Source organism: Salvelinus alpinus, chromosome 15, assembly GCF_045679555.1.
Source record: "Salvelinus alpinus chromosome 15, SLU_Salpinus.1, whole genome shotgun sequence".
Classification (NCBI taxonomy): domain Eukaryota; kingdom Metazoa; phylum Chordata; class Actinopteri; order Salmoniformes; family Salmonidae; genus Salvelinus; species Salvelinus alpinus.
Window position 1 is genome coordinate 9,956,802 of NC_092100.1, and position 53,847 is coordinate 10,010,648.

At 42.6% G+C, this 53,847-nt stretch overlaps 1 protein-coding gene across 1 annotated transcript; it reads right to left on the bottom strand.

Moving 5' to 3' along the window:
• Positions 1–3,821: 3,821 nt before the first annotated feature.
• ppp1r2 (protein phosphatase 1, regulatory (inhibitor) subunit 2) lies at positions 3,822–36,141 on the bottom strand. Its single transcript, XM_071342432.1, has 6 exons — positions 35,776–36,141; positions 26,752–26,859; positions 25,996–26,076; positions 10,293–10,387; positions 8,255–8,425; positions 3,822–4,772 (listed from the first exon to the last, which is right to left on the bottom strand). Exons 1-6 carry the CDS (start codon positions 35,910–35,912, stop codon positions 4,759–4,761), a joined length of 606 nt encoding a protein of 201 aa, XP_071198533.1. The 5' UTR covers positions 35,913–36,141; the 3' UTR covers positions 3,822–4,758.
• Positions 36,142–53,847: the final 17,706 nt, after the last annotated feature.

Genomic DNA, 53,847 nt, shown 5'->3' on the forward strand with positions numbered 1-53,847 from the left:
GGTAATGCAGACTGAAGTGTTTTGAAAAAGTGGCTTCAGTTTTGACCGATGCTTGTTAGCAACTGAAAAACAAAACAAATAGTGATAAGGATTAGTAGAGAAAAAAAAAATATATATATATTTTAATATATTTTTTTTTTAAATCAGGAGTTTAAATATTTCTTTAAATGAAATACATCTACCATTAATTTCTGTATCATACCTCATCTAGTTTCCAATGGATTATTCTAATACAAAAGGAGAAAGTATATAATACTGTGTTTTTCAGTAGGATCTGAAGGTTGCCTCCAACAGGAGGGAGAGGCAGAATATTATCAGATGCACAGGAAATTGTCATTGTTGACATGGTAATTGGCAACAATGCAATAAAACTGCGGGAAAGTTATGACCGAGTGCTGGCAGACAATATCACTGTTGGGAATGTGAATACGGTCAGCACGACGACAATTGCCAGAGTCCTAGAGGAACATTAAATAAGGATGAAGCAGTTGTACACTGTACCCTTTGAGAGAAACGGTGAACGTGTGAGAGTACTCAGGTATCAATATGTCCAGGTAAGATGTCTGTTCAATAACCGAACTGGCTACATTACACAGCTATGCATAATATAAAGCACTGTAAAACTGGATTTTAGAGCATCATGGAGATGGAAGCCAGGCAAACTACATATATTCATCTTTGTGGATGAAGCTGGATTCAACCTGGAAAAAACACACCGCGGGGACGAAATGTGATTGGACAGAGAGCAACTGTAGATGTCCCAGGCCAGAGAGGAGCTAACATTACAAGGTGTGCAGCACTGTCCAATGATGGTTGCTGTTACACAAGCCACTCATTGGCCCCTACAATACAGAGGTTAATTTATTTTGTGAATGACCTGCATAATTGACTTGTGCCCGCAGAGGATAGGGAAAGAAAGAAGGGAAAGAAACTCCCCTACCTTCGTTGTTGTGTGGGATAATGTGGCATTCCACCACTCTGCTGCAGTCACAGACTGGTTTGCTGCACATCCCAGGATGTCAGTACAATTCCTGCCTCCATACTCCCCCTTCCTAAACCACATAGAAGAGTTTCTCTCTGCATGGAGGTGGACGGTTTATGACCAGATGTCCTTACTGAATGACATAAATGTGGGGTGTGGAGACACTTCTCCTGAAGACTGCCAGGGTTGGATTAGACATTCCAGAAGATACTTTCCGAGATGCATCGCCAGAGAAGACATAAGATGTAATGTTGATGAGAACTTGTGGCCAAAAATGCAGGAGAGAGGGAGAACTAGAACCCTCATAGTACAGTATGAGGGATTATACTGTACATGTTTGTTTATTGCAGCCTTAGAATCTCAGGAATTTGTTTTGTTTCAACTTATTTTTCCACAAGTAAATTACTATATGCAAAGATATATAAAAAATAAAAGGCTATTGAAGCAAATTGCTGCATTTCTGATTCATTCTTGTTACATATATTTTAGTCAATAAAGTGAATAAGTGTTATTCTATAATGAAATACTGATGTGAAAAATCATTCAAACTTCAAAAGAGAAAAGTTAATCATTTACTGTTGGTGTTTTTTAGGTCAGTGTGTTATGGGTGACAATGTTATGCTTTCTGAGTGAGAATTATTGCCAGTGTCATGGTTGAACGAGCTTATTTTGAGACATGTTTTGGTGGTTTGAGGGAGTTTTGGAGGTGAGATGCATGTTTACAATTGGCTCATTCATCCCCCTCCTCTCCCCTGTAACTATTCCCCAGGTCGTTGCTGCAAATGAGAACGTGTTCTCAGTCAACTTACCTGGTAAAATAACGGTAAAATAAAATAAATAAATAAATAAATAAAATGTTGGTAATGCAGACTGAAGTGTTTTGAAAAAGTGGCTTCAGTTTTGACCGATGCTTGTTAGCAACTGAAAAACAAAACAAATAGTGATAAGGATTAGTAGAGAAAAAAAAATATATATATATTTTAATATATTTTTTTTTTAAATCAGGAGTTTAAATATTTCTTTAAATTAAATACATCTACCATTAATTTCTGTATCATACCTCATCTAGTTTCCAATGGATTATTCTAATACAAAAGGAGAAAGTATATAATATGAATTCACAGAACTAACAGCATGTAGTAATAGCACCTCTCAACATGAAGATTTGATACTATTGCCATCTAGTGGCCAGAGAGAAGTACTGTGTGATCTGTTAGGAGTAGGTACCCTGGATCAAAAACATGAACCTGAGAATAAATGGTGTTCAATGGTATTACATACAACTTCCACATTAAAAACACCAGGCTCATAAGAAAACACTTCATAAACAGCATCTTTTAATTATGGGAGACAAAAATACACACATCCTTATGTTTAAGAACATGCAAATTTAAAGATACAAAAAAAAAAACAGAAATCGAAAGTCCATTATTTGGGGACAGACAAATTATCACGAGACAGAATGTTAGTCCACTGTCCCTCGTAAAGAAAGAAAATATGGTAGAATATAAGCAAGACAACAAGAATCCAAGCCTTTGAACTGCACAGGGAAGAATATGAGCATAGCCTATTCATTTACAGTACACATAAATACATCATATTAGGCACATTTGCCTTGTAATAACCACCCCGGGTTAATGTCATACAAGTTGATTCACAGACAACCTCATCCTTTTGTCTTAAGTCCTGAAAAATGGGAAAAGAGTAATTACTATGAAGATTATTTATTTTAAGTGTTAATTACCTTGTTTGTTTTTGCCTATGTGCCTTCCCTCATTATTCGGATAATAGTAGATAAAAAATAAAGAGCAAGGCGGAAAGTGGGAACAGTCAGTGTATCAATCAGTATTTCCTGTGGGTGTGATGCTGTAATTTCAAAAGGAATCCAGCACTGCTGAGCTTTTGAAATCGTGAGGATAGAATCCAATGGATGGACACCTAGCTTATATGGTCATTCAGTCCCCAGAATTAAAAGGGGTTGGTAGTCTAGTTCTGAGAAGAAAGAAACCATCTCTACATGCCCTGATAAAACAAAAAAAAATGTTTTGTAATGTGCTCATTCAGGAAGAGAAGGACATCAAAACTCAATGTTTAAGACTTCATTTATCACTGGAGGACAGTGGTTCTCAGAGGTTCATGTAGATCGAGGTGCCATGACTCAAATATCATAGAGGCAATAAATACACAGTAACCAACTGTCTTGGTTGCCCAGATATCACTCATTTTGTCCGCCAAGCTAGCTAGCAGATTACAAAGGTAGCAGGACACAAAAACTAAAAAAAGGGGGTAAATTGATCCTAATCAACGACGTCACAATACCATAGCCTTCATACAGAATGTAAGAGTGAGCATAATACCAACTAAATATACCAGAAATCTTTCTGTTCATGCAGCCAATCAACCCATTAACACCCAAAAGTCCAACTGCAGGATGGTAAGTAGTATTATTGACATTGTATAGGAAACAGTTCTGGGTTGTATTCATTAGTGTACACTGTAGCAAAACGTTTTGCAATGAAAACAAGCATTTCTTATTGGATAAATGCAAGTTAGTCCCTTGCCGTTTTGGCCCGTTTGGTTACTAGTGAATATACCCCAGCTTATCAGTAGTACAAACCTTCTCTGGAGGTTAATTTCCCAAATGTTGTCCTTCTTATTATCTTAGTGAGCGAACAAGGCATTAGTGCTGATAAGCACAAGGCTTTAGTAGCCATGCATAATACAGCTGCGTCCCATAGGTATAATGGCATGCCTGAATATCTACATTTCAATATGCTGATGTCCTGTGAGAAATGACGTTATATTACGCTGTTTTATGGTTACTTATCACAACGCAATCCATAATAAATGGTCAATTTATTGCATGAGAATAAATCAGTTTTGCTGTCAATTACAGTACATTAGCCACCCTATTAAGATAATGTTACCTTGTTGGAAACATATCTATTCCTATTAGTCAGTGGACATGTATGTTCTGTACCAAATCCTATAGTGGGCGTGTATATATTATGTAGGACTGAAATGCTGGTGACCTTGGACATCGAGGTGCCTTGCGGGCTGGTTGTAAATGTTAAGTACGCTGTTCCTATATCCATACCAGACAAGCCTACATCCAAGATCAGGGGAACGGAGGAGAAGACAGAGAAAAACCCAGGACAGAAGCTCTCTCACCAAGATTTCTTCAACAACGGTTATGTTGGTAGTTAGTAAAAAAAAAAAAAAACACAGGTACAGGGGGAACTAATAACAAACAAAAAAAGAGACCAAAATCCTCCTACCACCGTCATCATAATTATCCAACACTTCCATCCAATGGATGCTGCTGTTTTTTTAGGATGTGGGGTTTCCGACAGCTTATGCCAGGGGCTCAGGAGGAGCCGGGACAGTCGGACAAAGACAGACAGACTGCAGCTAGCGAGCGAGCAGGTGAGTGATTGAGCAAGGAGTGAGGCAGGAGTCCTCACTGATAATAACAGTCTGTTATAACAGTCTTTAGGTCTCGGTTCCTATAGGTCTGGTTTCCTTTGAGGTGACGGCAAGTTTTTGAGGGACTCTTTTACAACGAGGAGAAGTGACCGGCAGGGTCGATATGCTTTGCATTGCAGTGTTTCTGGGAAATATACACACGCGTGGGGGGGGGGGGGGGGGGTTCGAGGTGAGGTTATGAAGCGGTCTGCTCTATGGCCCGGCACATGTAGCAAAGTGTCTCTTTTGAATGTTTTATGAGAGCCGAGACACACAGGCTGGGGACAGGAGAGGTGGCGTGTCCTCCTCCTCTAGGAATCCAGAGCTGCAATCCAAAAAGAGAGGACATGTGAGTGACAGCATCATATGCGTTAATTCATTACAACAGTAACTGGAACAGAGAGACAGAAACGCTAACATTCTAGTAGTCTTATAGTAGAGTGAACATGGGGCCTGTATTCACAAAATGTCTCGAGGTCAGAGTGCTGATCTAGGATCAGTTTTGCCTTTCGGATCATAATGGATACTACTATTAAAATCACAATGAATAAAAAGGGTCGGTCAAACTGATCCTAGATTCTGAGACACTTAGTGAATACGGGCCCCTTTCTCAATTCAGACTGTTTTCTGTCAACAGCTGAGTCCAGTATTAACACCTTTAACCTTTTCTCCAACGCGCCACATCAGTCCTCCGCGGAGTAACTGCATGACCTCTTGCCATTTGGAAGGCCTACTAAAATCAGGGCCTGGTAACCTTTGTGTGGAGCTTTACACGTATCTAACCCTCTCGGAATCCAACTGCCTTTCTAGAAGGTTCCCATGCATGTACGCTAGTACATAAGTCTTAAAACCAAGAGAACATTTATCATTTCCCCCTGTTTATATATTACTACTTCAGGCTACAGGGTAATGAAGTGTCTCAGCGTACTCAGTGCTTCCTGTGGTCCTGTATGGCTCAGTTGGTAGAGCATGGCGCATGCACCGCCCGGGTTGTGGGTTCGATTCCCGGTGCCAACCCTACGATAAAAAAATGTCTGCTAAAACATCTTATATTATTCAGCAAGGCTTGAAGGAAATTCGAGTGCTCGACTGAGGGACATTGAAACCAAAGAAATCCTCCCAGGATATACATCGGTAATCACAGAAAAGCAAGAGCAATGAGATGCCTGCACAGTGACGTTTACTGCAGCCACAACAAACAAAGTGAGCTGGGCGAGAGAAAAAAAGCTCAGCGATAAGAGCGTGGGCGGGGCTTAAGTTGGGGAAAGAAAACGCTTGGCCATGTGATGGCGCAAATTACCAATAAAGGCTCGCTATAGCTTCCAGCCCGTGATGGATTGGCTATTGATTCTTAGCACGCTGGCAACTTGCTGCAGTAAAAATGTTTTACAAAAACACAATCAACCATTTTCTCTCTTTCAATGGATATCGCCAGAGAGTGCTCCCAATGTTCTTTGACTAGTCCTGTCCCAAGGTTTCTGAGAACCCCCATTTGTTTTACCCAAAGTATCAAGAGGTTCCATGAAGTTGAATTTAAGACCCATTTAATGCCACTTGAAATACAATACCATTTTGAGTTCATCGCGCACCACACTCCTAATATTTCTCTCAAGAAATGAGCCAATGTTGGCAAAAAGTAGTATTTGTAGAGCTGGCTCTTTCACCGAAGGCTATAAGCTACATAGCTCATATTTACAAGTAGGTGTGCTTTTTTAGCAATGAGCATTGTCCTGTAGTCTAGCAGTGTGGGAGGGCTCTGGACTGACTTCTTCCAGTGTCAAGGAAGACATGAAAAAAAAGTTGGCCATTTCATCTAACATGTTCAGGGAATGCATGATGGATATTTAAAATAGGATCCATTATAAATCAGATTTCTGTTTGTCTCTTTAGAGATTCATTTGCCTGCATGTTTTTTTGTCCATATTGACCTAGGCTATGCCCCATATCATTTACCACCGGAGGAAGTGGGAACTCAAAACACATTAGCTAGATTGCTAACTCTAAATATGCTTTGTTCTGCTGGCACATCTCAATGACATACTCTGTAAAGTGGTATCTTTCCTCTATATTGACATTTGAAAAATAATTGTTACTCACACAAGGCTAAATCTTTTTTAGATGTTTTAACCATCTTTCTCTCAATGACATTTCAAAATGTTGCTCAACTGGGCTACCTTACTCTCTCCTCCGGCAACGGCCCGACTCACACTGGCACACGCACATGACGTGCACACAGAAATATTATTAGATGAAAAAAAAAATATATATATATATATTTTTTTTTTAATTGGGCTGTGGTGGCAACAATTAAGCAGTGGCACAAACACCATAGTCATCTCCGTCGCACTTCCTAAGACCTTTTAAAAACTAAGTACATTAAGATTATTAAGGCCTTTAAAATCAGATTCATTTATTTAAGACCAAAGCTGAGTAGTCGAATACCCATACTAACATACTGTATACTACATACTTAATGAGTATATACACTGCATACTATTAGTTCATTTTAGTATACTGTAAACGAACGGTATCCCTTCAGTTGAACGTACTAGCGTCGCCTATCTACCGGAAGTTGATGCTGTTCCTATGCAACCTCTTGCTAGCATAACACATTACTAGCTAGACATTTTACGATTTCGGGTGTGTTCGTAAATTCAATCTGGAGTGCGCTCTGGTCGTTCGTAAATTCAGAGCGTTTCGCTCTTGGATCGCGTCACTGGACCCTCTGGCCGAAGAGTAGGGTTGATCCGAGTTCTGACCTCACAACGACAGTCAAGCACCCAAGCTAACTGGCAAATGAGAGAACACTAACCATTTTACCCACCCTAGCAGGGCTGGTTAGGCAGTTTGTGTTATCCAGAGTGTTGGTGCTTGTAACTGTGCTGCTGGCAACAATTGAATTGCCCTTTTTTTTGCCGGCGTTTACTGACCACGGCCATATTCAACGGGTGTTGAGCGTTCGTAAATTAATCAGTTATTCTGCACTCTGGCACACTCAGACAAGTGTGCCAAGAGTGAGAATTAACAATGTCCATGGAGAACGCACAACGACTATATCACTTAGCTAAGAATGACGTGAATAATCAAGTCAATCAAGGTTGGGTAGTTAGTTAGATTATAGTTAATATACTGCCTGGCAAGTTCGATGTATTATTAACCAACTAATGTTAGTTCGTTACCTAACATTCCAGCGGCAGGTAGTCTAGTGGTTAGAGCGTTGGACTAGTAACCGTAAGGTTGCAAGATCGAATCCCCGAGCTGACACTTTAAAAATATTTTTTTTTATAATCTGTCATTCTGCCCTTGAACAAGGCAGTTAAACCCACTGTTCCTAGGCCGTCATTGAACATAAGAATTTGTTCTTAACTGACTTAAAAATAAAAAATATTTTACCTTTATTTAAGTAAAAAACGTAATGCTGTAATGCTATGCGGTACGTAAGGATAGCGTAGCTAACAAATTGTCAGCAAATCTAACGTGTAACGTAACTGATTTGAAAGGTAATTACTTTATTACAGTGCTCAACATTTGTCATAATTAGTTAAAGTAATGAATTAGTATGCAATCGGACTTTGAATATTTTCCACCATTTTCTTCAAATATGGTGGATACTTCGTATTTTGGCAAATTTAGTACGACATCCGGGAACTTTTGACATACTCTATCCATACTATGACCAATAAGCATACTCAATTTAACGTCACAAATAGTAAGGTTAGTATGAGTATTTGAACACAGCACAATACTTAAGGACCTGCATACACCCTGCTTACCGTCTTAAGGTTTGAGTATCCCCGTTTGTCTTACCGTCATGCGGGGGATCTACAATGAAGTCCTCTGTTTCCATGTCCTCCTTCATCTCCTCGTCCTCGTCCTCTTCTTCCGCCAGCTCATTGGCTATGAGTTGCCGGGCCATCCTGATGCTGAGGCCCTCGTTGTAATGCATCTTCCTCATCATTTCAAACTGCTTCTTTTTCGCTGATGGGGAGAAAGAGAGAGGTTTCAATTGCTTTGGCAATGTAAACATATGTTTCCCATGCCAATAAAGCCCTTTGAATTGAGGTGGGTTGAAAGAGAGAAAGGGAGGCTAGGGGGAGCCACAACTCAGAGACATACTGTAAATATCCTGATTTCCAGTCTGTGGTGGAGAGTGATACATAGAGAGCTACTTTAGGAGATGCTAGGATGGCGCATTCAAAAGATAAAAGGAAAAAGGGAGGTTTTAGTTGAAAGGGGAGAGTTTTAACATGCTTGTCCTCAAAATGGCGGTTGAAGGATCAATACACCATAAACAACTTTCATGAGGATCCTGACTGAACAGTTCCAGTAGAATCTAATCTACTTTCAAGGACATGGTTCTGAGATGAAACACAGGAAAAAAATAACTGCTTTCTAATTCCAGCATCAATCTACTACTACACAAATATACCTTTTATACCAATAAGTTTGAGTCAACTTTTTGCCACATTTTCTTTATATGAAACAAAGTCCGACTGAACAGTAGTCCAGGTGCGTCAAACCTAGGGCCTGTGGGACCTGCCTTGTTGATAGTGCTGTACTTTTATTTCTGTCAACCGATCTAGTCATGATTGCTGTAACATATTTAATAGTCCCGCCAGTAGAAAACGTTCTATTCATCAGAACAGGAAAATACAAGGTAATTCCTTACAAATGATTTACAAGTAGGCTAGGGCAAGCCGCTAATCCACTGTAGTGAATGTAAGAATTTAAAGCATTGGAAAGTCTATTGATAAAGACATTTAGAACATGCAGCTGTCAGGTTATCATGACAACGGTTGCAACGACAGGGTCAAAGTTGAACGTTTCTTGCTCCTTCCCCGCAAAAGTAATGGTGGCTATATGAAAAGCAAATGCCGACAAGAAAGAGCTAAAAAAAAAAAAAATTAAATAACATGTTTACTGCCAACATATCATGAACCCTTTCTGAAAGCAATAAGAGACATTTTCAAAAGATGACTTGCAACTGCAGCCGTACACACGGTGCCACGAGAGGCAGGTCAGGAGAGGCTTATTTTTAGCAAACAATAGCTTTGGAGTGTGAAGCAACAACCTTGAGGGACATTGTTACATGGAAACTAGGTGGGCGAGAGGATGTGACACAGATTTCAAATTTGGAAGCCAATGTCCCGAGGCTTAGTGATGTCACATTAGTACAGTCTCATGGAGTAACAGTGTGAGGTTACAGCTGGCTCAATGTGTTGGGGATTCATTTTGTTACTAGTCGTCAAGATCACTCCAATCAATCAATTCCCTTGCTGATTGTTCGAAGCACACTACTTCAAATCCAGGTCACTCATAATTTAGAAAATCAAAAGATAAATAAATATTAAATATATTTTATATTCAGTTGATGGCCCGTCTAACTCTGAAGAACAGTATGTATGAAGGTCAGCAGGTCTCATATACAAAGTTATTATAGGTGAAAAACAACCTGGGTAGAATTCTAACTCAAAGCAACACTATTATAGGTCTATGAGAGTATGTCACCTAGTACTATACACATTTCAGTATTTGGGGAGAATTTACACGTTAGGCTCTTGCTTTCCCCTGTACTCCCGAGATAAAAATGCAGGAAAGCGAGGAGAGACGTGTGTCTGGAGCCAAAATGGACTACAGTCAAGTGGAACGGTCCCCGGGAGCAAGCTCTGTTTGGACCGTCGGCAGTGCTGCTGAGCTGAGAGAATCCCTTATCAGGCACACAGCGCTCGACACAACAACACAGCGAGAGGTCAGGGAAAAGTCAGGGCCTGATGCCCAGTGGGAATAGAGACGTGAGGGGGTGAGAGGAGGACGACGAAGGGGGGGGGGGGGGTGCAGGCCCCACCTTGAGCCTCTGGGGTTAGTTCATCCTCTTCCTCACTGCTCTCCTCCTCTTCCTCTCTCATGAAGCGAGGTTCTGTTCCTTCTGCTGCCGCCAACCTGGGTGGGAGAAATAAGTGAGAAAGTGTGTAACAAAGACAGAAATAAATGTGTGCAGGGGAAGTACACGTGAATCAAAGTCAACCCTCCAAGATAAATGTCCACACCCCAAAGGAAATCTAATTACCAACATGTACGTGTTCGTGAGGGTCTCACCTTTACACAGAAGGGTCATATTAGTGTGTAGCCATAACTGTAAGGACGCTACAGACAGACCAGTCAGTTTAAGCTAGAGATATCGTTTATTTGCATTGGATGAGTCTCAAATCCACCGCATCTGCGTAATACGTAATACTTCTGCAGTGAAAAGTGACAGAGCTAGAGAGCTGTTTGTCAGACCATGAGACATCCCGAGGGAGAAAAAAAAAATATATATATTTTTTTTTAAATCGGTCTCACAAAATAATTTCTACAAACTATTATGACCCCTTTACGGAAAGATGACTCTCTCGAACGCAATGGTGTTCTCCGTTTCGCTCTACAACCCCCACAAGCGTCTTGGGACTTGTCTGAAATCGGTACAGCCGATATGCCAACTTGTCTCTGTAGCGTCCGAACAGATTTGGCTACACAGTAATATGACCTCTCTGTGTAAAGGTGAGACTTATGAACATGTTGTTTGTTGTGCACTAGGAGGTCCCCCGGTATCAGTTGAAACATTTATAGAAGTATATATGGGAGACTGTTTAGTGTCAAAAATAAGGGGTTACATAGATGTAAAAATGTATACGTTTCCTGATCTTTTAGATATAGGACAGATTGTTCTGAACGAACTCTATTGTTCCGTGTAGTGAATCTGTTATCCAATGGGTTTGTATGAGCTAATAGCAGCAATGTCAAATAATTCTTAAAATATATTTTTTTATACTTCGAATGGTCTTAAAAATACAAAAATAAAATTGCAAAATGATCCTTGGTATCAAAGACCCCCCCCGCGGCTTAGACAGGGCTTATATTCTTATGGGTGAAAATGCAGTACTTCACAGGCGCACATCCTAGAGGAAGTCAGATTCACACTGCTTGTGTTAAGTCAGTGCCTTGCTAATTCCCTTATTTTCCACCAGCTGAATCTGGCAAACCTTTCCCAGTCACGCGACCTTTCACGCCTTCAGACAAAACCATTCAATTCTTTGCCTCCTTCTAAAAGTCAGGGTGAAGTTTGGGACATGGCACAAGAATCTGCCTTTTGACTGTGAGAAACACAACAAAATAAAACATTGTCCTTAATTAACATTCTTTTTTGTGAAGGCCAGAGAGCTTGAGTCAGACAATATCATAGCAGGATGATGAGCTCTATATGTCTAAGGAGTTCTTTACTGGGAGAAGATGAGCATCGCAGTAGTCACTGTCAGAACTTTTCCTGGTCCACATTCACTTTCTAAATTACCTCTAAAAAAGGAAGACAGGCCTTGGTTCTCTTGGAGAGGGATACATGAACAGAGTGAGATGAAAGACAGAATAAGACAGAAAGGGAGGGACGATAGATTTGGGGAGGGGGGAGAGAACGAGTGAACGCAAGAGGGGAAGGGAAAGGTAGAGAGAAACAAAACGAGTGTGTGAGTAAGAGAAAGAGGGGGAGGGACAAAGAAAACGAAGGAGCGAGAGACTAGGCAGTAGCCATTTTAATAGGATGAGGTGGAACAATGGTACTCTGAGTGAAAATAAACAATGGCTGCAGATAGAGTTTCAGGCCCGGAGCAGAACAATCCTCTTCACTTATTTACTGACATCCATCTCCACAACACCAGGCTTTTGATGCGAGTAGACAGGAGCAACGCACACACAGGCCCAGAGCATAAACAGACATTTCTTTCAAGCCTAGACCAGACCCAATATGATTGCGCAATAGCCGACCAGACGGCCACTGATGTAATACTTCAAACAGCTTCCTTTAAACCCGAGACCTTTCCAAGTGCTTTTATTTCCTTGAACAGCAGCCATGATTTCCTGTGTCTTGTTCTGATGATGGCAGTGCATTAAGTTTGACAGTTGTGGGAGAAGTGGACTGAATAGGGACTTGTCTAGTCAAACAAACATTATTTTAGACGTGTTGATGGTGACGAAGCCGAAAAACGTTTAATTTGTAGAGTCATTTGTTAAATATGGAATACTGAACTCCGTGGTCTTTATCCCTCCAACTAAATGGGGGATATGCAACGTGCAGCATCCGTCGAGACAGTGAGTGTGTAGGCCTAGGGTATGTCATTCAATGTAGAAATAAATTACCACAAGACAAATGAGCTGATTGTGGACTACAGGAAACGGAGGGCCAAGCACATCGACAGGGCTGTAGTGGAGCGGGTCGACAGCGTGTTCACATTACTAAGGAATTAACATGGTCCACACACACCAACACCTCTCCCTCAGAAGGTTGAAAAGATTTTGCATGGGACCCTCAGATCCTCAAAAGGTTTTACAGCTGCACCATTTGTCCGCATCTTGACTGCGTCAACGCTTGGTACGTCAACTGCTTGGCATCTGACCGCATGACGCTACAGTGGGTAGCTTCCTGCAATCCCGGACCACTATACCAGACAGTGTCAGATGAAGGACCTAAAACAAAATTGTCCAGCCACCCAAGTCAGACTGTTCTCTCCGCTACCGCACGGGAAGCAGTAACTACGCCCAGAACCAACAGAACCCCAAAACAGCTTCTACCCCTAAGCCATAACACTACTAAATAGTTACCCAAATAGCTACTAGGAATATCTGCATTGATCCTCTTTGCACTTACACTTTCGACTCGCCACATACCCTAAATCAACTGTTAATCCTGTTGCCTAGTTACCCATAGTCACTTTACTCCTACATAACTTGGCTATACACGCAGGGTACCAGTACCGAGTCGATGTGAAGGGGTAGGAGGTAATTGTAGTAGATATGCACATATACAGTGCCTTCAGAAAGTATTCACACCTGGACTTAACCCACATTTTGTAGACAATAAAAAAATGTTTTTAATTGAGATTGTCGTCACTGGCCGACACACAATACCCCATGAAGTAAAAGTGGAGTTTCAGAGCATTCAGATCTTGATTTTGTTACATTACAGCCTTATCCCCCCCCCCCCCTCAATCTACACACACACTACCCAATAATGACAATGCAAAAAAACAAGTTTATATCACATTTACGTAAGTATTCAGACCCTTTACTCAGTACTTTGTTGAAGCACCTTGGTATCGATGACAGCTTCGAGTCTTCTTGGGTATGACGCTACAAGCTTGGCACACCTGTATTAGGGGAGTTTCTCCCATTCTTCTCTGCAGATCCTCTCAAGCTGTCAGGTTAGATGGAGAGCGTCACTGCACAGCTATTTTCAAGTCTCTCCAGCGATGTTCAAGTCCGGGCTCTGTCTGGGCCACTCAAGGACATTCAGAGACTTGTTCCAAAGCCACTGCTGCGTTGTCTTGGCTGTGTGCTTAGTGTTGTTGTCCTGTTGGAAGGTGAACCTTCGCCCCCGTCTGAGGTCCTGAGCAGGTTTTCAGCAAGGATCTCTGTACTTTGCTCCATTCATTTTTCCCCTCGATCCTGACTAGTCTCCCAGTCCCTGTCGCTGAAAAACATCCCCACAGCAAGATGTTGTCACCACTATGCTTCACCATAGGGATGGTGCCAGGTTTCCTCCAGACGTGACGCTTGGCATTGAGGCCAAAGAGTTCAATCTTGGTTTCATCAGACCAGAGAATCATGTTTCTCATGGTCTGAGTGTCCTTTAGGTACCTCTTCGCAAACTTCAAGTGGGTTGTCATGTGCAAGTTACTGGAGGAGTGGCTTCTGTCTGGCCACTCTACCACAAAGGCCTGATTGGTGGAGTGCTGCAGAGATGGTTGTCCTTCTGGAAGGTTCTCCCATCTCCACAGAGGAACTCTGGAGCTCTGTCAGAGTGACCATCGGGTTCTTGGTCATCTCCCTGACCAAGGCCCTTCTCCCCCGATTGCTCAGTTTGGCCGGGCGGCCAGCTCTAGGAAGAGTCTTGGTAGGTTCCGAACTTCTTCCATTTAAGAATGGAAGCAACTGTGTTCTTGGGGACCTTCAATGCTGCAGAAATATCTTGGTACCCTTCCCCAGATCTGTTCTTCGACACAATCCTGTCTCGGAGCTCTACGGACAATTCCTTCGACGTCATGGCTTTGTTTTTGCTCTGACATGCACTGTCAACTGTGGGACCTTATATAGACAGGTGTGTGCCATTCCAAATCATGTCCAATCAATTTAATTTGCCACAGGTGGACTCCAATCAAGTTTTAGAAACATCAAGGATGATCAATGGAAACAGGATGCACCCGAGTCTCATAGCAAAAGGGTCTGAATACTTATGTAAATGAGGTATCCTTTTTTTGTTTTTAATACAATGGCATACTTTATTATTATGGGGTATTGTGTAAATTGAAGAGGATGTTTTTTATTTCATCCATTTTAGAATAAGGCTGTAACGTAACAAAATCTGGAAAAAAAGTCAAGAGATCTGAATACTATCCAAATGCACTGTTTTACACATTTTTTACTAATTAATAAAAATTGAAAGCTGAAATGTCTTGAATCAAGTATCAACCCCTCAGTTATGGCAAGCCTAAAGATCAGGAGTAAAAATTTGCTCAACAAGTCATAAGTTGCATGGACTCACTCAGTGTGCTATAACGTTTACCATGATTTTTGAATGACTACCTCATCTCTGTACCCCACACATACAGATAATTGTAAGGTCCCTCAGTCAAGTAGTCAATTTCAAACACAGATTCAATCACAAAGGTTTGCCAATGCCTCACAAAAAAGGGCACTTATTAGTAGTTAGCAGACTTTGAATATATATCCCTGAGCATGGTGAAGTTATGTTACATTTTGGATGGTGTATCTATACACCCAGTCACTACAAAGACACAGGCCTCCTTCCTAACTTAGTTGCCGGAGAGGAAGGAAACCGCTCGGGGATTTCACCATGAGGCAGTTAGAGTTTAATGGCTGTGATAGGAGAAAACTGCAGATGGATCAACAACATTGTAGTTACTACACAATACTAACCTAATAGACAGAGAAATACTGCAAAGCATGTGGCAAAGCAATTCATTTTTTGTAATGAATACTAAAATATTATGTATAGGGAAAATCCAAAACAACACATTACATAGTACCACTCTCCATATTTTCAAACAGTGGTGGCTGCATCATTTTATGGATATGCTTGCAATCGTTAAGGACCGGGGAGTTTTTAGGGATAAAAAAAATAAAAAAAGAACTAAGCACAGGCAAAATCCTAGAGGAAAACCTGGTTCAGTCGGCTTTCCACTAGACACAGGGAGATGAATTCACCTTTAAGCAGAAAAATTACCTAAAACACAAGGCCAAATCTACACTGGAGTTGCTTACCAAGACGACAGTGAACGTTCCGGAGTGACCAAGTTAGTTTTGACATAAATCTACGGCAAGAGCCGAAATGGCTGACTAGCAATGATCAACAACCAATTTGACAGAGCTTGAATTCAGGCTGTAATACAACAACATGTGGAATAACTCAAGGGGTATGCATGCTATCAGAAGGCACTGTATATGTACATATCTACTTCAATTACCTCCGACCCCTGCACATCGACTCAGTACTGGTACCCTGTGTATATAGCCAATTTATCGTTACTCATTGTGTATTTATTCCTTGAGTTATATTTTCCCTCTCTGCATAGTTGGAAAGGACCCATAAGTAAGCATTTTACTGTTAGTCCACACCTTTTGTTTACGAAGCATGTGACAAATACAGTTTGATTTGAAAATGTCGAAGAGGCATAACACAAGATAAGGCTGCGTGTAAGTTTATTATTAATTTCCATTTCACAGGTTTAAACCAAGCGGACAGATGGAGTCAACGCTGCAGGAAGTAAACTGATCTTAGGCTGTAATCACCTCCCATTACATTGTCCTCATTCCCCTGGATTTAGGGTTGATGGGATCTAGTGAGTGGCATTTATTGATCCAAGCTGTTTTCACTGAAATGAATTACTGGGCGCAGATCCATCGAACACCATTACGTGATGTTTAGCCAATACGCTCCACTGGGGGGGAGATCAGGACGAGAGGTAAAATCAGTGAGGTAATATCAGTGAGGTTAGAGATAGTTGTGTGCCTTGAGCATCAGTGGCCTAGTAGTCAACACCGGGATGAAAATGTTGTCAGAGAGAACAGATACCAGTGAAGAGACAAAAAGGGCTTACTCACTCACTCTAACCCACATGCTTTAATCACGCTGTCTGAAACGCAAAGAAAACACTCAGAGTATCAGTAGTGTGATCACATTGAGCGATAAAGGTAACACTGAGATTCATGCATTCGTCCAAGGCAGAGTCGATTTAGAGGGAATAGAAACACTTATTGAGTGGACACAGCGCTTGCAATGCCAGGGTCGTGGGTTCAATTCCCGCATGGGACACATACTAAAAATTTATGCACGCACTAGATAAAAGAAAATGCTATAATGGCATGTTACTTACACACACACAAAGGGTTGACCTCCCTGCCTGTTAAGTGGGTATAAAAATGTGTGGTAACAGTACATGTGACAAACCTTTGCCTCAGTGGAGTTTGGCCTTGAGGCTGTGACGGAGCATCTGCTCCACTCTATGATGAGGGCTAATGCTAAAGCAGTAGACTAGCTCCTACTACGTCGCTACTGAAAATCTACAGTGTTACCATAGCCATGCCCCTCTCTCGCCGTGTTAGAGGATATACAGTACCAGCTACAGATACACAATTGAGAGCATCCTGTCGGGTAGCATCACCGCCTGGTACGGCAACTGCACCGCCCGCAACCGCAGGGTTTCCCCAGAGGGTGGTGCTGTCTGCCCAACGCATCACCGGGGGGCATAATACCTGCCCTCCAGGAAACCTACAACACCCGATGTCACAGGAAGGCCAAACAGATCATCAAGGACATCAACCACCCGAGCCACGGCCCGTTGACCCCGTTATCATCCAGAAGCCGAGGTCAGTACAGGTGCATCAAAGCTGGGACCGAGAGACTGAAAGGCAGCATCTATCACTAGCCGGATTCCACCTGGTTACACAACCCTGCACCTTGGAGGCTGCTGCCCTACGTACATAGACCTGGAATCACTAGTCACTTTAAAAAATGTTTGCATACTGCTTTACTCATCTCATATGTATATACTGTATTCTATTCTACTGTATTTTAGTCAATGCCACTCCGACATTGCTCAATCTAATATTTATACAGTAGCAGTCAAAAGTTGACACACCTACTCATTCAAGGGTTTCTTTTGTTTCGATTTTCTACAGTGTAGAATAATAGTGAAGACATCAAAACCATAAAATAACACAAATGGAATCATGTAGTAACCAAAAAAGGGTTAAATCAATATAGATGTTATATTTGAGATTATTCAAAGTAGCCACTCTTTACCTTGATGACTGCTTTGCACATTCTTGGCATTCTCTCAACCAGCTTCATGAGGTAGTCACTTGGAATGCATTTCAATTAACAGGTGTGCCTTGTTAAAAGTTCACTTGTGGAATTTCTTTCCTTCTTAATGCATTTGAGCCAATCAGTTGTGTTGTGACAAGGTAGGGATGGTATACAGAAGATAGCCCTATTTGGTAAACTACCATATTATGGCAAGAACAGCTCAAACAAGCAAAGAAAAACGACAGTTCATCATTAGTTTAAGACATGAAGGTCAGTCAATCTGTAAAATTTCCAGAACTTTGAACGTTTCTTCAAGTGCAGTCGCAAAAAACATCAAGCGCTATGATGAAACTTGCTCTCATGAGGACCGCCACAGGAAAGGAAATTACAGCCCAGATAAATGCTTCACAGAGTTCAAGTAAAAGACGCATCAACTGTTCAGAGGAGACTGCGTAAATGAGTCCTTCATGGGTCGAATTGCTGCAAAGAAACCACTACTAAAGGACACCAATAAGAAGAAGAGACTTGCTTGGGCAAAGAAAAACACAAGCAATGGACATTAGACCAGTGGAAATCTGTCCTTGGTCTGGTGAGTCCAAATTACAGATTTTTGGTTCCAACCGACGTATCTTTGTGAGACGCAGAGTAGGTGAACGGATGATCGCCGCATTTGTGGTTCCCACCGTGAAGCATGGAGGAGGTGTGATGGTGCTTCGCTGGTGACACTGTCCGTGATTAATTTAGAATTCAAGGCACACTTGCAACCACAGCATTCTGCAGTGATACGCCATCCCATCTGGCTTGCGCTTAATGGGACGATCATTTGTTTTTCAACAGGACAAAAACCCAAAACCCACCTCCAGGCTGGGTAAGGGATTTGACCAAGAGTGATGGAGTGCAGCATCAGATGATCTGGCCTCCACAATCACCCGACCTCAACCCAATTGAGATGGTTTGGGATGAGTTGCATCGCAGAGTGAAGGAAAAGCAGCCAGCAAGTGCTCAGCATGTGTGGGAACTCCTTCAAGACTGTTGGAAAAGCATTCCAGCTGAAGCTGGTTGAGAGAATGGCAAGAGTGTACAAAGGCAAAGGGTGGCTACTTGGAAGAATCTAAAATATATTTTGATTTGTTTAACATTTTTTTGCTTACTACATGATTCCATGTGTTATTTCTAGGGATGCACGATATAGTCGGTGAACATATCGGAATCGGACGATATTAGCTAAAAATGCCAACATCGGCCCGATGTCTAGTTTAACGCCGATGTGCAAAACCGATAAAGCTTACGTGCATAACTATATAACATGGATAAGAACATCTTCGTATATAATGTAGTTACATGACGTAAATACGCCATGTAAAATGTTGCCCTACACAGCATTCCTAACCTAGCCCACAATGTCTGCTGTGTGGATCGAGCAGTCAACAAGTCGAGCAGTCATTTGAAAGAGTAAGAATATTTCAACGAGACAACCCAAAGGCAAAACGCCAAGATAATGGAATTAATTTCCCTTGACAATCAACCGTTCTCTGTCGTGGGTGATGTTGGCTTTAGCCGACTGGTCGAGCACCCTATTTTGGGGAGGGGGGGGGTGTACTATTTTTCAGATGTTGCCCTACCGGAGTTACACAGTAATAGCGTCCCTGCCATTAGCTTCACGACTGACATTTGGACCAGCGATATCAGCCCCATGAGCATGCCGAGTCTGACAGCACAGTGGGTCGTCGAGGATTTCATACTGAGGAAAGTCGTATTGCATGCTCATGAATATGCTGGTTGTCATACCGCTGCTGCCATTTCAATGGCATTTGAGAACATGTTTTAAACATGAACACACTACCTAGCTCCATTCGAACTACTGACTGGAGAAATAAGCTCATCAACTGAGCCTGCAGCAGACGCGATTCCCTCTGTCATGGCATTGAAACGCCTGCTCAACAAAACTGACAGGGATGTAAACAAAATGTGCCCAACATTTGAGATAAGCTTTTTGTGCGTATGGAACATTTCTGGGATTTGTTTATTTCAGCTCATGAAACATGGGACCAACACTTTACCTGTTGCGTTTATATTTTTTATTCAGTGTAGAATTTTTATTCTAATTTCTAACGCCGCCGATTCTGTCACGTCAGTGGAGTGCACATGCCGATTCTGTCACGTCAGTGGAGTGCACATGCCGATTCTGTCACGTCAGTGGAGTGCACATGCCGATTCTGTCACGTCAGTGGAGTGCACATGCCGATTCTGTCACGTCAGTGGAGTGCACATGCCGATTCTGTCACGTCAGTGGAGTGCACATGCCGATTCTGTCACGTCAGTGGAGTGCACATGCCGATTCTGTCACGTCAGTGGAGTGCACATGCCGATTCTGTCACGTCAGTGGAGTGCACATGCCGATTCTGTCACGTCAGTGGAGTGCACATGCCGATTCTGTCACGTCAGTGGAGTGCACATGCCGATTCTGTCACGTCAGTGGAGTGCACATGCCGATTCTGTCACGTCAGTGGAGTGCACATGCCGATTCTGACTTCGTCAATACTAAGATAACCAGTTAGCTAGCAGCTAAAATGTAACGTTAGATAGCCCCTTTTCCCGATGAGGTGGATGTTTTTACTGGCCCACATTGTCGAATTAAACAGTTGCCCTTGACAACGGTTTGCCCTGGCAACAAAACTGCCCACACAGGCTATGAAAAAGCAATTCGGTGGCATTCTCTCTTTACTGTGTCGCCACCATGCTATGTACAAGGACTGCTACTTCGATGCAGACAAGAAACAGGGTTTACCTGAAATGTTACATACACAGCTGGACAAGATGGAAACGGACACAGTGACAGTGTGCACCAAGGAAGAGGCCACGGACAGAGAGCTGAAACTTCACTGCTTGACATGTATGATGCAATCCTGGTTGAATGAAACGACTTAACAACGAAACAGCACAGTAAGTAAGTGAAAGAAATAGGTTTTGATTATGTTTTACTGGTAATGGGGACATACATAAATGCAAACAAAATACATTTTTGGTCAGTGTGTGTAACCTTTATTTAACTAGGCAAATCAGTTAAGAACAAATTCTTACTTACAATGGACGGCCAAACCCGGATGACGCTGGGCCAATTGTGTGCTGCCCTATGGGACTCCCAATCACAGCCAGATGTGATACAGCCTGCATTCTAACCAAGGGACTGTAGTGACGCCTCTTGCACTGAGACGCAGTGCCATAGACCGAAGCATCCATGCGTGTGTTAACTATACTAGAAGGCTTAAAAGGCCGCTAAAATTTTAGATAAATCGTCATAGTTTTTTTCGGCTTTGAAAATATCGGATATCGGATATCGGTATCGGCCATATCGGTGTTTCACTAGTTATTTCATAGTTTAATGTCTTCATATTGTTCTACAATAGAAAAACCCTTGAAGTAGGTATCCAAACTTTTACAGTTTTACCTCTACTGTTAACTCAACTGGTGAGACAGTCTTCTGACGGCTCCAAAAGTATTTAGCTGATCATTCAATTTACCCAAGAGCGAAATTCACTCTATACTGAGTAGTACCCAGCTGTGCGTAACCAGTAGGCTTTTGTTGGCCTGGTGTATCGCGTGAGTCAGTGGCTTTATTCCAGGGCGTCGCTGTGCTACGCACATACCAGTAGGCACACTAACTCTGGTCCAGAGCGTTACGATAACCAATGATGCTTGAACAGCTAGCTAGCACAAACTCTCTCTAGCACACGCTAGCTAGCACAAACTCTCTCTAGCACACGCTAGCTAGCACAAACTCTCTCTAGCACACGCTAGCTAGCACACACTAGCTAGTACCCATCTTCTAATTCTAAACGTAATTTCACCACCTGTGCTGTTGGTGGCGGTTACGCACCATCTTCTCTGGCACCATTCAACATCCTGTCTGAGTTCGTATGTCTCATAGCATCTGTGGAGTGAGAAGGCATCTGCTGCAGCCAGACCCTATTGCAAATAGTTGAAATCCAGATGAATACATTCTGTTATTACAGCATGTTCAAGCCATAACCATACGGAGTTCCCCCCCACCTTCAGTCTCATAAGACCGAGACGTATCAAGATAATATACCCTTCTCATACAGCCTTGATAAGTGTTTTAACATTCCAAACCTTTGAGTCCAATAACTTAACTTTAGCCCTCCTTCCTCCTCCCAGACCTATCCAGTCAGTGATGACCCTCCTTCCTCCTCCCAGACCTATCCAGTCAGTGATGACCCTCCTTCCTCCTCCCAGACCTATCCAGTCAGTGATGACCCTCCTTCCTCCTCCCAGACCTATCCAGTCAATGATGATGACCCTCCTTCCCCCTCCCAGACCTATCCAGTCAGTGATGATGACCCTCCTTCCCCCTCCCAGACCTATCCAGTCAGCGATGACTCCCCCTCCCAGACCTATCCAGTCAGTGATGACCCTCCTTCCTCCTCCCAGACCTATCCAGTCAGTGATGATGACCCTCCTTCCCCCTCCCAGACCTATCCAGTCAGTGATGACCCTCCTTCCTCCTCCCAGACCTATCCAGTCAGTGATGACCCTCCTTCCTCCTCCCAGACCTATCCAGTCAGTGATGACCCTCCTTCCTCCTCCCAGACCTATCCAGTCAGTGATGACCCTCCTTCCTCCTCCCAGACCTATCCAGTCAGTGATGACCCTCCTTCCTCCTCCCAGACCTATCCAGTCAGTGATGATGACCCTCCTTCCTCCTCCCAGACCTATCCAGTCAGTGATGATGACCCTCCTTCCTCCTCCCAGACCTATCCAGTCAGTGATGATGACCCTCCTTCCCCCTCCCAGACCTATCCAGTCAGTGATGACCCTCCTTCCCCCTCCCAGACCTATCCAGTCAGTGATGATGACCCTCCTTCCCCCTCCCAGACCTATCCAGTCAGTGATGACCCTCCTTACCCCTCCCAGACCTATCCAGTCAGTGATGATGACCCTCCTTCCCCCTCCCAGACCTATCCAGTCAGTGATGATGACCCTCCTTCCCCCTCCCAGACCTATCCAGTCAGTGATGATGACCCTCCTTCCCCCTCCCAGACCTATCCAGTCAGTGATGACCCTCCTTCCCCCTCCCAGACCTATCCAGTCAGTGATGACCCTCCTTCCCCCTCCCAGACCTATCCAGTCAGTGATGATGACCCTTCTTCCCCCTCCCAGACCTATCCAGTCAGTGATGATGACCCTCCTTCCTCCTCCCAGACCTATCCAGTCAGTGATGATGACCCTCCTTCCGCCTCCCAGACCTATCCAGTCAGTGATGACCCTCCTTCCCCCTCCCAGACCTATCCAGTCAGTGATGATGACCCTCCTTCCCCCTCCCAGACCTATCCAGTCAGTGATGACCCTCCTTCCCCCTCCCAGACCTATCCAGTGAGTGATGATGACCCTCCTTCCCCCTCCCAGACCTATCCAGTCAGTGATGATGACCCTCCTTCCCCCTCCCAGACCTATCCAGTCAGTGATGATGACCCTCCTTCCCCCTCCCAGACCTATCCAGTCAGTGATGACCCTCCTTCCCCCTCCCAGACCTATCCAGTCAGTGATGATGACCCTTCTTCCCCCTCCCAGACCTATCCAGTCAGTGATGATGACCCTCCCTCCTCCTCCCAGACCTATCCAGTCAGTGATGACCCTCCTTCCCTCTCCCAGACCTATCCAGTCAGTGATGACCCTCCTTCCTCCTCCCAGACCTATCCAGTCAGTGATGATGACCCTCCTTCCTCCTCCCAGACCTATCCAGTCAGTGATGATGACCCTCCTTCCCCCTCCCAGACCTATCCAGTCAGTGATGATGACCCTCCTTCCCCTTCCCAGACCTATCCAGTCAGTGATGATGACCCTCCTTCCCCCTCCCAGACCTATCCAGTCAGTGATGACTCCCCCTCCCAGACCTATCCAGTCAGTGATGACCCTCCTTCCTCCTCCCAGACCTATCCAGTCAGTGATGACCCTCCTTCCCCCTCCCAGACCTATCCAGTCAGTGATGATGACCCTCCCTCCTCCTCCCAGACCTATCCAGTCAGTGATGACCCTCCTTCCCCCTCCCAGACCTATCCAGTCAGTGATGACCCTCCTTCCTCCTCCCAGACCTATCCAGTCAGTGATGATGACCCTCCTTCCTCCTCCCAGACCTATCCAGTCAGTGATGATGACCCTCCTTCCCCTTCCCAGACCTATCCAGTCAGTGATGATGACCCTCCTTCCCCTTCCCAGACCTATCCAGTCAGTGATGATGACCCTCCTTCCCCCTCCCAGACCTATCCAGTCAGTGATGACTCCCCCTCCCAGACCTATCCAGTCAGTGATGACCCTCCTTCCTCCTCCCAGACCTATCCAGTCAGTGATGACCCTCCTTCCCCCTCCCAGACCTATCCAGTCAGTGATGATGACCCTCCCTCCTCCTCCCAGACCTATCCAGTCAGTGATGACCCTCCTTCCCTCTCCCAGACCTATCCAGTCAGTGATGACCCTCCTTCCTCCTCCCAGACCTATCCAGTCAGTGATGATGACCCTCCTTCCTCCTCCCAGACCTATCCAGTCAGTGATGAACCTCCTTCCCCCTCCCAGACCTATCCAGTCAGTGATGATGACCCTCCTTCCCCTTCCCAGACCTATCCAGTCAGTGATGATGACCCTCCTTCCCCCTCCCAGACCTATCCAGTCAGTGATGACTCCCCCTCCCAGACCTATCCAGTCAGTGATGACCCTCCTTCCTCCTCCCAGACCTATCCAGTCAGTGATGATGACCCTCCTTCCTCCTCCCAGACCTATCCAGTCAGTGATGATGACCCTTCTTCCCCCTCCCAGACCTATCCAGTCAGTGATGATGACCCTCCTTCCTCCTCCCAGACCTATCCAGTCAGTGATGACCCTCCTTCCCTCTCCCAGACCTATCCAGTCAGTGATGACCCTCCTTCCTCCTCCCAGACCTATCCAGTCAGTGATGATGACCCTCCTTCCTCCTCCCAGACCTATCCAGCCAGTGATGATGACCCTCCTTCCTCCTCCCAGACCTATCCAGTCAGTGATGATGACCCTCCTTCCTCCTCCCAGACCTATCCAGTCAGTGATGATGACCCTCCTTCCTCCTACCAGACCTATCCAGTCAGTGATGACCCTCCTTCCTCCTCCCAGACCTATCCAGTCAGTGATGATGACCCTTCTTCCCCCTCCCAGACCTATCCAGTCAGTGATGATGACCCTCCCTCCTCCTCCCAGACCTATCCAGTCAGTGATGACCCTCCTTCCCTCTCCCAGACCTATCCAGTCAGTGATGACCCTCCTTCCTCCTCCCAGACCTATCCAGTCAGTGATGATGACCCTCCTTCCTCCTCCCAGACCTATCCAGTCAGTGATGACCCTCCTTCCCCCTCCCAGACCTATCCAGTCAGTGATGATGACCCTCCTTCCCCTTCCCAGACCTATCCAGTCAGTGATGATGACCCTCCTTCCCCCTCCCAGACCTATCCAGTCAGTGATGACCCCTCCTCCCAGACCTATCCAGTCAGTGATGACCCTCCTTCCTCCTCCCAGACCTATCCAGTCAGTGATGATGACCCTCCTTCCTCCTCCCAGACCTATCCAGTCAGTGATGATGACCCTTCTTCCCCCTCCCAGACCTATCCAGTCAGTGATGATGACCCTCCTTCCTCCTCCCAGACCTATCCAGTCAGTGATGACCCTCCTTCCCTCTCCCAGACCTATCCAGTCAGTGATGACCCTCCTTCCTCCTCCCAGACCTATCCAGTCAGTGATGACCCTCCTTCCTCCTCCCAGACCTATCCAGTCAGTGATGATGACCCTCCTTCCTCCTCCCAGACCTATCCAGCCAGTGATGATGACCCTCCTTCCTCCTCCCAGACCTATCCAGTCAGTGATGATGACCCTCCTTCCTCCTCCCAGACCTATCCAGTCAGTGATGATGACCCTCCTTCCTCCTCCCAGACCTATCCAGTCAGTGATGATGACCCTCCTTCCTCCTCCCAGACCTATCCAGTCAGTGATGATGACCCTCCTTCCTCCTCCCAGACCTATCCAGTCAGTGATGATGACCCTCCTTCCTCCTCCCAGACCTATCCAGTCAGTGATGATGACCCTCCTTCCTCCTCCCAGACCTATCCAGTCAGTGATGACCCTCCTTCCCCCTCCCAGACCTATCCAGTCAGAAATAACTTACTTGGAGGCCAGGTCACCCACAGTGGGCACGTTGACCTCTGAGTCGCTGTGCGCCCCTTCATCCTCCTCGTCCCCCACCATCCTGAGGAAGAGAGAAGGAGAGAACACTGTGTCACAACGGTGACCTTCTATGCAACGGCCTTGGAGATTGGGTTACGTGCCAGTTTAGATGGCCCACCCCACCCACGCTGTATGCAGACTGGGCAGAAACTCATCCACACGCACGTACACACACTGAACCTGCACTGCAAGAATTGAGGTGCCCTGTGAGAGCAGGCCAATCTGCTATCGAAATTGTATCTAATCCGGGGTGAACATATTCTCTACAAAAATGATCAAATTATAGTCTCTTTTCTACATCACATTAGTCTGGGATCTAGGGACTGTTCACACACATTAAAGCAGGATGACGCCAAACAAAGCAGAGCAGAGTTTCTTCTTAGGCCAAGTCAATCACAAATCTCTGCTGTCAACAAATGTAAATATTTGACTCCAGAAAAGTAGTTTTTTGGTTTGCCCAGAACTAAGAATATGTAGTGTGAAGAGTCCAACTGTCATTTTCAACATGTAATAGGCCTAACTAATTGAATAAATAAATACCATTATGAGGTATTTGTTAACAAAAAAGTAAAAAACTGGAAATACTGGATAACATTGTATATGGGAAGCCATTTTGACATTCGCTGGGTAACTATGTCCTTACCTGTTCATGAGAATGAATTGCATCGTGCTTTACACATTGAATGGGGCAACTCACCTGTTGTAGGGCGTGCTGGGCTCGTCGATCTTCATCAACCCATAGTCCTTGTCTGCCGGGTGGTACGTGGCCAGGATGTTCATCTCATCCCATTTCTGTGACTTCTTCCTGAAAGAATGGGTCCAGAGATGAGCTCAGGGTGGTACTCAAAACCAACGAGATATTACACTAGAGACCTGGCAGATTTAATCTAGGACTACACAGTGACCCAGTTCACTCCCGTAGTATATTTCGGGAACACAAACAAGGCAGCAATTAAATTTAAAAAAGGGTATTATGTACAATTAAATGATTCATTGTTTGGAAAATGACAGTGTACAGAGGTTGGTCACTTCACCTTCAGCATGATGCTGAGGCTGATCGAGCGAGTGAGTGGGAAGAAATGCTTCACAAATGTACTTTCCCAAGGTACAAATTGTAGGCTCTCTCTGGGCTTCTGGCTGGAGTTGGCACCTTCAATAACACCGCTGTCTGGACTTGGAGACAGTGCCAAATACAGCCGTTAAACTGTCTCTACTGGCGCGCCCCTCTCTCCCTTTGTCAAAGTAGCCAGCCTCCCGGACGTGTTTATGGAGGCTGAGGCCTGCCATCATGGTAGAGAGGGGCGGAGGGGGGGGGGTGATAAATCTGCTCCCTGCTGCAGTAATCCTGCAGAGCCATCGCTAGCTGCTCACTCACACACACACACACACTCAATAAGTCAGGCACACAGCAGGCAGTTTGACTGTCGATGGCACTGGGCTAAATCAATGGGAGACGTGCCCTGTACAGCTGTGTCTCACACTAAAATGGCACATCATGGGATGAGGCACATATCAATGCTGCTCAGTCAGGCTTGCTGAGGTAGGCCGGCTCTTAACCACTGTTTCATAACATATATAACCCATGGGATACATGTAAGAAACCAATGTAAGCTAGTGAAGACAAAACAAAATAATGATATCATTACATGAAACTGTCAGAGACATACAGTGAGCTCCAAAAGTATTGGGACAGTCACACATTTGTTGTTGTTTTGGCTCTGTACTTCAGAAATTATATAAATGACCGAGATTAAAGGGCAGACGGTCAGCTTTAACGTGAAGGTATTAACAGTTTAGAACAGTTTAGAAATTACAGCACTTTTTGTACATAGTCCCCCCCATGGTAGGGGACCAAAGGTATTGGGACAAATGCACTTAAACAACAACAAAAAAGAAAGGTCCCGTTTTCAGGACCCTGTTTTTCAAAGATAATTCGTAAAAATTCATACAATCCCAAATAACTTCACAGATCTTCATTGTAAAGGGTTTAATCACTGTTTCCCATGCTTGTTCAATGACCCATAAACAATTAATGAACATGCACCTGTGGAATGGTCGTTAAGACACTAACAGCTTACAGACAGTAGACAATTAAGGTCACAGTTATGAAAACTTAGGACACTAAAGAGGCCTTTCTACTGACTCTGAAAAACAACAAAAGATGCCCAGGGTCCCTGCTCATCTGCGTGGACGTGCCTTAGGCACGCTGCAAGGAGGCATGAGGACTGCAGATGTGGCCAGGGCAATAAATTGCAATGTCCGTACTGTGAGACGCCTAAGACAGAGCTACAGGGAGACAGGACGGACAGCTGATTGTTCTCGCAGTGGCAGACCACGTGTAACACCGGCACAGGATCGATAGATCCGAACATCACACCTGCGGGAAAGGTACAGGATGGCAACAACAACTGACCGAGTTACACCAGGAACGCACAATCCCTCCATCAGTGCTCGGACTGTCCGCAATAGGCTGAGAGAGGCTGGACTAAGGGCTTGTAGGCCTGTTGTAAGGCAGGCACAAACCCACCGTCGCTGGACCAGGCACGACTGGCAAAAAGTGCTCTTCACTGACGAGTCGTGGTTTTGTCTGCAAGACAGGAATGTCAGTGTTCTGCCATGGCCATCGAAGAGCCCGGATCTCAATCCCATTGAGCACGTCTGGGACCTGTTGGATCGGAGGGTGAGGGCTAGGGCCATTCCCCCCAGACATTTCCGGGAACTTGCAGGTGCCTTGGTGGAAGAGTGGGGTAACATCTCACAGCAAGAACTGGCAAATCTGGTGCAGTCCATGAGGAGGAGATGCACTGCAGTACTTAGTATCTGGTGTGCCCACCAGCTGCATTGACTGTTACTTTTGATTTTGACTCCCCCTTTGTTCAGGGACACATTCAATTTCTGTTAGTCACATGTCTGTTGAACTTGTTCAGTTTATGGTCTCAGTTGTTGAATCTTATGCTCATACAAATATTTACACATGTTAAGTTTGCTGAAAATAAATGCAGTTAACAGTGAGGACAATTTGTTTTTTTGCTGAGTTTATATGCGTCTTAAAGTAGTGAAAAGTTTAGTATTTGGTCCTATATTTCTAGCATGCAACATTTACATCAAGCTTGTGACTCTACAAACTTTGGGGATGCATTTGCAGTTTGTTTTGGTTGTGTTTCAGATGATTTTGTGCCCAATAGAAAGAATGTATTGTAATTAAGAATAGAATGTTTCGAAACACTTCAACATGAATGTTGATGCTACCATAATTATGGATTATCCTGAATGAATCATAATAATGATGAATGATAAAGTCAGAGGCATAATTATCATACCCCAAAAAAAACACTTCCCTGTTATTGTGATGGTGAGAGGTTAGCATGTCTTGGGGGTATGATATTTGTGTGCGTGTATTTTACTCATTCATCATGATTCATTCAGGATTATACGTAACCATGGTAGCATCCCCATTAATGTACAAGTCTTTAGAAACATTCTATTCTTATTTCCAATAAAAGTGACTCTAAAGTGACAAAATACATTACTTACAATGAATTTCTATTGGGCACAAAATCATCTGATCACAAGCTTGATGTAATCATTGCGTGCTATGAATATGAGACCAAATACTAAACTTTTGACTACTTGAGTACACAAGTGAATGTCCCAATACTTTTAGTCCCGTAAAATGGGCTATGTACAAAAAGTGCTGTAATTTCTAACCGGTTTACCCAATATGGATAAAAATACCTTCAAATTAAAGCTGACAGTCTGCACTTTAACCTCATAGTCATTGTATTGTTTCAAATCCAAAGTGCTGGGAGTACAGAGTCAAAACAATAACAGAAATCTGTCACTGTCCAAATAGGGTTGGAGCTCACTGTATACGTGGAAATTACAAGTTAACAGTTACTTTTTAAACTTCACCAACCCTAGTTCGATGCGTCTACATTCACCAGACTTTGAACCCTACCTTTATGGACAATTTCTAAATCATTTAAAACAGAAGCCAAACCAGTGTGACTGCATCTGGGCCAGGGAAGATAGGGAGTTTTGTCTGTATGTGAGGAGTGTTGACAAGCCAGTAGGAGAGGAGCCAGTTTCACTGCTCTAAAATGTCTGTACGTCAGTCTGTGTATTTCTGCGTCTGTCTTTATCCTTCTGTATGTGTGAGGGGGTTGGTTATACAACACATCCCAGACACTGCCAGCCAGCCTGGCCTGATTTACAGTACACAGCACCCGTGCAAATCCACTCAAGACCTGACGCAGCCAGTCAGAAAAAAATGTTTATAAAAAAATACATAATGGAATGACAACAACCACCTCTTTTGGTAAAAAAAAAACCAGCCCTATTACTACTTCTGTTATTCTTATTCATATTATTTTTCAACTGCATTGTTGGTTAGGGGCTCGTAAGTAAGCATTTCACTGTAAGGTCTACTACACCTGTTGTATTCGGCGCATGATGTGACCAATAACATTTGATTTGAGAACGGACGCTATTTGACACTCCCATTCAGTGTGTGTGCAGTGAGCATCTCTTGGAGAGGCCAACAGCTGGGTACATCCCTCTAAAAAATAAAGTGGAGAGGTGAACTACACTATCAGATAGCATATTCTAAGACAAGCAGTGTGTTAAAGAGCGCTCTGGTCTATACTTTCCAGCCATGGTCCCGTGTGGCTCAGTTGGTAGAGCATGGGGCTTACAAAAACGCCAAGATTGTGGGTTCGATTCCCACAGGGTACAAAAACATATGCACTCTACTGTAAGTCGCTCTGGATAAGAGCGTCTGTTAAAATACTAAAATGTAAAAATGTGTTGTTTGTAAAAATCTGAGCACACTAAAGTCAATATAGAGAGTATTAGGGACTTGGAGAGGTGGGGAAAGCCTAGAAATCCACTCATGTTGAGGTAAATATGTTGTAAAATAAAAAATAAAATGTTTTTGCTTGAACCCAGTGAAGCCCATTGTCAAGGGACTGCAGTGCCCATTTGATCTACTATACTGGAGCAGGAAGTAGGCTACTATACAGGTTGCTCCAATGGTATTTTCTCCCCACTGTATCAAAAGTCATGATAGTCGATGCATGTCCCTCAACCCACTCATGAAATGGTCAGATTGGGCATCTAAAACAGTGGAGGAGAGATAGAGTTTCATGGAACCATGGCTGTGACTCAGTTAAAAGTCATTGACTATAATGAATAATGAATGACTGAGCTTGGGGTCCATGCATCAATGTTGACTGATTAATGACTGCAATGAAATGGCTTACATTGAAATTGAGAAGATGCTTGACTATTGTTTACGGGGCACCAATAGTCATTACCCATGACACTTTCTAGAACTCTATGGCAGGAAGTTGTGATTGTTTGGACTCTGGACAGGTGCAGAGTGGACAAATTCTTTGTGACAGCAATACGGATATTTGGAAAGCTGGGTCAGGATATCCCCTTGGGGCTGTATAATGAATTGAAAGCTCCAGTCTTTTCTGTCCCCTTTGGGAAACACAAGAGATGGCAACACAGCCTAGCGGTTAAGAGCGTTGGGCCAGTAATAGAAAGGCCGCTGGTTCGAATCCCCAAGCCAGCAAGGCGAAGAAAAATCTGCCCTTGACCAATGCAGTTAACCCCCAACAACAACTGCTCCCCGGGCGCCACTGACATGGATTAAGGCAGTCGTCATCGTCCCCCGCCTCACCTCTCTGATTCAGAGGGGTTGGGTTCAATGCAGAAGACATATTTCAGTTAAATGCATTCACTTGGACAACTGACTAGGTACCCCTTACCCTTTCCACTCTAACCAGGGTTCCATCCAACCGTTTCACACGAATAAAGTACATGTCGGATTTTAAACAAAATGTTACGACAGGCCTGATGGAAAAAGCTCATTTAAAATCAGTACATTTTCCATATATTCTAGGCAAGGTAGGATCCTTTTGTGTTGGTCAAATGAATCATGCGAGAAAAGGCAGTGGAAACCGCAAATATTGATATAACAAGCAGTAAACTTCCATGATATGTTGCGTGGTCCTCCCATTACAACTCAGTAAAGCATGTAGTTTATTAGGCACACCGTTTTAGTTGCAACAAGTCAATTTGATGGAAAAGCATCTCATGCGGAAAAATGTGCATATTGTTTTTATGCAGGTTTTATTATATCTGCATGAAAATCTGCCACCAACTGGAGGAAAACCTAGCAACAGATAGGAACACGTTTCCCCAAACAATACATGATTTAAAGAATGAGAAACTGGCAGTCTCTACGGGGGTGACACAGGGTTCAATTCTCGGGCCGACTCTTTTCTCTGTATAGATCAATGATGTCGCTCTTGCTGCTGGTGATTCTCTGATCCACCTCTACGCAGACGACACCATTCTGTATACTTCAGGCCCTTCTTTGGACACTGTTAACTAACCTCCAGACGAGCTTCAATGTCATACAACTCTCCTTCCGTGGCCTCCAACTGCTCTTAAACGCTAGTAAATCTAAATGCATGCTTTTCAACCGATCGCTGCCCACACCCGCCCGCCCACTATGGACGGCTCTGACTTAGAATATGTGGACAACTACAAATATCTAGGTGTCTGGTTAGACCGTAAACTCTCCTTCCAGACTCACATTAAGCATCTCCAATCCAAAATTAAATCTAGAATCGGCTTCCTATTTCGCAACAAAGCATCCTTCACTCATGCTGCCAAACATACCCTCGTGAAAATGACTATCCTACCGATCCTTGACTTCGGCGATGTCATTTACAAAATAGTCTCCAACACCCTACTCAGCAAATTGGATCCAGTCTATCACAGTGCCATCCGTTTCGTCACCAAAGCCCCATATACTACCCACCACTGCGACCTGTATGCTCTCGTTGGCTGGCCCTCACTTCATATTCGTCGCCAAACCCACTGGCTCCAGGTCATCTATAAGTCTTTGCTAGGTAAAGCCTCGCCTTATCTCAGCTCACTGGTCACCATAGCAGCACCCACCGTAGCACGCGCTCCAGCAGGTATATCTCACTGGTCACCCCCAAAGCCAATTCCTCCTTTGGCCGCCTTTCCTTCCAGTTCTCTGCTGCTAATGACTGGAACGAACCGCAAAAATCACTGAAGCTGGAGACTCATATCTCCATCACTAGCTTTAAGCACCAGCTGTCAGAGCAGCTCACAGATCACTGCACATGTACACAGCCCATCTGTAAATAGCCCATCCAACAACCTCATCCCCCATACTGTTATTTATTTTGCTCCTTTGCACCCCAGTATCTCTACTTGCACACTCATCTTCTGCACATTTATCACTCCAGTGTTTAATTGCTATATTGTTATTATTTTTGCCACTATGGCCTATTTATTGCCTTATCTCCCTGATCTTACTACATTTGCACACATTGTATACAGACTTTCTATTGTATTATTGACTGCATGTTCGTTTATTCCATGTGTAACTATTCCATGTGTAACTCTGTGTTGTTGTTTGTGTCGCACTGCTTTGTTTTATCTTGGCCAGGTCGCAGGTGTAAATGAGAACTTGTTCTCAACTAGCCTACCTAGTTAAAAAAAGGTGAAATAAAATAAAAATATATATCTAGAAAAGCATGGGAAAATTCCACTGCTGTGGCAATGAGACTAACATAGATACAATTCCAATAGCTTTAGTTGATTCATTGTTCCTTCAGCACAGCAAACTGAATGTACTAATCTAACCTTGAGACGGTATAGCCAAATAGTGTTGGTGTTTAAGGACAAAGTACTTAATATGTGGCTAGTTTCACCATAACAATAGCATGGAATCATGTGGTAAGCAAAAAAAAAAGGTGCTAAATAAATATATTTTATATTTGAGATTCTTCAAAGTGAAAAGCTGTCTTGGTATTCTCTCAACCAGTTGTCATCCAGGGTGACATTTATTTTCCAAGCTATGGCACACAATATCTTACATACAGCAGGTTTTAAAAGGACCAAAGAGTTGTTATCTGCTTTGTGGTTTTATTTTTGCCATGGGAAAAGAAACGTTGCGACAATGGTATGTTCCCGGCTCTACTGCTCATCCATCAAATTTAAATCTGATTTTGACTGAAAGTAGTACCCTAATACGGACAGATGGCTTAAGCAAAAATTTGGAAAAGAGCTTAAAAAGAGTCGTGATGAGAAAATAAACCATGTGTGTGGTTTTGGTTTGTGAGGACTGTTAGAGAGACGGGATACAAACAACACCCTACGAGTTCTGGTGCTGAAGGGTTGTGTGCATGCAGCTGTCTGCGCGTGTTCTTGTTTGTTTGCTACAGACATAGCTTGAGCTGAAGGAGTAGGCTACAGTGCAGCCAGTCGTGCTGGTCTCATCCCACTACATTTGAAGAAAGAGAATTGTTCAGGAAATCTTTTTACCCATTTCCTACAGAGAGACTATTTTGGTATCAACACAGAACTGGCTGGGAATGGAATTCACTGATAAATAGGCCATACAAGGACGGCAGTTTCACATGGACGGGAAGTTATGAGTCTCATAGTAGGTTATATGAAGGCTAGCCACCTAACACCATAAATGGACTATATAAATCACAAGCATGAATTATTGAAACTCAAACAACCTCCATCTCTATCCACCTGTGCATCTTCACATGGACCATCAGATCTTCATTAAAAAGACAAGCTGGAATTGAGAAAACAACACTCATGTTGCAATTAGCCACGGTGTATTTCCTAGTGGTATCATTTGAGCAACTGAACAGCTCAAAAGGACTAGCTCACTGACAGTTTAATGTGCAAAGTGAATTAGATCAATGCCTGACTTCAGGCATAAACTCACCACAGTTCTGACAACCCCAGAGGGCCAATGTGTAAATATAACGTGACAGCTTGGGATGTGGGATGTGGAAGTCAGTGCCTTGACAGCAGATACTCTCACTGATGGCACTCTAGGCACTAAGGGTGGAGTGTACAGTAAGCTACCATCCAGCTTCCACATTTACCCACAGTCTTAGAAAATAAACTGTATAGGACAGTCTGTGCCCACCACACAATGGTAAATGAGTCTATAATTTACAGGTCTGAATCCTTCAGCTACTGCTGTATCATGTGTGATGGAGAGTAGGAATGGGTAACTTGCTGGCTAACATACCTGATGCCAACATAACATTTCTTAAATCTTAACTAATTACTAAAATCGTCTCTGGGTTTAAACATATCTGTAGAAAAAAAAACACTTCCAAATTGTTTGTTTGCGCTGGTAAAAATGTCTGTGGCTAGACTATTATTTGGCTACCTAGCCAGTCAACCCATTCATCACCCACCTTTAAAACAGCTAACATCAGTGAGTTGGCTGATGAAATGTACGCGTGATTACAGGTGTGAAACCGGATAAAATATCAACTGACATCGACAAGTAGATATTTGGGACGTTGCTAACGTTAGCTAGGTAACGTAGCTAGCCAATGTTACCTTCTCGGGCAAACTAGCTAGCAAATTGGCTAGCCATCATTAACTGGTAAGTTAACAGTCCTAGTGAGAACAATATGAGTGAATTGGAAAGCAAGCATGACAACTGACTTGCTAACGTTAGCTAGCTAGTTAGCATTATGTACTACCTGGCACATTACTGACGAGTTTACGTTAGCTAGCAAGTCCATAAAGTTTTCAGCCAGGGCAGCACCCAACGCAGAGCAAGCTAAGCTAACGTTACCTAGACTGTCGGTGTCAACAAGAAACTAAGCTAGCTAACTGACTGTCTACTCACTGTTGGTCATCTTCCAGAAGTCCAGGATCCACTTGTTCTGGAGTCTCTACTGGCACTTCTTCGGCTGGGCCCACTTTGATGCCCGTCCCGCTGTTCTTGTTCTTCAGAATACCTTTTATCGGCCGGGGAGCTGCCATTTCCACAAGCGCTAGGTCACTCACTGGAGAGTGGTTGTCAATTATCAAAACTAGCTAGTACTCGATGCACCTTAATGTTGTGCCCTTTGCTTTTATAATTCAAAAGACAGACCCCGATTAGGCTTCAACTGTTCCTGCACTCCAAACTCCCGGTTGTCTCATAAACACGATCAACTTCACCGCTGAAAGTATTTGGCATGCCCCCGACGCCGCACGCTGTTTTGTCTGTGGCGACCACTGAAGTATAGGTGGCGACTAGCGGCAAAAAGCAGCAGTCGCCGACAGTCGTCACTAGTTACCACAAGCACAAAGTCATAAACCCCGCCCGTTTCTACAATTCCTCTTCTTAAAATCTGATTGTAATCTAACCCTAATCCCTTAACCCTAACTATAGCCACACTGCCAACCTTATGCCTAACCTTACATTAGGACCAAAAAGCTTTCATTTTCATGAATTTTTACGATATAAACCATTTAGATTTTATGGCTGTGGTAACTAGTGACAACCGTCGGCGACACCCCCTTATTTTTTATCATCGCGAGAATATAGAGTTGCTATAACAACGCTTTCTTCACAGTGACCTGCAAAGGTAGCCATACTTATTGTGGCACTCAGATGGGTTATAATTCAGGGGTGGGCAACTTTTTCTCCATCCCTAGCAAACACAGCGGATTAATCCAATTGCATTTTAAAATGAAGATCATGATTAGGTGATTATTGGACTCAGGTGTGTTAGCTGGGGCTGGGCAAAACTGTGACAACAATCAGGTCCTTGAGGACTGGAAATGCCCACCCCTGGGTTATACGCATACTCCAGTTTAATAAACTATATATGCCTAACGGCTCAAAATAATGGCTGGAATGACGCAAATGCAATGGCATCAAACACATAGAAACCATGTGTTTGACACCATTCCACCTTTTCCGCTCCAGCCATTACTACGAGCCCGTCCTCTCCAATTAAGATGCCACCAACCTCTGTGATTTGTATACACAGACATACAGCGCTTTCGGAAAGTATTCTTCGGTAATACTTTTTCCATATTTTGTTACGTTACAGCCTTTTTATAAAATTGATTAAATAAACATTTTCCCTCATCAATCTACATACAATACCCCATAACGACAAAGCGAAAACAGGTTTATAGAAATTTTTGCAAAAGTATTAAAAATGAACAACAGAAATACCTTATTTACATAAGTATACAGACCCTTTGCTATGAGACTCGAAATTAAGTTCAGGTGCATCCTGTTTCCATTGATCATCCTTGAGATGTTTCTACAACTTGATTGGAGTCCACCTGTGGTAAATTCAATTGATTGGACATGATTTGGAAAGGCACACACCTGTCTATATAAGGTCCCACAGTTGACAATGAATGTCAGAGCAAAAACCAAGCCGTGAGGTTGAAGGAATTGTCCGTAGTGCGCCGAGACAGGATTGTGTCGAAGTACAGATCTGGGGATGGGTACCAAAAAATGTCTACAGCATTGAAGGTCCCCAAGAACACAGTGGCCTCCATCATTCTTAATGACAGAGCTCCAGAGTTCCTCCGTGGAGATGGGAGAACATTCCAGAAGGACAACATCTCTGCCCCACTCCACCAATCAGGCCTTTATGGTTGAGTGGCCAGACGGAAGCCACTCCCCAGTAAAAGGCACAACAGGCCGCTTGGAGTTTGCCAAGAGGTCCCTAAAGGACTCTGACCATGAGGAACAAGATTCTCTGGTCGATGAAAACAAGCTTGAACTCTTTGGCCTGAATGCCAAGCGTCACGTCTGGAGGAAACCTGGCACCATTCATATGGTGACGCGTGGTTGTGGCAGCATCATGCTGTGGGGATTTTTTTCAGGGACTGGGAGACGAGTCAGCATCGAGGGAATGATTAACGGAGCAAAGTACAGAGAGATCTATGATGACAACCTGCTCCAGAACGCTCAGGAGGTTCATGTGACCAATACGATTTGATTTGATTGCTGTCCTGCCTGAGCATTCAAATACACTTTTGGTGGTCTATCAGGGGAAATGTATGGGATTCAAAAGTATCCCATACATTGAATAAATTTGAAGTTGTCAAATATAAATAGTAAAGTACAGATAGCCAAAAAATGTACATAAATACAACTGCCAGATCACAACAAACTGAACAGAAACTGGAGATAAATTATGGTGAGGGACAAATCAACCTTACGACCACTAGGTGTCATTGTATACCCATAGATCAAATTGATTTCATATTTTTGTAAGATATATATATATATTTGCAAAACATACAAACGACAGCATACAGACACCCACAAACATCAACGACATCACACCTGCCCAGACCCACCTGATCACACCCCCATCTCCATCATACTCCTCTGTAAACTGGTCATCTCTGTATACCCAACGCAAGACCCACTTAGTTCTCACCCCCCCCTATTTGAGATATCTACTGCACAATTATGTATGTCTCTGTTGCCCACCGCACTTTCAACATTTAGATAATTTTACCTTTCCATTGTGTTAACTATGGCGGATTGGTTGATTTCCAGTTTTTGTATACTTTTTTTCAAGATGATTGACGAGAAAAGTATCGTTCAACCATTCAGGTATATCACTGCACCCTCATATGCCATGTCTTGAACAGATGGATTAAAAGTTAATTTACATTGTAATACCACTGACAGACAACTTTTTAACTTAATTTTACACTAAAGACATGACTGCCATTGTGCAGTAGAATTAGGGAATTTTGGCTCTAGTATAATAAATGATATACACTAGTTTATACTGGATTAAGTGTACATTTTCGTTAACTGAAATTTAGTTTAAAAAATATGTTCCAACATTCCCTCCATCTTGTGTCAATATCAGTTATTTTTAAGTCTTGGTTTCAATCGTTTATATTTTCTTCTAAGAGATTGTCAGTTGGATAGGCTCTCTGCAAGGTTTTGTATATCTTACTTATTATATGACTATCCTTTTCTGACACAAATAGAATTCTCCTCAAGATTGCTCTGGTGTCCAATAGGATTCCCCTCAAGATTGCTCTGGTGTCCAATAGGATTCCCCTCAAGATTCCTCTGGTGTCCAATAAGATTCCCCTCAAGATTGCTCTGGTGTCCAAAAGATTTCAAATAGAAATCTCATGATCTAAAACTTTTAAATTGCATGTATTTGAAAATATCTATATTGGTCAGTCTAAAATTGTAATGAAAATGCATGTATTTCCTATTACCAAGTAATTTAGGGTTAATGTTCTTAGCTTTATCCTTTGAAAATAAACACTTAAAAGATTATGTGGATGAGCATGCTCATCTTCAATATGTACCCATTGTTCCTCTTTAGTGCATTTAACTATATGTCGCAAGTGTGACGACCCTCCCACTCTGTCTGCCGTATTCTCTCTTTGTTCTTGTTTCCTTATTAGGATGCCGGTGGGCGGAGTTGGGAGGGTCGTCAGCTACATGCGAAACACCTGGGCCTGGTGTCTCCCAGGATAAATATAAGACTTCCCCATTCATGGAGGAGACTCTCTCCATGCAGACACCGTCATAGATTTTGTTGTGGCTTTTTGGTTGTTTGCTTTAGCACCTTCCAACACACCGCATTATCACATTTATGGAAGCAAAACACTCACTTACATTACTGATTACTGATTACACACACCATTGTTAATTGCATTTAGGTTACTTTAGTTAAATAAATATATTTTGTTATTCCTTATCTCCACGTTGTTTCCCTTTTGTTACGGGCTTTGAGCCGGTTCGTGACACAAGTACAGTAAAAGCCTTGGGTGGTGAGTTAGAAAGTTAAAATCTCCCTCAAACCTACGAAGATGTAAAACTTTACTTTTTACTCTATGACTTATTTGCCCATATAAAGTCTGTAATGACCTAATATACTTTTTTAAAGGAATGTCTTCGGATGGGGTGATTGGTATTACAGAGAATAAATATATAAACTTTGGGAGCCATGCCATTCTGAAGAGGTTTATTCTACCTGTAAGATTTAATTGAAGATTGTTCCATTTAATTAGATCTGTTTATATAATATCTCGTTGAGTAATGGGATAAAGTTATCTTTATATATTTGTTCAGGGGTGAAACTTTCACTAGGGAAGGGGATGGGAGACGGGGACATGTCCCCCTCACTTTCTGAAATTGCATTTTTGTCCCCCCCAGTTGTATCATTGGAATGTGATACAAAACAGGGCAACGTTGTGCTTTAGGACCATGTGGACGCCTCCGAGCGGTTGGGTAGGCTGTTTGGAGAGTTTATCCGACTGAAAAATTGAATAATTATGTCCCCCCCACTTCTAAAACCAACCTTGCGCCCCTGTATTTGTTGTTTGTTGTCACGTATTTTAAGTATCCTATTTGATATTTTTTGTGGTCCACTTAAAGGATTGCTGTAGATCATGAGTTATTATTTTATTTTTCCTATTGCCATTATTATTTTTTTTCACTTTAATTTTATATCCTGAGATTTTAGAGTATTCTGAAAATATTTTTTGTAAAGGTGGGCATTGAGTTTTCAATATTGGTCAGGTATATCAGGAGATCATCTGCAAATAAGATTAGTTTATATTCCTGTTTACCGATATTTTTTATGTTTAGGTCCTGTCTAATTGATTCTGCAAGTGGTTCAATTGCCAGTGCAAACAGGAGGGGGGAGAGAGTACATCCCTGTTTTGTGCCCCTTTCTAAATTAGTTTCAACCAGATAATTTATTATTTGTGTATATTTTTGCTTTAGAACATTTCTATACAATTTTTATTAAATGTATTATTTCAGCTGGAAAGTTGAAAGATTCAAAAGTTTTGAATAGAAAATGCCATTCAAGACAGTGGAAAGTATTTTCAGCATCAACAGCCATTATTGATGAATCTCTATCTTGTTTTTTTTGTATATTTTATTAAATTGAAACATGTTCTTGTATTTGTTTGTAATTGTCTCCAGATTGTCTCCAGATTTTCCTGCTTTTAATATAACTGAAATAACTGTTTGATACATGGAACGAGGAAGCACTACATTTAAATTTAGTGTGTTGTCATTTGTGTAAATAGGGGCGCTACTTTAATCCAAAATGTTGAATAGAATTATTTGGGAAAGCTGTCCATTCCTGGTGCTTTTCTCCAGGGGAATGTTTTAACTGTGTCTAATGTTTATTTTTGGGTGATCTGTTTTTAGTGATAATTTTTTGTCTGTTGATAATTGCTTCAGGGTTATTGAGTCTAAGAAGGCTATAGGATCCGTACAACTGTTGTTTAATTCTGCTTTATATAGATTTTCATAGAAGCTTTTAAAATTGTCATGAATCATGTTGTTGTTTCTAATTAACGCATTTGTATACTTATCTTTTAAAATTATAACTGGTTTGGTGTTTATTCGTTTTGTGAGGGTGGCGAGATGTTTACCAGGTTTATTTGCCATTAAGTAGTATGCTTTATTTTAGTTTAACCTGTAATTGATGGCTCTCATCAAAAGTAAAAGGTCGTATTCCTGCTTAAATTCAAAAATGTTGTTTTCTTCTTTATCTTGTAAAGATTTTTATGGGCTTTTTCTAAGATAGAGATTGAAAATAAATAAATCACTAACTCAGATTACATTTTTGCCGAGTATGAGTATATTATTCCCCTAATGTGCACTTTAAAAGCATCCCAGATTATATCGGGTCTGCTTTTCTCTGTACTCTGTCTACATTGCATATGATTTGTATATTAACATATCTGGGACATTTTGGAGAACACTTACGGATCTGTTAGACATATACATTATTATTATTATTATTCATTCATACATCTATGCATTTTCTCTGTAAACTGATTTGACAACTGATTTGCATTTCTAGGGTGAGGCGGGGCAAACTAAATGAGAAATGGCAATCCAGGAGAACTGGAAATACAGCATACCTTGTGATATCAAATACCGTCTTACACTTTAATAAGATGGGGGATGCAACCAGGCTCACATGAAACCCTTCATGAAGACAAGTCATTTGAAGCGGTAATTTGTAAATCGAGAGGTGCCAGAACAAAAAAGTGAGCGCTAGAGAGGGGTGACCTGGGGGGTTCTGCAGTACCTGAACTCATGGGGAACATTTTTAGTAGCCTAGGTTCCGGGAAAATGTTGGCCTTTTAAAAACGCATTGTATGCAATTCTACATCATTGTACATGACTGGAGACTTTGGCATTATCATTTTTAATACCGCACAAATGATCGAAATGGCAGGCTACTTTGACGCTGACAAACTTAGTATCTGAGATCAATAAAAACGACCTTGTCTTGAATCGATCAATAGCCTATAGGCCTAGGTTTGTGGAGAAACATATTGTAGGCTACAATATGAGGAGGAAATTATAGTCCTAAAAATGCTTTCCAGTTTCACTGACTCGCCCAATGATGCGCAGCTCACTCGCTGGAGATTGTCGATGCGCTTGTGTCAAAAGACTCTCTCTCTCTCTTTTGTAAAACAATATTTTGAAGTTGATCAAATATTTTGGTAGTCTACAGCATAGTCTTGTCTTTTCAGCGGGAGTCATTGCTTTCCAACCTGTGTTTTCCCTCGATTGTATTTGAAATATTGCAAAAGGCCTGTTTTGTCTGCCTGCAATTTTTTCACTGACAGATTTGCCACGCCGTTCCCGACTGTAGTCTATTCTTCGTTATTGGGCTACAATCCGCACCTAGGCTATTTTTAAAAAGAAGCTATTGGTCCTCTGTGGCTAAATTATAGGGCTTCTCATTACGTATTAGGCTATTCTGAATGATTTAATTTATTTCTGAACAGACAGCAGTAATTCCATAACTTTAGAAAATTCCTCCAGAACCCTTCACGCAGCTATGATTCTAAAAGGAAACAAATGATGAAGTGCAACCCTGGAGAGATGAGGGGGCAGGAGAATTGACGAAAAGGCAACTCGAATGAACTTTGATCGCTTTTATTATAATTGTTACATAGCAAAAAGTGAAAATTATTTTTCATAGCACGAGAGGTACCGGATCCGGTCAAATAGGTTCCGGAACAAAACAGTCCACAACGGAAAGGTGCCGGATCCTGTTCTGGCATGATCCGGCTCAAATTAAGCACTGATTTGAAGTACCTAGGCCTCTACCTGCTGAGTATAAAGATTATTCAACTAGATTCAGTGGGCTTGTCATTCACACAGTACTGATGAAAAATCAAGTACATTTGATCTAAATGTGGGTATACGAGGACATCTAGTGGTCACCGGTTGTTTGTTTTTTTTAATCCATGCTAGCTGTGCATTAGCATGCGATGCCATATATTTGACGCAGGTATTTATTTTTCAACGTGTATAGTCATTGACTGGAACAAAATATAATTGGATGAGCTATCCATCTGTGTACCGGCGTTGTTGTACCCCTCTACTATCTAGCTTGGTGGGGCGATCTTATTCTGCATGTCTTCTTCACTTAGATACAATGTGTCGTCATGCATTTGGGCGTGCACGCTGTTAACGGTCATATCTGTCTTGCTAGCTAATTTAGCTAGCTCATCAACCAGTATTTTATACGCTATTTCTGCACGATAGCACTTATTAAAGCCTTGAAACTCATAGGGACCTCACTGTCACCACTGGTCATCTAGCTAGCCCTTATTTGCCAGCAGGATTGCATCGGTTTCCATTGGATTTGACAGTTTGTTAGGCTGGTTAATGGGTAGCTAATTCCCTAACGCGAACTGCTTATCATGTAGCAGCCTATTCTGACTAGCGTCGCTAGCAACTAGCTAACATCGATAATGTTAATGTTGATGATACAGTTACTAGAAGAGTGAGACCAAGTTGAGACGCTGGACCAGGTGGATAAGGTATGATATTAAGGCAGTTTATTAAGAGGTAAAGATATCTGACATCACGTGCACGGGATCGTCCATTTAGCTCAGAGGGAACTAGCAGAAGAAGCCCCGACACATAGTGTGTATTACATTTTATACAGTAAATGACGTAGGTAGATTCCGGTAGTCTGTGGTCCTGGTTGGCTCTTGTGGGACGAGGGCGGTCCCCCTCTTGCTGGTGTCAGTGTTCCATTGGCTCTTGGCAGTGTTCTTTGTTCGTGGAACTCCCGCCTGAAACAGGGGGTTGTGTGTGTGTGCATGCGCGTGCTCGTTTAGTGGCATGCCTGTCTGGGTTGTTTCTTGCAGTGACAAGATGTTGATGCAGACACCAGCAACTGGCGCCCGAGGTCGGAGCGCCCCCCCGAGGTCAGAGCTCATAAAAGGTCTGAGTCAACCATCTGTCTCTATGTGTGGGAGTGAGGTTAGTATCTGTTACGGGCAGAACGTGTTTAACTGTGGGGTGTAGCTAAGTGTCACAACCAAGTCTGCTTTAATAAGAAAGCCATTATAACAATATTATAGCTATGTGTTAAGGACAATAAAAACATCATTTATTACAATAACCTTTAGTCGTCGGTCCACAAATTCAAACAAATGGTACTGAACTGATGACAAAAGCATGTTTCTAAATTGTGTGTGGCTATTTATGTTTTGTTTATTTGTTTTTTTGCTGAATGACATTGCGAATATAATCATTTTTGTCATTTAACTACCGGTATGTATCTAATCCGGTTTCGGCATGAGAAAAATATTAATCCCAAATTCCCGCGAGAATTTGCGCACTAACGGATACTGGGCAATAGAAATCAGAGATCCGGTCACGAATGCACTCCCGAAAATAACAAGGCGTTTGTGACACATTCATGCGTTCCAGTTTGTCATAATTGTCTGTAGGTTCTAAATTGTCTATCAGCTTGGCTGTCCTTCAGAAAGTAGCTGATTCTTGTACTCTACAGCGGTATTTTCCTACAGTTAATAATAATACTAGCAACAAAACAGATTTAATTCCTTAAAACGATATTGCCAGATGGAAGAAAATAATAAGGTAGGCCTAAACTGTAATAAGATATACCTTAAAGACTGCTTGTGTTTGATCCTGAATCCAGTTGCCCCTCTTGTACTGGGATAAAACAATAGGGAACCCATGAACCTTATGGAGGCGTGCATGTGTTTTGCAGACACACCTGGGTTCTAGACTGGCTGAGGTAAACATTTTAGGAAAGCCTGGGTTTTTAAATCCCGGTGAAAGCCGATATGACAAGGTTTGTCAATGTCATGTTGCCCCCCTATTTAGATGAAACTAGCGAAAAGGATAATTTTGCTTCTCTTAATCCACATTTTCTAGGAAAAAAACATGTTCGTGCTTTAGGGCTGGTGGGCTGCATACATATTGGTCAAATGTAAAGTGTGTGTGTGTGTGTGGGGGAGGGGGGTAGTGGATAAAATGGGGTATAGGCCTACACTGTTTTCAACCTCTAAACTCTGGATGTTTACTAACTTTGGGAAGTTGGAAACACAAGCATCTTAATATAAAATAGGTTGAATTTGTACCTTTGAAACAATGTCAGATTTTCAACATTATATACACTTTCAGAAAAAAAACAATAGGCTGAGCAGCACCTCAGCCCGGGATCGAACCCCATCCAGGGTTTTAACTACACCCAGCCCTGCTTAGCTTTGATATGTCACTGACTACTACCAATATGCTATTGTGAGAATTATTATTGAGAGATCTCTTAATAACAAAATATATTCAGTGTTAATATCGAAGTCATTCCAAGGGGTAGGTTTGACAAAGCAAATGAGATGTAACCATACTTTGTAAAAGCCTATATAGCATTTGCAAAGTCATCAACAGCTATTGTTTCAATTCAACCCAGAGTTCAACTAATAGACAAGGCATACAGTATAGGCCTAGTGTCTCAAGCTTTGGTTGATTTCACATTGAGTCTTCAAGTTAATCATTAACATTTTGGATTCAAGTCTCCATCTCAACCAAAAATCTAAGTTAAAGAATAGGACTAAATCAAATCAAACTTGATTTAAAGTGCATTTAAAGTTTGATTTGATTTAATTTAGTCCTGTTCTTTAACTTAGATTTTTGGTTGAGATGGCGACGTGAATCTAACATGTAAATGATACATTTTTAGACAAACTGGAATTAAAGCCATACTAAGTCAGTGGCACAGAAGGAACTATCCAAGCAGAAGATACTTCTCCTTCAAATGTTGATATTTGGTTTCATTGTCAACCAAACACAATTCAATATTACTTTAGTAATAGAGTAGATAGGCTGAACTTTAGGCTAACTTACAAACTAATGGAACAGTATTTATTCAACCTTAAAATGAGTAACACATTTTGACAAAGCGTGCATGTTCAAGGTAGTGACATGTGTAACTCTGTGTTGTTGTTTTTTGTCGCACTGCTTTGCTTCATCTTGGCCAGGTCGCAGTTGTAAATGAGAACTTGTTCTCAACTGGCCTACCTGGTTAAATAAAGGTGAAAAAAAAAGAACAAAAAAAAATTGCATTCTAAGGTCGCAGATCGGTGGAAATCTTCCCAATTGCTCTAATAATCTGTGCAGAATCTCAAACAGCATTGATCACTTGCACCATGCTCTTTTAATGTAATCTCAACTACAATCCAGGTCATTTGGTTGTGCTATTAGATAAAGCACATTGATAACACATTTAAGTTGTTGTATAAATACAAAATATCTGACATTGTATTCCCATTTGAACTTTGTTGTGCTTTTAAATGGTTCAAAGCGCTGTGATAACACATTTAGATGATAAACCAGAAATCAGACATTGTTTTTCCATTGGAATTTGGTTGTGCTTTTAGATGGTTGAACGCATAGTGATAACACATTGTTTAATTCCCAAACTTCTCATTATCTTTTTGAGTGGATGAATAAAGGTTAAAATCTCATTGATCAACATCTCAACCAAATATTACCCAAATTTCCACATTGAAATGACATGGTGTGCCCAGTGGGATGTGTCTACATTGCTGAGGCTTGTTTACTCATTGACTTCAAGTAGAGCATTGTTGGTGAATCTGAATAAAAGCCTAATAAAATTGTCCCACCCCCCCAGCTTGGGCAGCACTGCTACACTGCTTTTTTATAGTGACAAAGTGTTTGTGACACGTGCATGTGTTCCAATGATGTCATAATTATCTGGAGGTTCCATGTTGTCTATCAGCTTGGCTGTCCTTCAGAAAGCAGCTAATATTTGTACTCCACAGATGTATTTTCATGCAGCTAATAATACCAGCAGAACTAAGGTAATTGATCGGATCCATCAACATAACCCACTGGGCACAGACGTCAGTTTAACATCTGGTTTTGATTTAAAGTTTGGTTGTTGTTAACTAATGTGAATTCAATGTAAAATCAACAAAACGTTTCACCATGTCACTGGATTTAGGTTAAAAGTTGGGTGAAGAAAAGACTAAATGCCTTTCAAGTTGATTACTTTATGCAAATGCAATTAGTTTTCTACGTTGATTAAATATCATCACATAGCTTTTTGGGGGTTGAAATGATGTGGAAACAACGTTGATTCAACCAGTTTTTGCCCAGTGGGAAATGGTTCAGTTCACATACAGTCACTTTGTTTCAGCTTGAGAGATCATCCCGGACTTTGCCCCCTCTGCTGTAGCTGAGACGTCCCTGGAAGACATAGTCTTATTGTTCTATGATGTTTCTGACACTGAGACAGTCAGGTAAGGCCACTCACACTCTGTCCAGTTAGATTGTTGTGTGGAGATTAAGAGAGAGAGACTAATAATAGAGAACTTGTTATGGGGCAGGTCAGGCATCATTCTTGGAGTCTTTTGTAGGGTCAAGTCCCCAGCAGATCTATTTGAACCCCTCATTATTTGTGGCCATGTATTAACTACTAAGTGAGTCTTTGACATGAAGACAGTGGTTAGATTCTGCCATTGGGATTGCTCTGATGTTGTTTCCATTCTCTCCTGGTTATGACCATAGAGCCTTGTCCCAGTCTCTAGACCTGCCTGTCTGTGTGGTGGATGACCTCCTGCCCTCTGAAGCTGTCAATGAGATGGTAAGTTGACCTTTTGAGTTGACCGTCATTTCATATTTCAACATTAATTCAATAAAATGTTATAGTGATGCTATCATTGGAAATGTTGAAGTACCACAACCATCTCTGTTGTGTTGCAGTTGTTTAATTGGTCCAACGTTGCCAATGCTCCTCCACCCTTTAACAGTTAATCATTATTTCAGTATGATATTTGTTGTATATTAAGTTTGATTATTTGCAATATAATTAAATTTCTACCAGGAGCAGAGCAATTCTGCCAGGAGCAGAGCAACCTCAGTGATGGAAACCACAGAAGAGGGGAAGCTCAACAGTGTGGAAGATCTGACACTTATGGACTTCCTTCAAAACCTAACTGAGAAGTATGTTCTGTTTTCTTTGGTACTATCACTCCTTCAAGGAAATAGGATCAAATTAGAAACTGATTCATTGGAAAAAAATGTTCAGTGCTAGAAAAGTTGTCACATTGCAATTTTGCCAAAACAACTGACACAAAGCAAGTATAACTTCACCGTCAGGCAAATATTTAAATAAAAACAATTCTGCCACGCATCCTGATATGACAACATTTCTAAGGCATCCTGATATGACAACATTTCTAAGGCATCCTGATATGACAACATTTCTAAGGCATCCTGATATGACAACATTTCTAAGGCATCCTGATATGACAACATTTCTAAGGCATCCTGATATGACAACATTTCTAAGGCATCCTGATATGACAACATTTCTAACAATATTGTTTTCAGGCAATGGAGGGGGATTCGTGAGGGCATGTTTGACCCGGTAAGATCATGTTACTGACAATTTAATCAGATTACCATGAAAACTCTGCCTAATGTTTAACCTTGTTCATAAGCTTTTGAAAGATGCACTATGCAACATTTTAAAACACTTCTTCTGTTTCTGGAATACAGCTGACAAAACAACAGCTTGCCGGCTTGTGTCTGAGGATTGACCAGTTTTTATCGGACAAGCTGATGCAGATCATCATCCCAGGTCTTTACGAACTACTGGGCATCCAAGATGCTGCCTCCTCTCAATTGTCACAGAGATCTCTCACAGCGTCACTCACCAGCCTGTTAGACAATAAGGCTAACACCAAGTCCCGCGTGAGATTTACTGAGGCTGGTGTACCTAAGAGGCCAGGCAGTCGAAAGTCTTACAATAGCTTTCGCATCCCGACTCCCTACCCTTCCTCCAACTGTATGGAGCAAAAAGAGGAAGAAGAGCAGGAATCACAACAACTTAAGTTCAAGGAGTTTTACCTGACTAAGGAGATGGGCAGTCTGGGCAGTGGAAGCTACCTGCCCAAGGGGGCCATGAGGTATGTTCTTAAAGGGAAATTTAACAACTTCATATTCATCTCCAGCATCACCATATGTGAAAATTACACATTTCCCTGCTTTGTAGTAAAAAAAGATAGAGGAACGTAACTGTTTCCAATAGTGCTGAGAGATTAGTGCTTTTTGAGGTTGATTTGGTTTCGATTCAAATATTTAAAAAATAATCACGGTTTTCAATTTCAATATTTTTTTGGGATATTGAATACACTATGGGTTATGTGGGTTGAATGCTGTAACAACACAGAATACAACTATTAATAAAAGTCCCATTTGGGTAGTGACTGCCCATTACTGCTTATCACTTATTAACCATCATTTACTTTCTCATATCAAATATTTATTTGATGACTTTATTATTTCATTCCAAGTCATCAACTCATCTCTATAGAGCTGCTACCTATGCTGTCTGACAACATCACTATTTTAGTAGTTCTTCTAAGTAAATAAGGCATACTTTTAGGACTGCTGAATACCAACTATCAATCACTTAGATCATGTATTTCCAGGTAGAGAAACCTCGCAAAGCAACTGCTTTTTATCACTCTCATGCATTCTCTCGTCTCTCCGTCTCAGTCAATGAGGTCTCCGTATCTGCTCCACACAGAGTGGACAAATAAGCGGGCGTGCAATGGATTATGGGAATGAATGACCATATTTTCTGTTTTAAACTAGGTAGAATATTGGCCTGTTGGAAACTACAACTCCCTACTACATTGCATAGTTCGTGCTTGATCTGATTTATCTCTACAGAAACTGAGCATCGAGCTCACAGAAGAAGAAAAAAATTAAATATATGGAATTCAAATAATTGAGCCGACGTCGGTCAATTATTTGTTTAAAAACCGAAAAATAACACTAATCACACTAAGGTTTTTTCTCAGAGAAACAGCAGTGTTTTCCTCATTGTTTTCAATGGTGCAGATGTATTTGACAGACTGAACGTGCATCACAGCCTTACATATTATTTGTTTGACTTTGATGATATCTGTTTTTTGTTCAAGGTCTCAAACCTCTCTGTCTGAGGTGCAGAAGAAAACAACCAACTCTGAGTCTCTACATGTCCTTTTAGGTCTCTCAGAGGACACCCTCGTCACCTGTGTGCAGGACAGCCTGCAAGGTTCTCTCTCCAAACTTGCGTGCATGTCCGATTCTCCATCTGGAAGTGCAGGCTCTATGATGCTAATCGATGCTGTAATGGCAGAGTTGGCTAAAGATGTCAAGTCGGCCGTATCACTGGTCGTTAAGAGTGCCTCCGCAAGTCAAACCTCTCTAGTGACATCTGGAAGAAGGGGAGACTCGGAGACCAAGGTGACTGAAAGCATGGTGAGAGAGCTGGCTGCTAAACTTGAAAAAGTTGACCAAGAGAGCAAGAGTCTAACAGGGCAAGTCATGACCACCATCTCTGACACAAAGGTGGCTTTTGTTGACGAGAACGAACACAGTTTGCTGGAAGTTCTGAAGGACAAGATCATGTTTTTGGCATCGCATGTTGGCTTCATTGACGATCTTGATGCCCTGATAAGGAAATACGAGAGCAGCTACAATATTAGTGAATCTGGTTCCTCCTGCACGCTCACATCTAAGAGCATCCAAAAACTCTCCAGCCGGGAGTTTCTAACATCAGCAATGCAAGCAGTGAGTGGAGTTCTTGCCAAAAACGTCAGTAGTTTGAGCTTTCCTAGTTCAGTCTTTCAGTCTGAGTTAACAGGTGCTGTATCAGGTCAAACATTGTCTGGCATTGTAAAGACAGAGTCAATTCACCCAGTGGGCTCAGCAGCGTCAGTAGTTGTTAAGACTTTCGTGTCAGATATGAAGTCCTTGGCTGAATCTGAAGAGAGTCTGCAACAGAAGAGTGCCTGGTCTGCTGCTGCTCATATCTACCACAGCATCCAAAACAACTTGAAAGATTATTTCGGCAAGCTTCAGCGATGTGCCTTAAAGAGCATTGTCACATCTGATGACAACATCACAAATGCTGAGTTTAAAGAGACAGTTCCACTTCCTTGCTTAGACATGAAATATAGGCCCAGTAAGAGTGAGCCTCAGTTGCCAGAGTCCACTGGTGAAGTTACTTTACAAAGAGGCCTAAGTGAGAGCTCAAAACTTCTTTGGGCACAAACTGACTCAGAAGAAAGCAAGCTCCTTCTGACAACTTGCACCAAAGAAGTCATCTCAGAGCTTCTGGTCTTGTACAACACTGAGATGTCAAAGGAGGACCCCCTGTACACTGTTGGAGAAAAAGGATCAGACTTCTCTATTGAGAGACAACAATTTGTAGAAGGTGTTCTGGCTCAGCTTGGGGATATCTCCCATTCCAGGGCCTCATCATCAATAGTATGTGAGTTCCCCTCTCAAATTGAGGACAGCAGAAGTAATGCCACAGCTTCTTTGACCAGTCTGTTAAATTGCATGAAAAAACTCTCAAGTGAGGAATTCAAGAGAAACGCCACTCAAGCAGTGAGTGAGTTCCTAGTTGAAAAGTCCACCAGTAGCTTAACTAGTGCAAAGCCTGCTTATTCTGTAGCGTCCAGGTCTGGTTCCATTCAAAACCGGTACACATGGTCAAAGGATATTTGTGCAGATTCTGCTGCCTTTGGCATCATTGACACATTTGTGGAAGACCTGCAGAGCTTGGCACAACCTGCAGAAGTAGAGGAGAGAGAACCTGACCTCCAGGAAAAAGTACAAAAGCTACAGAGCAGGATCTGGTCAGCTACCACTAGTTTATATAACAATATTAAGAAGACATTAAAGGACTTCACCATTCACCAGCGGAGGTCAGACATGCTGAGCAGAATGTCCAGTCATATACCCACAGAGGACTCTGAACATCTTGGGACTAAGGAGCACATTTGTTTGGCAAGCCAGGACTTGAGGCAAGCTAGTAAGAGTGTGCCTCACTTTCCCAGTTTGAACCTGGAAGTGGCTCTACACAGGGGTGTCAGCGAGAATTCAAAACTTCTCTGGACTGAAACAGACGAGGCTCTACTGACCAATAGTACCAAAGAGGTCATTTCAACAATCTTGACCTCATGCGAGGATCAGACATCAAATGCACCTTGCTTCTCCACAGTAAGAAAGAAAATATCTGATATGTCCCTTGAGGTCAACGTGTTGGTAGGTGGTGTTCTGTCTCAGCTGAATAACATCTCCTGGTCAAGGTCCCCAACACCATGTGAAGACATGTTTGAACGTCTCCAAGATTCTCCTGAGCGAACCTCTCCAGTAAGTCTAGATTGCAGCACGGCTGCCTCCAAAGGCATTGCATCTTCCCATAGTCTTTCAACAAAGAGCCTCCAGAAACTCTCTAGTCATGAGTTCCAAACCAAAGCTGAGAAAGGAGTGAGTGAGGTCCTCTCTAGATCATTTAACATTGTGGAGGAAGGTACAACAGATCAGTCTGTATCTACATCCACCACATCTACTGATATTATACAAACCATGGTGAAAGACCAGCAGGAGCTCATCCAGACCACCCATTCATCTGACATGGTATCTGGAACCTCCCTGCTCACCACTGGACAGGTTTCTGAGAAAAGGATCTGGTCTGTTGCTCGTAACATCTACCACAGTCTGCAAAGTAAGATTAAGGAGAGTATCAGAAAAGATCTTCAAAGATCAGACACAACTCTTGATTCAATCAAAATGTTTACATATCAAAGCAGTTCTGCATCACTGAGAGCTAATCTCGGCCATCTTGAGGTCAACCAGAGCAGTGTTACACCTGGTGGAAAAGAAGCCTGTGTGGACATTCCGCATGAATTACTACCTAAAACCACTGAGCTCTCAGGATCCATGCTGGAGGATATTGGCATGATCCGTTGTAGGAGTGCTGCCAGCCAAAATACAAGAAAGCCCTCTTCTTCACGCTCCTCCATCTCTCCAACACCTACTTCAAAATCAAGGCAGTCAGAATGGCACTTTGCTTTACCCGGGACTCCCATACCCACTGAGTTTCCTGCTCAGATTGACTTTCCCATTGTAAGAAACACAATCATTGAGGACTTCATTCACACAGAGGACTTACTTCCTCTAACCTTTGTTGACAAAGTTAGGCAAGCTGCTGGGGTGGTAGTGAACATTATGGTGGAAAGTGTTGAGAACACACAGGAAAATAGACAGGGTGCTTCTCATCTTGACGACCTCCGTTCTGCTGTTAGGAAATTGAGAAAAATGATTTCCACTTGGACCATCCACATTTTCAGTCATGAATTGGTGGATAAAGTGATAGCCATTCAGGACAGCCACAGCACTCCACATGTCTTAACATTGGAAGCAGCCAAAAGTGTTTCAGACTCCATTCTTTCAAGGCTGAAATGGGGAAAGGAACAATGTGCCATATCCAAGAAGCTCTCCTCCCATCTTCTCCAGATATTTGCTGAAGAGACAGTGAAGGGCTTCCTAAAACAGTGGTCAGATGAGTATGAAAATATAAACTTTGATGTTTCAGTCCAGAACGATCCAAAGACTTCTACTTGTATGGTCATTCTTCAAATGATCACCAAAGCCACTGCTAAATGTTATTTTGAGTCCACTACCAGCGTGGCCACCAGTGACATTGTAGAAGGCGTGTTTGATTTGGCAAGGGATACCATCAGCAGTACTGGAAAGCAGGTCCTCACCTTTAACACAAAGGTATAGTACACATACATCTTTCATGAA

What these genes read in the sequence shown, in the direction of transcription:
- ppp1r2 (XM_071342432.1), bottom strand. Translation starts at nt 35,912, where the DNA reads ATGGCAGCTCCCCGGCCGATAAAAGGTATTCTGAAGAACAAGAACAGC. An exon ending in CCCAGCACGCCCTACAACAG is followed by an intron (nt 26,077 to 26,751) that starts GTGAGTTGCCCC and finishes TCTCTTCCTCAG; the next exon opens with GATGGTGGGGGACGAGGAGG. An exon ending in ACTAACCCCAGAGGCTCAAG is followed by an intron (nt 8,426 to 10,292) that starts GTGGGGCCTGCA and finishes TCTCCCCATCAG; the next exon opens with CGAAAAAGAAGCAGTTTGAA.